This window comes from Oncorhynchus mykiss, chromosome 2, assembly GCF_057628025.1.
Source record: "Oncorhynchus mykiss isolate SJ-2025 chromosome 2, ASM5762802v1, whole genome shotgun sequence".
Taxonomy (NCBI): Eukaryota; Metazoa; Chordata; class Actinopteri; order Salmoniformes; family Salmonidae; genus Oncorhynchus; species Oncorhynchus mykiss.
Window position 1 is genome coordinate 94,365,142 of NC_143023.1, and position 72,089 is coordinate 94,437,230.

General features: G+C 43.9%; 3 protein-coding genes across 3 annotated transcripts in view; 1 reads left to right on the forward strand and 2 right to left on the reverse strand.

Annotated features, from left to right (window-relative positions):
* LOC110500132 (shaker-related potassium channel tsha2) overlaps positions 1-2,964 on the reverse strand; it is a 4,611-nt gene extending 1,647 nt beyond the window's left edge. The window contains exon 1 of the mRNA XM_021577316.3: positions 1-2,964. This exon is cut by the window's left edge and continues 446 nt beyond it. Within this exon, the coding sequence (XP_021432991.3) occupies positions 1-1,049 (1,049 nt within the window). The 5' untranslated portion in view covers positions 1,050-2,964.
* Positions 2,965-26,390: 23,426 nt separating this feature from the next.
* On the forward strand, positions 26,391-38,818 carry LOC110500139 (cytosolic carboxypeptidase 2-like). Its single transcript, XM_090215612.1, has 22 exons — positions 26,391-26,421; positions 26,553-26,708; positions 27,003-27,185; positions 27,421-27,528; positions 27,769-27,916; positions 28,123-28,255; positions 28,446-28,625; positions 29,334-29,572; positions 30,465-30,692; positions 30,877-31,036; positions 31,356-31,482; positions 32,073-32,173; positions 32,286-32,453; positions 32,557-32,640; positions 32,778-32,828; positions 35,584-35,686; positions 35,928-36,016; positions 36,114-36,177; positions 36,659-36,808; positions 37,020-37,074; positions 38,117-38,275; positions 38,520-38,818. The coding sequence occupies exons 1-22, from the start codon at positions 26,391-26,393 to the stop codon at positions 38,656-38,658; spliced, it is 2,856 nt and encodes a 951-aa protein (XP_090071738.1). The 3' UTR covers positions 38,659-38,818.
* An 8,433-nt stretch (positions 38,819-47,251) lies between these two features.
* LOC110500153 (parathyroid hormone-related protein) lies at positions 47,252-49,618 on the reverse strand. The gene is made up of 2 exons (XM_021577348.3): positions 49,467-49,618; positions 47,252-47,787 (listed from the first exon to the last, which is right to left on the reverse strand). Exons 1-2 carry the CDS (start codon positions 49,616-49,618, stop codon positions 47,334-47,336), a joined length of 606 nt encoding a protein of 201 aa, XP_021433023.3. The 3' UTR covers positions 47,252-47,333.
* Between the last annotated feature and the right edge of the window lie 22,471 nt (positions 49,619-72,089).

Below are 72,089 nucleotides of genomic sequence, written 5' to 3' on the forward strand. Positions count from 1 at the left end.
TCGTCTGCCTCTGCAAAGTAAACTGCGCTGGAGAACAGAATAACCCCTATGAGAAGAAAGAATATCAAAAGCCCGAGTTCGCTGATGCTGGCGTGGAGTGTCTGACCCAGGATTTGGAGACCCTTGGAGTGCCTGGAAAGTTTAAAAATCCTGAACACTCGAACCAAACGGATGACTCTGAGTATGGCTAACGACATGGCCTGCTCGCTTCCTGCTTCCTGTTGCTCTGCTAGTTCAAGGCCAAGGGTGATGAAATAAGGTGCTATCGCTAAGATATCGATGGAGTTCATTGCGTTTTTGAAAAATGCCGGTTTGCTCGGGCAAGATAAAAACCTCACGAGAAACTCAAAGGAAAACCACACGATGCAAAGTGTCTCCACCATAAAAAACGGATCTGTGAATAGATTGGGTTTTTTATGGAGAGTAGTCCCATTCGTGGTATGGTGATTACTTAATGGTAGGTTTGCGCTGGTATCTTCCCTGAACTGTGGTAAAGTCTCTAGACAGAAGATCACAATGGATATTACAATCACACTGACTGATACGACAGCGATCATCCGGGCAGGCCCTGAGCTCTCCGGGTACTCAAACAACAGCCACAACTGGCGCTGAAACTCGTTGTCAGGCATCGCACGTTCCACCTCTATGATCATACCTTCATCTTCTTTAAACATATCAATTGCTTCCTCTTCGATTTCATAAAATGTCATTTCTTCCATGAAAATGTCCATGGTAACGTTGACAGGTCTCCTAAGCTTTCCTCCAGACTGGTAATAATAGAGGATGGCATCAAAGCTGGGTCTATTCCTGTCAAAAAAGTACTCATTTCTCAACGGATCGAAAAAGCGCATCCTTTTACGTGGGTCTCCCAAGAGCGTGGTGGGAAAGCGCGAGAGGGTCCTCAGTTGAGTTTCGAAGCGCAGTCCCGAGATGTTGATGACGACCCTCTCGCTGCACTCCTGATCGCCCCGCTCCTCGTCGCAATCATCTTGGTAGAGGGGAGAAACTACCACAGTCTCGTCCTGGATCTCACAGGACACAACAGTCATCTTTTACCCTTCTCAAGGGTAAGGGCTTCACTCACCTCCACGGCCCCAACTATCACTTTCTCGGTAGTTTTTTTACTGCCCAGGAAAAGTTTGCTTCTTGATGGTTTCCTCCATTTAAATGCATACACTTTTTTTAGTTGCAGAAGGTACTGAAATGTAATCCAGGCAGTCTACTTGCTACCGTTGGCTGTCTACACTGATGCTGATCATATTCACACCATTTTAAACTACCAGATGCCCTCCCCAGGTTGACTGACGTGATGACACTTGCTGCACTGTCCCCTGCTCACTCACTGTTCACTCACTGTGACATGTTGTTAAATCTAACTCAACTAGTAAACACCTATTACACTTCTTAAAGTTTCCTGAACTCAGGACTTGCAGTGTTGACCAGTTCTCTAGTATCATATTTCAGAGAAACAAATCACAGCCATCATTTTTTTTAAAGGACTGTCCAAGTGTCCTTTAGTTAACCTTATAAACTGTAGCCCCTGCCTACACAAATCATAACTCTGTAGATTTTACAAGTTTTTTTTTTCCTGTTGCACTTTGAATGTTTGTTACCAATCTGAAATAACCACAAGGGTTCTAAAGCAGATTACTAGGATCTCTAAACTAAAGCAGATTACTAGGAGCTCTAAACTAAAGCAGATTACTAGGATCTCTAAACTAAAGCAGATTACTAGGAGCTCTAAACTAAAGCAGATTACTAGGAGCTCTAAACTAAAGCAGATTACTAGGAGCTCTAAACTAAAGCAGATTACTAGGAGCTCTAAACTAAAGCAGATTACTAGGAGCTCTAAACTAAAGCAGATTACTAGGAGCTCTAAACTAAAGCAGATTACTAGGAGCTCTAAACTAAAGCAGATTACTAGGATCTCTAAACTAAAGCAGATTACTAGGAGCTCTAAACTAAAGCAGATTACTAGGATCTCTAAACTAAAGCAGAAAGCAGAGTGTAAAGCACCAGCTTCACATATCCAACCAGGGGCCCTCCTGGACCGGGCCAGTGGAAACTGCTAGCTTGACTGACACCTGAGCACCCACAGTGGATAACGTCTTCAGGAAACCTCAGCCAAAATACCCCCCCCCCCCCTATTCTCAGCACTTAAAGGGTTCAATTTTACAACTTGGAACAGGGGGCCTCTCGCAGAAATGTGACCTAGCATTTGGGGTCCCAGAGAGACTGGGGTGTAAAAAAAACAGCTACCTGTACACTCACCCCAATTATAATGTAACCTCCCCTCAGGTCCTGTTGCCTCCGTAACAGTAGGCCTGCAACTGCTCGGTAGTGGTTTGTAAGAGAGGTGAGAGAGAGAGTGAGAAAGGTTGAATGACACTTTCCGTACTGCTTTCGGTGCCCATGTCGTCCAAATAAGAACCACTGGTTCTGAATTGACTAGACGAGGCCTGTAAGAGGAGAAGAACTAGTCAAGAGTTTAGCTCCCCAAATTTAGATTTTATTATCCCTCGAGATTGGATGTAGGCCTAAGTCGAAAGCAGTTGTGCATTAAAGTCCACCATGTTGCAGTTTAATATGTGCTGTAAGTAACATGTGGTAAGTAGCATTACATACCTGTACAATTAAGACTGGCTTACAACCCTCTAAGGGAGAGTTTTCTTTTCTCTTTTGTTTGTGTCATGTTCCTAAAAAATGATTGTAGGGTAGGCCCACTCTGTAAATGAATCTCTCTCTTACACAACCTTGCCCACCAACTTGGAGCTCCGGTTTCATATGCTTCACACATGATCTACTTTGAAGACTGTGAGAAATAATCCGAAACAAGATCAACAATCTTTCCTAGGAACACAGTTGATTAATGTCTGTGTCAAAACTGGAGCACCAAACCCCAAGATAGGCTATGCATCTACAGTCCAGAAGGGAACCAGTTTTTGATGCAGTAGCCTATGTACCCAACCCATGCTATCACAGCTTTCTGATTGATGGCCAATGAAGTTCACTTTTGTGGTGATCAAATGTTTTGTGAATGGGTGACCATGAACATAGTGGACACAGCTTAACTGCCCCCTCTATCTATACAGACCCAGGGTTGGATGTCAGAGTTAAATGTCAGTGTAAGGACGTTGTGCCGCCTGTGATAATCTGTTACCCAACGACCGTCTAGGTCAAGCCAAGTCGTCAGGGGCTTCTGTCTCCACGGAAACAAACAGTAAACAAACAGTCAGAGTAATGGCTTTACTGCAGGCTGATAAATGGGTTCGAATTTAAAAAAGGTTCTAAGAATGCCACTTTCATCATTACTGTTAGGAATCCTGTTGTAGAATTTCTCCATCATTTTTCACTTGTCATCTTTTCCCCATTGGTGATGAAGATGAAAAATAGCCCTAAGTGATGACCAGTCACCTCATTTGCCTCTGAAAGACTCACTTCTTTCACAGAGTAAATATGGCATATGTGAATCAGTAAATAAACTCAGTAATTGTAATGTAGTGGACATGTTTTACTATAGGTGTGCTTAAAAAAAAATATTATTCTGTTTGCTGTGGGGCACACACTCACACACACACACATGCACATACACATGGGTGCAGGAGACCCTCATGTCAACAGGATATCCTCAAGTCATTCACACCAAGAATGTAAGGCAACATAGAGGTCGATGCCAGGTTCCACAGGGCTCACATGTACACAGTGCACAAGTCTGAATATATTCAGAGCTGTTAGGGCCTCTGCCTTCCTTGTACACATATAGACATACCAAGTCGTCATGGGTTCGATTCCAGTGCACGCTCTTCTGGCACAATAACTCAATCCCCCGTTGACTTGATTTAGGGTCACATTACAAAATGGACATTCAAGGGATATTTTACCCCGATCTTGATAAGAAATTATCATACCAGACAATGTTCAATAACATAAATAGGAAACTAATAAAATAATAACAGTAGGCTACACCAACATTAGTTTCCATTCATAGTGTCGGGTAAATTGCCACAGTAGATTTTCTGTGGTTAACAAGTTATTTATATTGTACAGAATGCTTGTCAAATAGATACATTTTCCTTAGTCTGTTAAAAAAGGACTAAGTTGTTCCGATAACAAAATACTTTGGTTGCAAGCAGGACTAAGGCAGAGAAGAAGTGTAAAAAAGGCCGTCCTGCTCCTCTCCTCTCTACCTAACTTCCCCTCGCGGTCTCTTCAGTTTCCCTTAAGTTCCGTTAGTTTGGCTGCTCAGCCTAACTCAGTTATCATAGCCCTGCCATTCCCAACCAATCAGAGCGCTTGGAAATGCGCATCTGGACCCTGCACCCGCCCAGTCAGGTTAGAATGTTATCGTCAACCGAAGGGCAGAACCAAACCAATCAGTTATAACTATATAGCGGGTGAGGGCATCCACAGCCAACCGCTCAGATGGGTGAGGGCATAACATCCAACCGTTTTTCTGTAGTCCTTCTAGCCCGATTTAGTGACCAACAGTTTTTTACATGGTCCGTCATTTCCCCCGGATTTAGCGACCGATAGCTTTTACATGGTCCTGCGTATCACCGGATTCTGATCTGCTATAATTGAGATGTTGAAGTAGCCATAAAAGGAGTTGTTTCCACACCTCAGGATGCAGACGAGTTATCCTGCATCCCTAAGATGTATGAGACGCCTGTCACCACCCACTTCCGCCCTCAACGCCACACAAAGCCATCATGCACCTGAGGAAGATGAGCTGTGAGGCCCTACAAACCTCTCTCATCTAAGTGACTACCAGCCCTGCTTCAGGCCTCCTCAGTGGTCAGGGAGTGACTACACCCTCACCAGTTGGGAGCTGATGAGGGAATGCGAGTACCTACGTCACGAGCAGCATGAGATCAGGAGGGCATACTCTAGGCTCTCCCGGCCTCAGTCACCACCGTGGGAGCACTGGTATGGTACGACACTACTCTCCTGACCACCACCACCACCACTCCGGCTAGAGCCATTGTCACCACCGCGGGAGCACTGGCACCGCCACTACTCTCCTGACCACCACCACCACCACCGCTAGAGCCATTGTCACTTGTCGCTAGAGCTCAATCACTGCCGGTACTCCCCAAGTCGGCCCGGCTACTCCCATGAGAGACACTACACCAGGACCTCCCGGGCCTGAGTGTTCACCACCTCCACAGGACCATTGGGACCCCCACTATGTCCCGAGGTGGCCCAGCTATTCAACATATCTTCGTCGCTCCAGGACCCCCGGGCTGGAGCCTACATCATATCTGCCAGAGAGTCAGGAGCACCACCTCGCCCCAAGGTGGTCCAGCCGCTCTCCCAACAGACGTCCCTCTTGGCCGCTCGGGTACATGAGGTTCGACTGTCTGCTACCCTGGAACCTTCAGCCTCAAAGACTCCACCTGCTCTCCCTCAGGACTCCCTCGCTGCTCCTGGCCCACAGCCTGCAGCTACTGCAGAGGTCAAGTACAGCTCAGACGTTGAGGCCTCTCCAGTCACAGCCTGGTGGGACCTGCTGGTAACCATGCGTTCAGTGTAAAGTAACCAGGCGTTCAGTGTAAAGTAACCAGGCGTTCAGTGTAAAGTAACCAGGCGTTCAGTGTAAAGTAACCAGGCCTTCAGTGTAAAGTTACCAGGCGTTCAGTGTAAAGTAACCAGGCGTTCAGTGTAAAGTAACCAGGCGTTCAGTGTAAAGTTACCAGGCGTTCAGTGTAAAGTTACCAGGCGTTAAGTGTAAAGTAACCAGGCGTTCAGTGTAAAGTTACCAGGCGTTCAGTGTAAAGTTACCAGGCGTTCAGTGTAAAGTAACCAGGCGTTCAGTGTAAAGTTACCAGGCGTTCAGTGTAAAGTAACCAGGCGTTCAGTGTAAAGTAACCAGGCGTTCAGTGTAAAGTTACCAGGCGTTCAGTGTAAAGTAACCAGGCGTTCAGTGTAAAGTAACCAGGCCTTCAGTGTAAAGTTACCAGGCGTTCAGTGTAAAGTGACCAGGCCTTCAGTGTAAAGTTACCAGGCGTTCAGTGTAAAGTAACCAGGCGTTCAGTGTAAAGTAACCAGGCCTTCAGTGTAAAGTTACCAGGCGTTCAGTGTAAAGTAACCAGGCGTTCAGTGTAAAGTTACCAGGCGTTCAGTGTAAAGTAACCAGGCGTTCAGTGTAAAGTTACCAGGCGTTCAGTGTAGTTACCAGGCCTTCAGTGTAAAGTAACCAGGCGTTCAGTGTAAAGTAACCAGGCGTTCAGTGTAAAGTAACCAGGCATTCAGTGTAAAGTAACCAGGCGTTCAGTGTAAAGTTACCAGGCGTTCAGTGTAAAGTTACCAGGCGTTCAGTGTAACGTTACCAGGCGTTCAGTGTAAAGTAATCAGGTGTTCAATGTCCTGCCCCTCAAGGAGGTCCAGTGTATCCTGCCATGGTATGTCCAGAGTGTCCTTCCTTCCCGGTAGGGTCAGGTTTAGAGTTACCTTCCTTCCCGGTAGGGTCAGGTTCAGAGTGTCCTTCCTCCCCGGTAGGGTCAGGTTCAGAGTGTCCTTCCTTCCCGGTAGGGTCAGGTTTAGAGTTTCCTTCCTTCCCGGTAGGGTCAGGCTTAGAGTATCCTTCCTTCCCGGTAGGGTCAGGTTTAGAGTTTCCTTCCTTCCCGGTAGGGTCAGGCTTAGAGTATCCTTCCTTCCCGGTAGGGTCAGGTTTAGAGTTTCCTTCCTTCCCGGTAGGGTCAGTTGTAGAGTTCCCTTCCTTCCCGGTAGGGTCAGGTTTTAGATCTTCCTTCCTTCCCGGTAGGGTCAGGTTTAGAGTTTCCTTCCTTCCCGGTTGGGTCAGGTTTTAGAGTTTCCTTCCTTCCCGGTAGGGTCAGTTGCAGAGTTCCCTTCCTTCCCGGTAGGGTCAGTGGTAGAGTTTCCTTCCTTCCCGGTAGGGTCAGTTGTAGAGTTTCCTTCCTTCCCGGTAGGGTCAGGTTTAGAATTCCCTTCCTTCCCGGTAGGGTCAGGTTTAGAGTCTCCTTCCTTCCCGGTAGGCTCAGGTTTAGAGCTTCCTTCCTTCCCGGTAGGGTCAGGTTTAGAGTCTCCTTCCTTCCCGGTAGGGTCAGGTTTAGAGTTTCCTTCCTTCCAGGTAGGGTCAGGTTTAGAGTTTCCTTCCTTCCCGGTAGGGTCAGGTTTAGAGTCTCCTTCCTTCCAGGTAGGGTCAGGTTTAGAATTCCCTTGCTTCCCGGTAGAGTTACAGTTTTCAACCTTCCCAGTAGGGTCAGAGTTCCCTTCCTTCCTTGTAGTGTCAGAGATCCATTTCCTCCCGACAGGGTCAGAGTGTCTTTCATCCCGGTAGGGTCAGGTTTAAAGTTCCCTATTTTCCCAGTATGCCAAGTCTGTCCTGACCCTCAAGTAGGTCTAGTGTATCCTGCCCTGCATGGACCGCATCCCCCTCTTTGTTGTGTACACAGCGTCCTAGCCTGCCAAGCTTAGAGCCCCCTGCCCTGCTAGGCCATAAGTTAGATGCCCCATCTGCAGCTCTGCATTCTACTGCCCTGCCCCCTGCCTAAGTTGTTAGGCCTATCCCACCAGGTTTAGAACCCCCAGTCTTACAAGGCCCCAAGTTCATTGTACTAGGCTCGCAGTCTCCAGACATAGTCAGCCCACAGCTCCTTAGCCCGCCAGGCTTAGATCCTCCTGCCCTGCTAAGCCACAAGTTACCTGTGCTAGGTTCTCAGTCCTCAGCCCTCACCTGCCCTCAGTCCCTAGCGCTAGGTCATTGATCTCCAGCTGCACTAGGTCATTGGGCTCCAGCTGCACTAGGTCAATGGTCTCCAGCTGCAATAGGTCATTGGTCTCCAGCTGCACTAGGTCATTGGTCTCCAGCTGCACTAGGTCATTGATCTCCAGCTGCACTAGGTCATTGGTCTCCAACTGCACGAGGTCTGTTGTCTCCAGCTGCACAAGGTCTGTTGTGTCCAGCTGCACGAGGTCTGTTGTCTCCAGCTGCATGAGGTCTGTTGTCTCCAGCATTAGTCGTCCCTCAGTCCCTAGCCCAGGTGGGTCAACAGGCTCCCGCTAGGCTCAAAGGTACCAGTTTCTCTAGTAGGCCCAGAGCTCTACTATTCTCCAAGTCCAGCATCAGTTTGGGTCAACAAGCTCCCGCTAGGCTCAAAGGTACCAGTTTCTCTAGTAGGCCCAGAGCTCTATTATTCTCCAAGTCCAGCATCAGTTTCCCTGTCAGGTTCTGAGTCGTTCTGCCTGGCAGGTCCAGCATCAGTTTCCCTGAGATGTCCAGGGTCATTCTCCCTGTCAAGTTCAGAGTCATTTTCTCCCTGTCGGGTCCAGAGTCATTTTCTCCCTGTCGGGTCCAGAGTCGGTTTCCCTGTCGGGTCCAGAGTAATTTTCTCCCTGTCGGGTCCAGAGTTGGTTTCCCTGTCAGGTCCAGATACGTTCTCCGTGTCAAGCCTAAAGTTATCAGCATTAGGCCCCCAGCCTTCAGCCGTTCTAGTTTTGCAGTCTCCAGCTCTAGTCGGTCCTCAGTCCAGTGCTCCGCCAGGCTATAGGTTTTCTGCCCCACTAGGTTTGCAGCATCTGCCCTCAATTGGTCGGCAGCCTCCAGCCTCAGTCGCCAACAGTCAGCTCCCTCAGTGCTACATGCCAAACCACCTGCCCTAGTTCTAGTCCCTGGGTCTCCTGTCCTGCTAGACCCAGAGTTATCTGCTCTTCTAGATGTGCAGTTAGACAGTTCACAGCCCTCAACCTGCTCAACCTCACTATACTAGACTATATGTTCCCTGCTTGGCTAGGTTTGCAGCCTCCCACTATACCTGACCTGCAGTACTCAGATTTAGTACGGGGTTCCAAGTCCCCTGCCCTGCTAGGCCCTCTGCTCCCTGACCTGGGGGAACCATCGTTCCCTGACCTGGGGGATCCACCGTTCCTTGACCTGGGGGAACCACCGTTCCCTGACCTGGGGGAACCACTGTTCCCTGACCTGGGGAAACCCTGACCTGGGGAAACCACCGTTCCCTGACCTGGGGGAACCACCGTTCCCTGACCTGGGGGAACCACCGTTCCCTGACCTGGGGGAACCACCGTTCCCTGACCCTGCTGTCTCTAGTTCTGGGGGGTGGCTTGCTTCCAGCCTTGGACGACTCTTAGCCCTTCCCACATGGGAGACCACCTGACCTTGTCTCTGGGGCACAGCCGGCCCCTGCCTTCAGATCCCTGATGATCCTCACCCAGGGGTCCCCACATGCTCCACCATGACAGTCATTGCTTTCAGCAGTGGGGAAAGTGTCACCAGCCGCAGCCAGTGAGCTGCCAACGACAGTTGTGGACGCTATGCCACATTCCTCCGCCGCAGGAGGCGAGCCACCTGCTTCAGCCGTGGCCAGCCTCCAGCATTGCACTCAGCGTCTAAGGATGGGGCCCAGCTGCCCTGCACCATCCCAGTTAGAGGGCATCCCCCCCACCCACGTGGTGTTCCATGGGGTGGCCCAAGACTATCTCTGCGTATCTGTGTACCGCCTTCACGGGGTGGCCCCTAAGGCTTGCCTGTCCTGCCAGGTAAGATTGGCACGCTAGCAGTAAGCTTCCCCTCGAGGCCTGTGGCTTTTCAGAGACTGTTGTCCTTTCAATACTGTGGCCCCCATTAGAGACTGTGCCATTTAGGTTAGAGCCTTTTCGTGGATGTTAATATTTCCATAAGAAATATTGGGGTGGCCTTAATAAAAGGCTGTCCTGCTCCTCTCCTCTCTACCTAACTTCCCCTCACAGTCTCTTCAGTTTCCCTTAAGTCCCGTTAGTTTGGCTGCTCAGCCTACCTCACCCATCATAGCCCTGCCATACCCAACCAATCAGAGCGCTTGGAAATGAGCATCTGGACACTGCACCCGCCCATTCAGGTCAGAGCGTTATCGTCGTCTGAAGGGAGAAGACGCCATGTTTCTGAGGACTGTTTTTTATTGTCGACAGGAACACGAATGTCTGAATGTTGTGCCTGTATCTAAATGACCACAACAATAAGATTCCAAATCATTCGGATTACAAAAAATCATATAAACATCCTCAAATGGAAACAGCTGTGTCTGTGTGTGGTGTTGACTATCAGGAGGACAGTGATGGGCCTCAACATCATGTTCTAACCGGACAGCACTATAGCGGGTAAACCAATCAGTGAGGACATACCAGCCAATTGTTTTAACTTTTTCATTCTAGCTACATTTACATTTTACATTGTCCATAATTTCTCCGGATTTAGCAACCGAAGCGAGAAGGCTCACTCTTGCCAAAATCTGTCCAGAATAAGCCAAATGTGTTTCTATGGGTTTAATATGAAGAGCTAAACTTCTTGCCTGCCTTCCTGCCTTTGGGACAACGACTCCCATTGTTATGGTTGCTCCCATGGTTGCATTTAAGATCAGCTGTGCTGGTGAATTTAGCGCATATTGATGATTTAACTAGACACCAGCTGCCGATAATCTAGTGCCATCGATGGATGCAATAGGCCCCTTGTTAATTTGATTATATTCAAATAGGCTGCATTTTGGCTGAGTTGATGAGCTGATTTGGGCCTTCAGTTGATTAACAGATGTAGGCCTACGGTAGAATGATACATTTAACTCCAGTGTGGATGCTCGCCCACATGTTATAGTTAGGCTATGTATAATTTGCACAGATGGATAGAGTACTGAAAATCTATACTTCAATAAAAGTTCTGTAAATAAGATGCTTATTTTTACTTGAATAAATAACACTCTTAAGAAACGACTCAAATAAAAGTTCTTTTAAAATGTATCCGGTGAGAAAAGCACTATTTATGGGTATTTTTGTTGTAGACCTTATGTTTGACAGCAAACAAAAAAGAACAACAACTTAATGCAACTGATTTGACATTAATTTATTATTTAAGTCTGCCAGCACCATCTTGCAGATGTCCTCCAGCACAGGTAGTCAGTCTCCAATGACAAAAGACATCGAAACAAAGTCCGTAGGCTTTACAGTTTCAATTAAGGTCTTGTTCAAAGTTGCCTTAATATCTTATCAATGTGCTCAATTTCATAAAAATGTAAATGTTACTCGAGCCATTGGAATCATTTTACATTTTCAATAGCATTAATGAAAATAAATTTCAAGTAAATGTGATGGTGAATGCGTACTAAAAATATTTACACCAAGTGATGTTTCATTTTACACTCAAAAATGAATCTGTTTTTAAATTTATTTTACCAGGCAAGAACAAATTCTTATTTTCAATGACAGCCTAGGAACAGTGGGTTAACTGCCTGGGGCAGAACAACAGACCTCGTCAGCTCAGAGATTTGAACTTGCAACCTTTCGGTTACTAGCCCAACGCTCTAACCACTAGGCTACCCTGCCGCCCCATTTGGTGGATGCCAGGAGAACTCTACCTGCCCGAATGGAATGCCGACTGCGAGCCAGGCCTAGTCGTCCAACATCCGTGCCCCCGACCTCACTAATGCTCTTGTGGCTGAATGGAAGCAAGTCCCCGCAGCAATGTTCCAACATCTAGTTGAAAGCCTTCCCAGAAGAGTGGAGGCTGTTATTACAGCAATGTACCAACATCTAGTGGAAAGCCTTCCCAGAAGAGGGGAGGCTGTTATTACAGCAATGTACCAACATCTAGTGGAAAGCCTTCCCAGAAGAGTGGAGGCTGTTATAAAAGCAATGGGGGGGGGGGGGGGACCAACCTCATATTAATGCCCATGATTTTAGAATGAGATGTTCGACGAGCAGGTGTCCATATACTTTTGGTCATGAAGTGTATCACACTAAATGGATGATGGACATCCACAAATTAACACATGCCAAATGAAATGGGAAAATAGAGCTATTTGGCAGAGCACACCAGTGGTGGGTTCGGTGTTAAAATGAGAATGTATGAGTAGAAAATAACCCCATACCTACTGTAAAATATGGTGGATGAGAATGTATGAGCAGAAAATAACCCCATACCTACTGTAAAATATGGTGGATGAGAATGTATGAGCAGAAAATAACCCCCTACCTACTGTAAAATATGGTGGATGAGAATGTATGAGCAGTAAATAACCCCATACCTACTGTAAAATATGGTGGATGAGAATGTATGAGCAGTAAATAACCCCATACCTACTGTAAAATATGGTGGATGAGAAGGTATGAGCAGAAAATAACCCCCTACCTACTGTAAAATATGGTGGATGAGAATGTATGAGTAGAAAATAACCCCATACCTACTGTAAAATATGGTTGATGAGAATGTATGAGTAGAAAATAACCCCATACCTACTGTAAAATATGGTGGATGAGAATGTATGAGCAGAAAATAACCCCCTACCTACTGTAAAATATGGTGGATGAGAATGTATGAGTAGAAAATAACCCCATACCTACTGTAAAATATGGTTGATGAGAATGTATGAGTAGAAAATAACCCCATACCTACTGTAAAATATGGTGGATGAGAATGTATGAGTAGAAAATAACCCCATACCTACTGTAAAATATGGTTGATGAGAATGTATGAGTAGAAAATAACCCCATACCTACTGTAAAATATGGTTGATGAGAATGTATGAGTAGAAAATAACCCCATACCTACTGTAAAATATGGTGGATGAGAATGTATGAGCAGAAAATAACCCCCTACCTACTGTAAAATATGGTTGATGAGAATGTATGAGCAGTAAATAACCCCATACCTACTGTAAAATATGGTGGATGAGAATGTATGAACAGAAAATAACCCCATACCTACTGTAAAATATGGTTGATGAGAATGTATGAGCAGTAAATAACCCCATACCTACTGTAAAATATGGTGGATGAGAATGTATGAGTAGAAAATAACCCCATACCTACTGTAAAATATGGTTGATGAGAATGTATGAGCAGTAAATAACCCCATACCTACTGTAAAATATGGTGGATGAGAATGTATGAGCAGTAAATAACCCCATTCCTACTGTAAAATATGGTGGATGAGAATGTATGAACAGAAAATAACCCCATACCTACTGTAAAATATGGTGGATGAGAATGTATGAGCAGTAAATAACCCCATACCTACTGTAAAATATGGTGGATGAGAATGTATGAGCAGAAAATAACCCCATACCTACTGTAAAATATGGTGGATCTTTGACGTTATGGGGCTATTTTGTTTGCACTGGTCCTGGGAACCCTTGTTAAGGTCTACGGCATCATGAATTTTACCCAGAATCAGGACATTTTAGCCCAAAACCTGGTTGCCTCTTCCAGGAGACTGAAACGTATCCTCAACTGGATCTTCCAGCAAGACAATAACACGACGCAGACATGAAAATCCACATTTCTGTTTTTTAATTGGCCACAAAATCAACATTTTGAAATGGCCATCTCATTCTCCGGACTTGAAACCCACTGAAAACAAACTAATTGCATTAGTATAAAATTATCTAATTTCCAAATGTTCTTAAGCGTACAATATAGCTCAGTATTTGAATGATTTATTTTATTCAGTCGTTGTTGCTCATCTTTATCAAGGGTGTCAATCATTTTGGACCCCTCTGTATATCAGATTTTTAGCAGGTCAGTCTCACTAGTCAACAGCTCATTCTTGTTCCTACTATGTTGTTGGATATGAAGTAGGGGGTCTTTGACTTGGATGCTTCATATTTAAACAGGTTTCCTTTTTACACAGCAGTCTTAAGGTTGGTCTCGAGACCATAAGGGTTTAGTCATTTAGACTATTCTCACACAATACCACAGCCAGCAGGTGAGATACAAATGATATCTAAGGATGTGGGGAATATCCAGCTATTGTGAGATTATTGTGCATTTGAGAAAGGAGAATCACCTCTGTTTCATTAGCAAGCATATTTTGTAAGGTCAGGAACAAGATCCTATGGGGGACCTAAGGGTTTAGCTACATTGTTAATTTAGAGTTAACGTCACACAACAACGTTAGAATAAAATCTCACGATATGGCAGTAATTAAAATGAGTTACAGTAGGCTATATCTTGTCAAACATTTCGTCCTTCATCTCCCTGGTGTATTATAAATATGTCTGACATGCCAAGACTGAGTGCAATCCCTTCTCATTAGGAGTATGAAAGTGTTGGCCTAATCAACGATAAGATGTTCATATGCCATCCCCATTAGCCCCCGTGTATGTATGTGAGCACGTAATCAGAGGGGGCCGGAGACACCGCCAGGCATCCAGACCTGAGTTCAGTCATTTCAAATACTTTAGTTGTGCTTGACTGAGTTTGGCGGATGTAATGGAACCAATGGGAAAAGTCCCAAAAGTGCAAACCCAGCCCACCTGGCACTCAAACACCCTAAAGCAAAAGGGTGTCTCTCCTAGCCAGTGGCTTACTCTGTGGGGAAGGAGGCACCCTCTGTGTCCGCCAAGGATTTGATTGCCACGCATCCATTTTAAAAGGCCGTCATCTGAAGTTGATGTCGATGTTTTTGCAGATACGTAGCTAACCAACTAGGCATGGGGCAAGAGGGTTTGAAACCCGACACTCCAGTTCCGGAAGGCTGTGGGTTCCTCGGAATATCCTCTTCTGCATTCTACATTCTATCTCCTCGGCTCCCCTTCATGCTCTGTCCGAGAATGATTTCACTGCTTGATCACATCAAGCCCTTTTTTTAGTAGACAGCATTGGCGGACGGCAGCTTCCAATCCAAACATACCTGGGTTCAAATAGTATTTGAAATAATTGAACATACTTTCTCTGTGCTTGATTGAGCTTACCTGGCTTTAATCGACCAACATAATACTCCCAAACTGCAAACCCTGCACCAACCTACACTCCAGGCAGGCAAAAGCAAACGCTTAAAGTGTTTGAATGATTTCAAATGGTATTTGAACCCAGGTGTGAATCCAAGCCCTGCCTGGCATCTATAGAGGGATCAATTCCAAGACTGAGACGCTGTCCTCTTCACGGTTGTTAATCAGGGAACGACATCAATGTTCTTCTGGAACATTCATTTTTATTTTAGTAATAACTCATGTTATGTATAGGATATAGCAGGGGCGCAATGTTCATTGGGGACGGGGGGGCGTTATGATCCCCCCCCCACACACATTCTGAAATTGCAGTTTTGGTCCCCCCAGTTTTATTTTTTGCACTGTGATACCAAAAATGGCATTGATGTGCTTTAGGACCATGCGGATGTCTCAGAGTGGCCGGACAGGCTGTGTGAAGGCAAAGCTTGGCTGGACCAGCACAGGAGAGTTGAACTGAAGCAGCTGCTGTCAGTGTGTATGTGTTGTGCTCATTCTCCAAGTTGTAAAAGCCAGCAGAGCAGAAACTGGCTACTCTTTAGTTGACTGATGTAGCTGGTAAGGTAACTGTTGTTTAACTTAACAAAAAAAAAAACTAAACTGGTGTTTATTCCCAGTGCTGAGCTAGTAGTGTAACTGAGATGTAACTTTAGCTAATGTTTCATCCCCTCTTGACTGAGGTGAATGAATTAGCTAGCTAGTAGCTACCACAACCAGTTCAGCCTGTAGCTAGCTATCAGATAACGATGTGAAGTGGCCATTATTACTATCAAACAGCTGTTGTTTATATCCTTTTTGTCCCGTTTCAGCAGAAGTAAATGAACTTAGCTAGCTTTCGCCAGTTGATGTACCGTTTGAGAGAGAGCTGGCAAAAAGTAGGTATTCTTTTCATTCACATTAGCCCTGAATCAAACGATTAAACCAGAGGCCAAATTAAGCGATAATTCAGATGGTTTTTTTTTGTGCATTGTGAGTATTTATTAGAGTCAGTATAGCAATGTAATGTTATTGATTTGTCCGTTATCCTACCTAATTCCCTACTTTTCACACTGACACAGTGTTAAACAGCTCTACAGGCTTCACTGTCATGGTGCACCATCAGTACACAAATCAAATTTTATTGGTGACACACATATTTAGCAGATGCTATTGCGGGTGTAGCGAAATGCTTGTGTTCCTAGCTCCAACAGTGCAGTAATATCTAACAACTCACAATAATACACATACATCTAAAAGTAAAATAATGGAATTAAGAAATATATAAATATTAGAACAAGCAATGTTGTAGTGGCATTGACTAAAATACAGTGGAATAGAATACAGTATAAACAGTTGAAGACGGAAGTTTACATACACCTTACACATACACCAAATACATTTAAACTCCTTTTTTCACAATTCCTGACATTTAATCCTAGTAAAAATTCCTTGGTTTAGGTCAGTTAGGGTCACCACTTTATTTTAAGAATGTGAATTGTCAGAATAATAGTAGAGAGATGTCACGCCCTGACCTTAGTTATCTTTGTTTTGGTTTGGTCAGGGTGTGACAAGGGTGGTTGGTTTAGTTCTGTATTGTCGAGGTGTTTTTGTCCTGTCTAGGGTTTTTGTATATCTATGGGGTTTTAGTATGTCTAGGTATATGTAGGTCTATGGTGGCCTTAGTTGGTTCCCAATCAGAGACAGCTGTTTATTGTTGACTGATTGGGGATCCTATTTAGGTTGCCATTTTCCATTTTGGTTGTTGTGGGTTATTGACTACTATGTGTAGTTGCACGTCTTTGTTATTTTGTTAGTTTGATTGGTGATCTTTGGGAATTAAAGAAGATGTATTCATATCACGCTTTGGTCTCCTCACTATGACGAACGTGACACGAGAAAGATTTATTTCAGCTTTTATTTCTTTCATCACATTCCCAGTGGGTCAGAAGTTTACATACACTCGATTAGTATTTGGTAGCATTGCCTTTAAATTGTTTAACTTGGGTCAAACGTTTTGGGTAGCCTTCCACAAGCTTCCCACAATAAGTTGGGTGAATTTTGGCCCATTCCTCCTGACAGAGCTGGTGTAATTGAGTCAGGATTGAAGGCCTCCTTGCTCGCACACGCTTTTTCAGTTCTGCCCACACATTTTCTATAGGTTGAGGTCAGGGCTTAGTGATGGCCTCTTCAATATCTTTACTTAGTTGTCCTTAAGCTATTAACACCCCAGCAGTCCAACAAGATGCCCTCAATCTCACACAAATTATCAAGGAAACCACCAGGTACAGCCCTAAATCCGTAAACATGGGCACCCTCGTAGATATTATCCTGACCAACTTGCCCTCCAAATACACCTCTGCTGTTTTCAATCAGGATCTCAGCGATCACGGCCTCATTGCCTGCATCCGTGATGGGTCCGCGGTCAAACGACTACCCCTCATCACTGTCAAACGCTCCCTAAAACACTTCTGCGAGCAGGCCTTTCTAATCGACCTGGCCCAGGTATCCTGGAAGGATATTGACCTCATCCCGTCAGTCGAGGATGCCTGGTCATTCTTTAAAAGTAATTTCCTTACCATCTTAAATAAGCATGCCCCTTTCAAAAAATCTAGAACTAAGAACAGATATAGGCCTTGGTTCACTCCAGACCTGACTGCCCTTGACCAGCACAAAAACATCCTGTGGCGGACTGCAATAGCATCGAATAGTCCCCGCGATATGCAACTGTTCAGGGAAGTCAGGAACCAATACACACAGTCAGTCAGGAAAGCAAAGGCTAGCTTTTTCAAATAGAAATTTGCATCCTGTAGCTCTAACTTCCAAAAGTTTTGGGACACTGTAAAGTCCATGGAGAACAAGAGCACCTCCTCCCAGCTGCCCAATGCACTGAGGCTAGGCGACACGATCACGATAAATCCATGATAATCAAAAATTTCATTAAGCATTTCTCTACGGCTGGCCATGCTTTCCTCCTGGCTACCCCAACCTTGGCCAACAGCTCCGCACCACTCTCAGCTACTTGCCCGAGCCTCCCCAGATTCTCCTTCACCCAAATCCAGATCGCAGATGTTCTGAAAGAGCTGCAAAACCTGGACCCGTACAAATCAGCTGGGCTAGAACATCTGGACCCTCTCTTTCTAAAAATTATCCGCCGCCATTGTTGCAACCCCTATTACCAGTCTGTTCAACCTCTCTTTCATTTCATCCGAGATCCCTAAAGATTGGAAAGCTGCCGCGGTCATCCCCCTTTTCAAAGGGGGTGACACTCTAGACCCAAACTGTTACAGACCTATATCCATCCTGCCCTGCCTTTCTAAAGTCTTAGAAAGCCAAGTTAATAAACAGATCACTGACCATTTCAAATCCCACCGTACCTTCTCCGCTGTGCAATCCGGTTTCCGAGCTGGTCACGGGTGCACCTCAGCCACACTGAAGGTACTAAACGATATCATAACCGCCATCGATAAAAGACAGTACTGTGCAGCCGTCTTCATCGACCTGGCCTAGGCTTTTGACTCTGTCAATCACCGTATTCTTATTGGGAGACTCAATAGCCTTGGTTTCTCAAATGACTGCCTCGCCTGGTTCACCAACTACTTCGCAGACAGAGTTCAGTGTGTAAAATCGGAGGGCCTGTGAGCCGAAACTCTGGCAGACTCTATGGGGGTACCACAGGGTTCAATTCTCAGGCCGACTCTTTTCTCTGTATATATCAAAGATGTCGTTCTTGCTGCGGGTGATTCCCTGATCCACCTCTACGCAGGCGACACCATTCTGTATACTTCTGGCCCTTCTTTGGACACTGTGTTAACTAACCTCCAAACGAGCTTCAATGCCATGCAACACTCCTTCTGTGGCCTCCAACTTCTCTTAAATGCTAGCAAAACCAAATGCATGCTTTTCAACCGTTCGCTGCCCGCATCTGCCCACCCGACTAGCATCACTACTCTGGACGGTTCTGACCTAGAATACGTGGACAACAAATACTTAGGTGTCTGGCTAGACTGTAAACTCTCCTTCCAGACTCATATCAAACATCTCCAATCCAAAATCAAATCTAGAATCGGCTTTCTATTTTGCAACAAAGCCTCCTTCACTCACGCCGCCAAACTTATTGACTATCCTACCAATCCTCGACTTCGGCGATGTCATCTACAAAATAGCTTCCAACACTCTACTCAGCAAACTGGATGCAGTTTATCACAGTGCCATCCGTTTTGTTATCAAAGCGCCTTATACCACCCACCATTGCGACCTGTATGCTCTAGTCGGCTGGCCCTCGCTACATATTCGTTGCCAGACCCACTGGCTCCAGGTCATCTACAAGTCTATGCTAGGTAAAGCTCTGCCTTATCTCAGCTCACTGGTCACAATAACAACACCCACCCGCAGCACGTGCTCCAGCAGGTATTTCTCACTGGTCATCCCCAAAGCCAACACCTCCTTTGGCCGCCTTTGCTTCCAGTTCTCTGCTGCCAGTGACTGGAACGAATTGCAAAAATCGCTGAAGCTGGAGACTTACATTTCCCTCACTAACTTTAAACATCAGCTATCTGAGCAGCTAACCGATCGCTGCAGCTGTACATAGTCCATCTGTAAATAGCCCACCCAATCTACCTACCTCATCCCCATATTGTTTTTATTTACTTTGCTGCTCTTTTGCACACCAGTATCACTACTTACACACCATCATCTGCTCATCATCATCTGCATATATATCACTCCAGTGTTAATCTGCTAAATTGTAATTACTTTGCTACTATGGCCTATTTATTGCCATACCTCCTCATGCCATTTGCACACACTGTATATAGACTTTCTTTTTTCTTCTATTGTGTTGACTGTACGCTTGTTTATTCCATGTAACTCTGTGTTGTTGTTTCTGTCGCACTGCTTTGCTTTATCTTGGCCAGGTCGCAGTTGTTAATGAGAACTTGTTCTCAACTAGCCTACCTGGTTAAATAAAGGTGAAATAAAAATGTTTAAAAATTAAAAAATCCTGACGGGTTGCATCACTGCCTGGTATGGCAACTGCTCGGCCTTCGACCGAAAGGCACGACAGAGGGTAGTGCGTACGGCCTAGTACATCACCGGGGCCAAGCTACCTGCCATCCAGGACGTAAATACCAGGCAGTGGCAGAAGAAGGCAATAAAAATGTTTAAAAATTCCAGCCACCCTAGTCATAGACGGTTCTATCTGCTACCGCACGGCAAGCGGTGCCGGAGCACCAAGCCTAGGTCCAAGAGGCTTCTAAACAGCTTCTACCCCCAAGCCATAAGACTCCTGATCAGCTAATCAAATGGCCACCCAGAAAATTTGCAAGCGGTGCAGTTGCCGTACCAGGCGGTGATACAGTCCGACAGGATGTTCTTAATTGTGTATCTGTGAAAGTTTGTGAGTGTCTATGGGCCAAGCCAAATTTCTTCAGCCTCCTGAGGTAGAAGAGGTGCTGTTGCACCTTCTTCACCCCACTGTCTGTGTGGGTGGACCATTTCAGATCGTAAGCGATGTGTACGCCAAGGAACTTGAAGCTTTCTACCTTCTCCCCTGTCAATGTGGATAGGGGCATGCTGCCTCTGCTTTTTCCTGAAGTCCACCATCAGCTCCTTCGTTTTGTTGACATTGAGGGAGAGGTTATTTTCCTGGCACCAATCTCCCAGGACCCTCACCTCTTCCCTGTAGGCTGTCTCGTCATTGTTGGTAGTCCGGCCTACTATAGTTGTGTCATCTGCAAACTTTATGATTTAGTTGGAGGTATGTGTGGCCACGCAGTAATGGGTGAACAGGGATTACAGGAGGGGGCTGAGCACACACCCTTGCGGGGCCCCTGTGTTGTGGATCAGTAAATTGGCGGTGTTGTTTCCTACCTTCACCACTTTGGGGTTGCCCATCAGGAAGTCCAGCACCCAGTTGCACATTACAGGGTTCAGACCTAGTTACCTGAGCTTGATGATGAGCTTGGAGGGTACTATGTTGTTGAAGGCTGAGCTATAGTCCATGAACAGCATTCTTACATTCCTCTTGTCCAGATGGAATAGGGCAGTGTGCAGTGTGATGGCGATTGCATCGTCTGTGGATCTATTGGGGCGGTAAACAAATTTACTTCTGTTTTCAAACCTTTCCCGTGTGAGTAAAAACAAATAAAAAAGTGGAGGGACATTTTTGTGGGGAGAGAGGCTGAAATTTGATATAGAGGATGTCTTAATAAAACACAGTTTTCAGTGTTGTTAGATTTGTTAGGCTATTGGCTAAAGGTACAGCACAATATTGATTATTGAATTACCTTTGATCTAGTTTTATCGATCACTTTCCTAGCTTGATGACGGGGGGCAGTTTTGCGTACCCACCCACTTATTAAACCAAAATTGCACCCCTTGTATATAGTTCAGTTTTTAAGAAACTGAAAACGTATAATGTCGTAAAGGACATTTTGGTTGTGTCACTTTAATTAACTTTTATGGATCATGATCTGCGAGCTAGCCCATCTCATCTGGATGGTTCAGTAATGTACTATAAATACTTGACCTAAAGTAACTATGGTTGGCGGGATGTACTTTATTCCACTATGTGGATGATGAACAAGAAAACATAATTAGAAATCATTATAATAGGAGCATCATGATTGTATTTTCCATAGTAGCAATGATTCTTCTACCTTGACTCCAGATTAACTGTATCGTTAGTAAGCCACAGAAGAATTTACAGAGCATTCGGAAAGTATTCAGCCACCTCAACTTTTTCCACATTTTGTTATGTTACAGCCTTATTCTGAAATGGATTAAATAATTGTTATTCCTCATCAATCTACACACAACACCTCATAATGACAAAACGAAAACAGGTTTTTAGAGATATTTGCAAATGAATTAAATAAAAAACAGAAATACCTTATTTACTTAAGTATTCAGACCCTTTGCTATGAGACTTGAAATTGAGCTCAGGTGCATCCTGTTTCCATTGATCATCCTTAAGATATTTCTACAACTTGATTGGAGTCTACTTGTGGTAAATTCAATTGATTGGACATGATTTGGAAAGGCACACACCTGTTTATATAACCCAATCGAACATGTAAGGGCCTCCCGAGTGGTGCAGCGGTCTAAGGCACTGCAGTGCTAGAGGTGTAACTACACACCCGGGTTCTATCCCGGGCTGTATCACAACCGGCCATGATTGAGAGTCCCATAGGGCGGCGCACAATTGGCCCAGTTAGGGGAGGGTTTGGCCGGGGTAGGCTGTCATTGTAAATAAGAATGTGTTCTTAAATGACTTGCCTAATTAAATAAAGGTTAAATATAAGGTTTAGTTGACAGTGCATGTCAGAGCAAAGACCACGCCATGAGGTCGGAGGAATTGTCCGTAGAGCTCCGAGACTTTTTGTGTTGAGGAACAGATCTGGGGAATAGTACCAAAACATGTCTGCAGCATTGAAGGTCCCCAAGAACACAGTGGCCTCCATCATTCTTAAATGGAAGAAGTTTGGAAGCACCCAGAGTGAGCTGGCCGCCAGGCCAAACTGAGCAATCGGGCAAGAAGGGCCTTGGTCAGGGAGGTGACCAAGAAGCCGATGGTCACTGTGACAGAGTTCCTCTGTGGAGATGGGAGAACCTTCCTTCCATCTCTGCAGCACTCTACCAATCAGGCCTTTTTGGTAAAGTGGCCAGACGGAAGCCACTCCTCAGTAAAAGGCACATAACAGCCGGCTTGGAGTTTGCCAAAAGGCACCTAAAGGACTCTCAGACCATGAGAAACAAGATTCTCTGGTCTGATGAAACCAAGATTGATCTATCTGGCCTGAATGCCAAGCGTCACGTCTGGGGGAAACCTGGCACCATCCCTACGGTGAAGCATGGCGGTGACAGCATCATGCTGTGGAGATGTTTTTCAGCCGCAGGGACTTGGAGACTAGTCAGGATCGAGAGAAAGATGAATGGAGCAAAGGAAATAGAGATACTTAATGAAAACCTGCTCCAGAGCACTCAGGACCTGAGACTGGGGCAAAGGTTCACCTTCCAACAGGACATCGACGCTAAGGTCAGCCAATACAACGCAGTAATGGCTTCGGGACAAGTCTCTGAATGTCCTTGAGTAGCCCAGCCAGTGCATTGACTGAAACCCAATCGAACATCTCTAGAGAGACCTGAAAATAGCTGTGCAGCGAGTGCGGCGCTCCCCATCCAACTTGACAGAGCTTGAGAGGATCTGTAGAGAAAAATGAGAGAAACTCCACAGATACATGTGTGCTAAGCTTGTAAGCGTCTTACCCAAGAAGACTCGAGGCTGTAATCGCTGCCAGGTGTTTCAACAAAGTACTGAGGAAAGGGTCTGAATTCTTATGTAAATGTGATATTTCAGTTTTTATTTGTAATACTTTTGCAATTAAAAAAATGTATTGACTTGTTTGCTTTGTCATTATGGGGTATTGTTTGTAGATTTTATTTCATACATTTTGGAATAAGGCTGTTTTTTTGGGGGGGGGGGGGGTCTAGGGGTCCGAATACTTTCCGAATGCACTGTATACTGAATAGACAATATTGTTCTTGTATAGCACCGACATTTACTTTGTACTCGACTGTACTCTACATTCCCTTATTCTAAACAATTTTAAATAGAAGATACAATCCCAAACCTACCACCACGGGTGTCACAAGCTGGCCTGTGTAATGAATGTGGTCAAGGGTTAACATCCAGGTCACGATTGACCTTTTATAATATTGCCCCAGTCTGAGTAGCACCTGTGCCTGTTGCTTCCACCATGTTGCTTCAATTATTTATATATGTCTAGTTTCTCCACGTGCAAACAGTGGGTTAATTGCACACTTTTTTGTAAGTGTACTGTTGTCTGGCAACACTATTTCTTGCCGTGCATGCTGTCTGCATAGTAACACCACCTATACATGCATGTACTGTCATGTATATTACATGACATCAGTTACCATACTTTTATCTTAGAATATCGGGCACAGAAAGTCCTATGGAATCTCACCGAAAGATCTCATGGTGTGTGTGTGTGTGTGTGTGTGTGTGTGTGTGTGTGTGTGTGTGTGTGTGTGTGTGTGTGTATGTGTATGTGTATGTGTATGTGTGTGTGTGTGTGTGTGTGTGTGTGTGTGTGTGTGTGTGCGTGTGTATGTGTGTGTGTGTGAGAGAGAGAGCGAGAGATACATTTTCCAAAGCAGTAGGTGTAACTGAAACCAGCTCAGGAGGCAAACCACTGCTAGGGAACTTTAGAAACACCTATAAATAAACAGACACACATTCTAGTGGCTTTTATGGAGCTATGAGCTCATGGCACCAGGCTTCTTCTGATCCTCTAGGATGTATCTATAGTCTGGATCCTAACAGAATTGTTCCGTTTCTCTTCGTCGTGAAGCAATTTAGTTTGGGTCCATACTATAATGTTCATGGTTGTGAACTCTAAACAAAACCAAATGACAAGTAGCCTAATTCATAGGCTATAACTTTGTGATAAGCGTTTGACCAGGTGCCGTACAAGTAAATACCTGGAAATATATGTTTCCAACCCTGGGTTTAGTGTTCCTAGAAGAGGTAGATCATGTTACAAATAAAATGAATAACATCAACCAATCAATCATTTAGAGTGGTGCAAGTTACATACAACGCAGGGGTGCGTGCGTGTGTCAAAGTCTCTTTATCTGCTGTTGGCTCAGGACCCCTGATAACAACCACCTCTTCCCTGACACCTGGCAGGCCATTACATACCATTACCAAATGAACACTGTGAGAGCAGCAGTGTCTGATGAACAGGAAGGCCTCACACCGCAAGAGATAATGAACGTAAGAGATAAATGAAGATAATGATGATGGTATGAGAATTCTAACGTTACCCTTCTTTGTCTGTAGTAATTGACCTTATCTCTTTACCCTCAATGACACTTGACACTATCCTCTTGGATCTCTGACAGTTTCAAGTAGGCCTATCTCACTGGCTGGCCATGAGGCTCATTTTTATAGTGTGGTTGAGAATTGACCACAACTACAGCAAATAACTCAATGAAAGTATGTTTTGGGAAAGGGAATCATCGCTTCAGGTCTGCCCAACAGTAGAAATATATATTGTGAAGGCATGCTATTCTGCAACAATGGTCGTCTTGGATGGACAACCTCCCCAGGACTAATTCAACCATAAAAAAATAAAAAAAACAAGCACACATAAAACTTGAAAAAGACATAGATGTACATGAATTGAGGATAACTCACAAAGTCTGGGACTTATTTCCATTGTGGTCCTCCTATCAAATTACTACTGCCAGATAATCAGTCATTTGTTGTCACCACAAGGCATGTTTTACATGAGATAACACCCAACACCTTTAAAAAAAAAAGCAGAAATAATGAATTGTGAACAACCATAAATAATATTGGAATTTCACAGAATGCTTTTCTTCACATATCAGTTAAGAAAAAGTTAGTGCACTCATGCAGGAGGACTTTCGGTCCGGTGCTCGATTTATTTTTAATAAGGCTATCAATACATTTGTATACATTAACAACAATTAGACACTTGTTGTTTATATGTAACATACTGATTGGTATACTTGTGATACATGTGATACAGTGTAGCCGTTCGTCCTAAGAAAATATTGTATCTTTCAACTAACAAGTAGAAGAATGTGGGGGATCTCGCGCCACGTTAGTTGTCACGGTGACCGTGTACGGTGCATTTTCCGCTCTGCTGTCTTCACCGGAAACAACACGCTGCGGATGATGCTTTTCTACTATGCGGTAGGTAGCGAATGCACTCACTCAATAATTGCATAGGAAGTATATTGATAACGAGGAAGTATATTGATAACGAGCTATTGTAGTTTTACCTAAACCAAACAGTAACAAAGACGTTAACTAGCTAACGTTAACGTGCCCACTGACTGGTGTGTGTTGTGTTTTGTTCTTTCACAGGTGACAATGTGTGTGAGTTGATCAAATCAAATGTGTCACATACACATATTTAGAAGATGTTTTTGCGGGTGTAGCGAAATGCTTGTGTTCCTGATGTTGATCAAATCCTGACCTTGAATAAATAAAACGTCAGCATTATATTATAAATATATAATTATAAATTATAATTGTTGGCTAAACCAATTAAACCTAGTTATCACGATAGTAATGCATTTTAATGTTACCTGTTGTTTTTTTTTATGTTTTGGATTTAATACACGTTTTTGTTGTAGAAGTTTATTTTTGCTTAGTTCATCAGTCAATGAAACCAAACCACGATGGGTGATGTCACAGGAAAACGTCTGTCAGATTCTAATTCATTTAGCTGGCCTCTGACTTTCTGGAGTGTGTGTCTCATCTTTTTGAATGTACAACGCTGCTAAATGAGATAAGGCCAGCAAGTTTTAAGTGATGGGGTGAATTTCTGTGCAGTCAGATTGAATTACAGTCTGGTTGACTGGCTGCAGTATTCCAAAGAGAGGTATTTTGGAAATCTGCCCTCAAACCACTATGGAAATTGATATTGCAACTGTAAACAACAAAAAATGGTGTTCTGCTGGGTTTACCTGACTCATGTTTATTATGCTTTTTAGAAGCAGACTTCACAATCATAACCTATGTGTGACTATTTCAGAAAACTATATTCATGATACCAACAGTTCCATGGGCAACAATACGAAGACACAGACGTAGAAACCGTTCTATAAGGACATGCATCTACGATGTATCCTCTCTACAACAGGCAATATGAGGGTTGGTATGATCTTGACACCGAGATCATGGCATGAGATTCATGCATGTTTATGAAAGCTTGCAGTCTCGCGGTGAGTGAGATTACCCTGATGTACGTTCAAAATTAGATAAATTATCCTGCCATTCCACAGGATTTACAGGGGATGACAATGAGATGAGGGACAACATTCATAGAAGAACATGTCACAGTTCTTTCAGCTACTCATCTTTTGATGATGAAGAGGAGTTGGAGGATGAAGAACATGTGAAGGCACCTGCGGAGGAGGAGTGTTCCCACAAGAGTGAAGGTGAGATAGAATCCAAGAACAGGATGGTACATAGCACCAACCATAGCTTGGTTGTTTTGTTTTCACTGTCAAAGGTAGAGCTGTAAGAAATGTTTAAGTCTATTGTATCATTAAAGTTTCAAAGAACAACGAAATCACTGAATTAACTACATGGTTTGGAAATTAGTTAAACTAACTAACTTTCACCAAACCAATGGAACTTGTAGTTAAACTAGTCGTGAAGCTACAGGTATTGTAACTGCTTCCCAAACTGCTCACCATATTGGCTAAAAACCCAAACTTCTTCCCACACAGATGTGTCACGTGTTTCTCCACTACCCAGAACCACCCAGGTGGTATTTGAGATCCAGTCGGGAAGGGCTGTGCCTCGCCTCAGGGAGCCCCGACACCTGTACGGTGTGTCTGGACATGTGTCCCAAACACTGCCCCGCTGGCCCCACGAGTGGGAGGTCATCCCGGGGGAAATTCAGCATATTGGTGAGACTACTACAGATTAAAGAGAAATGGGAGGTCTCAAGAGATGTCTAATCATTTAGAGGAAAGCTAGACTTTAGGCCAGAGTCAATATCACATTACAAGAGCACTTCATGTACTGAAAAGAGATTCAGGAAAAGCTCTCTCAATCTTAGATCCAAAGAGCACATTTTTTATTTATATATATTTTTTTCCAAGCAAAGCAGCCCTCCCTATTTTGTCTCTTGTCCGTTGTCAGAGTGGGCTCCTCCCTTCCCAGAGCCGCTGTGTGCTCAGAAGAACACCAGCGAGTGGCTGAGACCAGAGTCTGAAGTGGAAGGCACCGTTGTGTATGACACACAGAGAAGTAAACTCAAATAAAATCAAATGTCCACTCTGTCAATCACTGAGCTCTTCCACACACCTGCCTGGGTACAAATAGAAGGCTGTTTGTTTTGTTTGGAGCTTCAGATGGGGGGGGGGGGGGGGTACTCCACTGATTCCATTTCTCCAGTCAAGACAAATCAAGTGCACATGGATAGAAACAAATGCTCATCCCCAGGACACGTCATGTGTCTCTTTGTTTTAAATGTCCATGTCTGTGCAGATAAAGATAACTACTTCCTGGGTTCTCGTGTGGGGGGCCGTCGCTCCTCCCTGACCGCTGCTGCTGTGTCTCTCTCTGGCCCTGATGACATCACTCTGCTGTTCGAAGGACGCTTCGAGAGTGGCAACCTGCTGAAAGCAACCAGGGTGTGAGTACAGAGCATCCATAAGTATTGCAAACCCTCACACTGTCATTCAAGGTTATGAGTGAATGAATGTTCACTCACCTACAACTTATTTTCTGTGTTGTGTGATTCGATTTCAATCCTCGTATGTTGTCACACATCCTAGTTCTGAGTGAATGAATGTCCCCAGTCATTTTCATTCTGTATAATCTTATTTAATTTCATTCCAGTGGTGAATTTGATTATGAGCTCTCCCTGCGGACGGACCTGTACACAGAGAAGCACACTCAGTGGTTCTACTTCCGGGTGAGGAACACGAGGGCGGGGGTTCGTTACCGCTTCACCATCACCAACCTGCTGAAGGTAGGTAGTTATTACCATTTTTACTGGGACTCTTTTCCCTCACGTCTATTCTCTTCTCTTTTTATGTCGTGAAGTATTTTACAACATGTTCTCAACTAGCCTACCTGGTTAAATAAAGGTGAAATAAAATATGACACACAGTAGCTTAACACTTAATAAGTAATAATAATGAATAGATGTTGATTTGAAGGTGACCAGTCTGTATGAAGAGGGGCAGCTGCCTCTGTTCTACTCTGAGGAGGAGGCCCGGATCCAGGGGGTGGGCTGGCACCGCGTGGGCCAACAGGTCTCCTACCAACGTAACGGACGGCACCACGCCGACCAGCCCTGCTACTCCCTCTCCTGGACCTTTTGCTTCCCTTATGACCAGGTAAAGGGACAGAACCACAGTGCTGAACTCTTATCCTCTTGTCTTGTGTAAATCAATGAAACGGTGCTTGGAGCCAACAATCAATCACATCATTAAATGGAAAAGGGCCAGCTCTGACTTTAATCCTTTGACCACATTCTGATTGTACCCACAGTTTGAGAAATATGTCTACACATGGTATTAAAATATGTCATATCCATCCACTGTGTCCGCATTGTGAATAGATTTCCTGGTCCGTCCCTGTATGCAAATTATTCGACAAGTATTATTTAAAAAATAATATGTATGTATTTATTTACATTTTACATATTGATGCCATAAGTCAATAGTGCCACCTGTCAATGATTTTAGAAGGAGGGATAATCACTATTTAAATGGTGTGTCCAGATCTGTTTACACTTGTAAGATATCCAGACATAATGCCTGTCTGAATACCTCCTGAGGTGGTCAGGAAGATCTGATCACAATGCATCTTTTAATTGTCTACACTTGTCTAAAAATGTGGGCCCAATCAGAATGTGGACAAGATCAGATCAAAGGATGCATGTTAGAACCAGGTATAAATGGTGATTTTGTTGTCATTTCTTTTGGCTTATTTAAGCAACATGTTACAATATATCAATATATATTATACTTCTCTTCAAATACACAATATAATACATTGTATTTACAATAGAGTGAAGTTGTTATTATTGTTACCTTGATCAGGACACCTGTTACCTGGCCCACTGCTTCCCTTACACCTACTCCAACCTGTGGGCCCACCTGTCCGAGATCGAGCGGGACCCCCACCGCTCGCGGTTCTGTAAGGTGCGGACTCTGTGCCGGTCGCTGGCGGGTAACCTGGTTCCGGTGCTGACGGTGACCAACCCATCCCATCGTGAGGACAGGATTCACAAGCCTGCTGTGGTGCTGACTGCCCGGATACACCCCGGGGAGACCAACAGGTAGAGAGACCAATGGGTACAGACCAACGGGTAGAGACCAATGGGTACAGACCAACGGGTACAGACCAACGGGTACAGATCAACGGGTAGAGACCAACGGGTAGAGACCAACGGGTAGAGACCAACAGGTACAAACCAACGGGTAGAGACCAACGGGTAGAGACCAACAGGTACAGACCAACAGGCAGTTACCAACGGGTACAGACCAACAGGCAGTTACCAACGGGTACAGACCAACAGGTACAGATCAACGGGTAGTGCTTTGGACGTTTCTGAAATGGCACTCTATTCTGTATATCAGGGCTATTCAACTCTGACCCTACGAGGTCCGGAGCCCGCTGGTTTTCTGTTCTACCTGATAATTAATTGCAACCACCTGGTGTCCCAGGTCTAAATCAGTCCCTGATTAGAGGGGAACAATGAAAATGCAGTGGAACTAGCTTCCAGGACCAGAGTTGAGGTTGAGGGTTCTGTATAGTGCACTGCTTCCAGGCCCAGAGTTGAGGTTGAGGTCTCTGTATAGTGCACTGCTTCCAGGCCCAGAGTTGAGGTTGAGGTCTCTGTATAGTGCACTGCTTCCAGGCCCAGAGTTGAGGTTGAGGTCTCTGTTTAGTGCACTGCTTCCAGGCCCAGAGTTGAGGTTGAGGTCTCTGTATAGTGCACTGCTTCCAGGCCCAGAGTTGAGGTTGAGGTCTCTGTATAGTGCACTGCTTCCAGGCCCAGAGTTGAGGTTGAGGTATCTGTATAGTGCACTGCTTTTGACCAAATTCAGAGTCCTGATTTCTTTATTGCCACGCAATCTAAGTGAAGTCTTATTTTCATTCCGTAAAGCATGGTAGGATAACTCTGATAGAGTGCCATACTATACATCAAATATACAACCGACCAACAGCTCCTGGGTGATGAGGGGTATTCTGAACTTCCTGCTGGGGGACTCTCCGGATGCGGCGCTACTCCGAGATGCCTTCGTCTTCAAGCTGGTGCCCATGCTGAACCCGGACGGGGTTATAGTAGGAAACTACCGCTGCTCGCTGACCGGACGTGACCTCAACCGCAACTACAAGTCCATCCTCAGAGACTCCTTCCCTACCGTGTGGGCCACACACACCATGGTCCAGAGGTACCAATCAATCAGTTAACCAATCAATCAGTTAAACAATCAACCAATCTATCCATAAATCAGTTAAACAATCAAATCAGTTAACCAATCAGTCAGTTAACCAATCAGTCAGTTAACCAATCAAATCAGTTAACCAATCAGTCAGACAATTTGATCAAACAATAATACCACATATCTTCTCCAGACTGTGTGACGAGCGTAAGGTGCTGCTGTACTGTGATCTCCATGGACACAGCCGTAAACACAACGTCTTCACCTACGGCTGTGAGAACCCCCGGCCCGCTGACAGACACCCTCACGAACGAGTCTTCCCTCTGATGCTCAGCAAGAATTGCCCTGACATGGTTCATTACTCTTCCTCACTCATTGTTTTAGTCAAGACGAGGTTCCGTATCCACAAAGTGTGTCAGAGTATGTGCTGATCTAGGATCAGGTCCCCCACTGTCCATGTAATGTTATTCATTCTGATCTAAAAGGCTAATCTGATCCTAGAGCTGCGCTCCTACTCTGAGACACTTTATGAACCACAGCCCCAATGAAATGAAATGGCTGAGATAAGATCACACAGTTTAAACAGAATTTAGCTTGATCTGAACTGCCTAGTTCTTTCTCATGTTGGCTGTTGGTGTTTTCCAAGATTCAGCTAATCTTGTGTGTCCTCAGTTCTCATTCGGGAGCTGTAAGTTCAAGGTACAGCGCAGTAAGGAGGGAACAGGCAGAGTGTCTCTGTGGAGGCTGGGGGTCCTCAACTCCTTCACCCTGGAGACATCGTTCTGTGGCTCTAACATCGGTAAGGATATCCACGGCAGCGTAGCCTAGTGGTTAGAGCGTTGGGCCAGTAACCGAAAGGTTGCAAGAACGAATCCCCGAGCCGACAAGGTACAAATCTGTCATTCTGCCCCTGAACAAGGCAGTTAACCCCACTGTTCCCAGGTCGTCATTGAAAATAAGAATTTGTTCTTAACTGACTTGCCTGGTTAAAAAAAGGATTGCTGCATCTCTAGCAGAAGAGACAGTGGAGACAGATTGTTCTACCAAACGTTAGTTACATTTTTATTTATTTATTTATTTCACCTTTATTTAACCAGGTAGGCTAGTTGAGAACAAGTTCTCATTTGCAACTGCGACCTGGACCAAGATAAAGCGTGGCAATTCAACACGTACAACAACACAGAGTTACACATGGAATAAACAAAACATACAGTCAATAATACAGTAGAACAAAAGAAAACAAAAAGTCTATATACAGTGAGTGAATGGAAAATAAACATTTCATAGACGTATTATTACTAAAGTACTTGATTCAGAGTGAACTCTGCACGTCTCAGAGTTTACAAGTCAGATTCAGACCAAAGATGTTCACTTTTGGTTGGGTTCCAGGTAAGAGGAAGGGGACCCATTTCAGCACTCAGGACCTAGAGATGTTGGGGGCTCAGTTCTGTGACACACTACTAGACTACTGTGACCCGGACCGGACAAAGGTGGGACCAGAATCGGACACAACTGTCTGTAGTCCTGCCGATATCTGCTTGTCCACAGTGTAAGCACAGTGGCTATACTGAAACAGATCTCACTGGTGTGTTGTTTCTGCAGTACAGCGCGTGTTTGAGAGAGCTACAGGAGATCATGAGACAGGAGGCAGGTTTGCCAATAGACATCAAGCCTACAGATACCTCACTGACCGACCACGAGGCCAGCACGAGTGGATCCAACAGCTCCCAGACGGATGGGCCTCCTACTCACCTCCAGGCCTTCGACAAGGTAGTAACAGTAGTATTACTGTCTCGCTAACAAAAAGTTTTTGTCTCTGGGTAGGTGTTTTTCGAGGTGACTAATAACTGTTTGTATTCTCTTTATAACACAGATGACGTCCCGTAAGAAGCTGAAGTCCAAGAAGGAGAGGAACAGATCTCCCCTGGTCAGAGCCAGGGAGAGAGAGGAAAATGGGGTGAGTATCATCATTGGAATGTTTGTGTCATTCTCTCTCTCAATATGGACTACACTGTCAGATTTGTCCTTACGGATCAGTTTCCTTTGTTAGTTCATCTTAGTATGCTTGATTTTTGCTATCCTTTTACGTTACAGGATAATGGTGTCAAAAAGACGTTGAAGAAAAGCAAATATGTATTGAAGCCTGTAAGTCCCATGCTTTTAACATCATAGGCAATGAAAATGAAGAGGAACTCCCAAGTATAGTGCGTTTGGAAAGTATTCACACCCCTTCCCTTTTTCCACATTTTGTTAGTTACAGCCTTATTCTAAAATTACCTCATCCATCTACACACAATAGCCCATAATGACATCACAATACCTCATAATGACATCACAATACCCCATAATGACATCACAATACCCCATAATGACAAAGTGAAAACAGGTTTTTAGACATTTTTGCACATTTATTACAAATAAAAAACAGATACCTTATTTACATAAGTATTCAGACCCTTTGCTATGAGACTTGAAATTGAGCTCAGGTGCATCCTGTTTCCATTGATCGTCCTTGAGATGTTTCTATAACTGAATTGGAGTCCACCTGTGGTAAATTCAATTGATTGGACATGATTTGGAAAAGCACACACCTGTCTATATAAGGTCCTTCAGTTGACAGTGCAAGTCAGAGCAAAAACCATGCCATGAGGTCGAAGAAATTGTCCATAGAGCGCTGAGACAGGATTGTGTCGAGGCACAGATCTGGGGAAAGGTACCAAAAAATGTCTGCAGCATCAGGCCTTTATGTTAGAGTACAGCCCGCTTGGTTTGAACTCTTTGGCCTGAATGCCAAGCATCATGTCTGGAGGAAACCTTGCACAATCCCTACGGTGAAACATGGTGGTGGCAGCATCATGCTGTGGGGATGTTTTTCAGAGGCAGTGACTGGGAGACTAGTCAGGATCGAGGGAAAGATAAACGGAGCAAAGTACAGAGATTGATGAAAACCTGCTCCAGAGAACTGAAGACCTCAGACTGGGACGAAGGTTCACCTTCCAGCAGGACAACGACCCCAAGCACACAGCCAAAACAATGCAGGGGTGACTTCGGGACAAGTCTCTGAATGTCCTTGAGTGGCCCAGCCAAAGGCCGGACTTGAACCCGATCCAACATCTCTAGAGAGACCTGAAAATAGCTGTGCAGCAACGCTCCCCATCCAACCTGACAGAGCAGAGAGGATCTGCAGAGAGTAATGGGAGAAACTTCCCAAATACAGATGTGCCAAGCTTGTAGCGTTATACCCAAGACCTGAGGCTGTAATCGCTGCCAAAGGTGCTTCAACAAAGTACTGAGTAAAGGGTCTTAATACTTATGTAAATGTGATGTTTCAGTTTTGTATATTATTTTTTGCTTTGTTATTATGGGGTGTTGTGTGTTGATTGATCAGGGAAAAAATCAATTGAATCCATTTTAGAATAAGGCTGTAACGTAACAAAATGTGGAAAAAGTCAAGTGGTTTGAATACTTCTGAATGCACTGTACATATTGATAAATGTGCACACCTGAACATGTGTATAGCATGGATGGAATATGTTAGGACAAAGGCCATAATCAGCTAACCACTTGGGGCCATTAGCACTTGTTAGTGTGACTGACATGGAGCTAGCAAGTCCTTCTCCTTTGCCAGCCTACCCTGACCATTACCCTGACCCTGACCATTACCCTGACCATTACTCTGACCCTGACCATTACCCTAACCCTGATCATGACCCTGACCATTACCCTGACCATTACCCTGACCCTGACCATTACCCTGACCATAACCCTGACCCTAACCCTGACCATTACCCTGATCATTACCCTAACCCTGATCATGACCCTGACCATTACCCTGACCCTGACCATTACCCTGACCCTGAACCTGACCATGACCCTGACCCTGACCATTACCCTGACCCTAACCCTGACCATGACCCTTACCCTGACCATTATCCTGACCCTGACCATTACCCTGACCATTACCCTGACCATGACCCTGACCATGACCCTGACCATAACCCTGACCCTAACCCTGACCCTGACCATTACCCTGACCATTACCCTGACCATAACCCTGACCATAACCCTGACCATTACCCTGAACCTGACTATGACCCTGACCATTACCCTAACCCTGACCATGACCCTTACCCTGACCCTGACCATTACCCTGACCCTAACCCTAATCCTGACCATGCCCCTGACCCTTACCCTGACCATGACCCTGACCATGACCCTGACCATTACCCTGACCATTACCATGACCATTACCATGACCCTGACCCTGACCATTACCCTGCCCTGACCCGGACCCTGACCCTGACCCTGACCCTGCTCACCAATCTGATGAAAAGGAAAGCATGTCAGGTGAAACAGGAACTGGTGGATAGATGTACAAGGGAGGGCTACGCTCTTAGAAAAAAAGGTGCCATTTCGAACACTTTGAAGAACCCTTTTTAGTTCCAGGTAGAACCCTTTTGGTTCCATGTAGAACCTTTTTTAGTTCCAGGTAGAACCCTTTTGGTTCCATGTAGAACCTTTTTTAGTTCCAGGTAGAACCCTTTTGGTTCCATGTAGAACCCTTTTTAGTTCCAGGTATAACCCCTTTGGTTCCATGTAGAACCCTTTCCACAGAGGATTTTACATGGAACTCAAAAGGGTTCTACCCGGAACCCCTCAAAATATCCTCCCACTGCCTTTTTTCTAAGAGTGTAGAGAGTGTGGTGTCACTTACACAACCATTGTGTGGTGTCACTTACACAACCATTGTGTTGTGTCTCCTCTAAGGTTGTGTTAACGTTTTTTGTGCAGTCAAGTTCATCAGAAATGATCTGTTGTATTAGCTGCAACCATTGTGTCAAATGTGTTGTACATCAGTTGTAGAACCTGAGTGTGTATGGGGCCTCTGTTTGTGTTCCAGTTAAAGGCTCCTCCAGCAGTGCCCAGGAGGGAACCTCCAAAATGGAGGGAGAGACAACTGGTCCCCCCTGAGCCCAGTCCTCCAGATAAGAAGGCAGTCTATCGTTCCTTCTGAATGGAGAGAAAGACTGTTACACTGGTTATATTTTTCATCATTCTCTTACCCCCCTCAAGTGGTGTAGGAGAATACTGCGTTCCCACGTTCACACTCACGACATGATATTCATTTGAACCACTGAATGTCTGTTTTCTCCTGTTGTGCATGTAAATAAGCATTCCTCTTAAGCATGTGTTTATTTCTGCATCCCTCAGTTATTCCTTTATCATGATGATACATGTTCAGAGCATGTATCACCATCCTCCCTGCGTGTTTCCTCCAGGTATCTGTCCTATACCTTGTCTTTGACACAAAGAAGCCGGCCATGACATCGAAGGTAGAACTCTTATTGACAAGTCAAAGCCGACAACACTTTGTTTTACACTACAGTACGTTATTTGAAGGATCGGCTTGTCTTGGTTTCGATTTTACAGTCGGAGTACCTGCAGCACCTGATGGCTGATTATGTGAGGAGCAGGATGCAGTTGACCCTCAATGGTAGAGTAGGTCTTTTCAAGGTCCTCTCCTCTCCTCTTCTCTCCTCTCTCCTCTCCTCCCTTTTCCTCTCCTCTCCTCTCCTCTCCTCTCCTCTCCTCTCCTCTCCTCTCCTCTCCTCTCCTCTCCTCTCCTCTCCTCTCCTCTCCTCTCCTCTCTTCTCTTCTCTTCTCTTCTCTTCTCCTCTCCTCTCTTTTCCTCTCTCCTCTCCTCTCTTCTCCTCTCCTCTCTTCTCCTCTCCTCTCCTCCCCTTTCCTCTCCACTCCTCTCTTCTCCTCTTCTCTCCTCCCTTTTCCTCTCCTCTCCTCTCCACTCCTCTCCTCCTTCTTCTCCTCTCTTCTCTTCTCTTCTCCTCTCCTCTCTTTTCCTCTCTTCTCTTTGCTTCTCTTCTTTGCCTTCAATACTTCTCTCTGTAACACCACATACCTGCCTCTCATTACTAATCTGTATCCATCCATCCCATCTTGTCCATGTTGCACTGTAGGCTACGACTGGGGTCCTTGCCAGTGCCCCCAGGCCACCCACCTGCCCCACTCACAGCTTCCCCGGGACAACAGAGACGGGGAGCGACTGCCCGGCCTGGCAAATCTGCCTGTAGGAGACAAGTCCATCAGAAGGCTCTCCCCAGTCCAGTGTAAGCAGAGAGTGGTAGATGGAACTGTTACAGCCATAGAATCAAAATGACTAGAAAGGGCATTGCAATTGAATTCAAAGCGTACCAGTCAAATTGCCATTGTCTGAGACGTTGTTGTCGTTTTTTTAGAAATTGCCATTTCTGCTCTCTTTGACATACTGTATGTGAAAGGCATTCTATTTATTCTAAATTCTTATGTCTCTCTCAACAGGGAGAGGACCCACATCCTACACCGCCCCATCCAGCCTGCAACTCCCATCCAACAGGTAAAGACACATAGTTACCCATTGATATACATAAATATAGATATGTAGATGTACAAATGTTGACGTACCTTCAGTAAAAATACAATAGTAGACATTATAGGTGTGTGTGTGTGTGTGTGTGTGTGTGTGTGTGTGTGTGTGTGTGTGTGTGTGTGTGTGTGTGTGTGTGTGTGTGTGTGTGTGTGTGTGTAGTCAGGCGAAGTGCAGCATAGCTCAGGGACACCAGTGTAAGTGCCAGCTGTGGTACGGTCTAGGACTGACGGAGGACAGGACCGGGAGGACAACAACAGGACTCAGGAAGACCAAGGATATCAGTGGCAGCCACTAGAAAATACATAGCCTTTTATTCTCCACAGACAGACCTCACACAGTAACCCTCGCTCTACCTGTCCAAGATCACTCATTAAACGTGCTGTCATTTGTGTGTTGTAATCATGTTTACAAGCTTTATCCGTTGATGTCTTATTTAATTTCACCCAGTTTAGTATCTCAATAGATTATCTCAAATAGACAGTCAAATATCCACCAACAGAAGCCTGTTTGATATGTTATTCCTCTCACATTAAGATGGTCTTAGAGTACTCTGGTACACTGTCCCAGAGTCAGTAGTACAAAGAGATAAACCGACAGTTGGACAGACACCAGACGGTCTCCATATTCCTAACAGAAAAACGGACTAACACAACAGCGGCTGTTATCCGTACACACATTGCCACACAAGATAAAACATAGATGGCGCTTGTCCAAAGTGAGTGAAGAGTTAGGAGGTACATTACAGGAGGCTGAGGAGGAAACAAACTGCCATTTATTAACACATTTCATTAACAGTATATGCACTAACATGTTTTGCCATGCAGGTTTGGGGTCAATTCCATTTCAATTGAGGAAATAAGCATGAAAATCTGATTCCAATTCTCCCTTTGTTTTTCACTTAATTTTACTTCCTGAATATTTCCTAAATTAAAATGTAATTGATCCCAACCCTGGTGACATGCCATACCCATTTTACCTTAGGATGGATGTATTGAATCTCTGTTCATAGATTCCCTCCACTGCCTCCGGTTCCTGTAAGGGAGTTTGTCTCTGAGCCTGAGGAACTACCCAGCATGTCAGCAGGGATGGAATGGCTGTTTCTGCGACCACTATGCCCCATATTCACCCACCTGGGGACCGACTCAGACTCAGGAGCCTGTTTCCAAAGGTGAGTGGCATTTCATTAGCCTGATCCCAGGTCTGTTTGGGTTCCAAAAGTAACTTCAGCATACAAAACAACTGAATCAAACAAAAAGTTTAAATCGATTAATCAAATTAATGTAATGAAATTTTAATCACATTCCTGTCTGAACACAATGGAATTTACAATATATAAATAGTGAGTGCCTGACAATAAAACAAGTTTAACATTAAAACAATAATAAGTTACCCCCTTTTTATCCAATATACAGCACGTGTCATTCTGATCCGGCGAGAATGAAACCCAACAAGAAGAAGCGGAAAGTAACTGAAGAAATGAAAAGAAACAGATCGGTACATCATCAACACAACAAGACCACATCAGGAACCTCATCAATGAATGTGAGCTAATGTACTGCATTGTAATGTAATACTATGTACTGAATCAATATTCATATTCAGACCGTATGGAGTTATTTTAAGTGTTACAAACATCACACAATAATTACAGTTGAAGTTGAAAGCGTACATACACTAAAGGTTGGAGTCATTAAAACTAGTTTTTCAACCACTCCACAAATTTCTTGTTAACAAACTATAGTTTTGGCAAGTCGGTTAGGACATCTACATTGTGCATGACACAAGTCATTTTTCCAACAATTGTTTACAGACAGATTATTTCACTTATAATTCACTGTATCACAATTCCAGTGGGTCAGAAGTTTACATACACTAAGTTGACTGTGCCTTTAAACAGCTTGAAAAATTCCAGAAAATTATTTCATGGCTTTAGAAGCTTCTGATAGGCTAATTGACATTATTTGAGTCAATTGGAGGTGTACCTATGGATGTATTTCAAGGCCTACCTTCAAACTCAGTGCCTCTATGCTTGACATCATGGGAAAATCAAAAGAAGTCAACCAAGACCTTGGAAAAAAAATTGTAGCCCTCTACAAGTCTGGTTCATCCATGGGAGCAATTTCCAAAACTCCTGAAGGTGCCATGTTCATCTGCACAAACAACAGTACAAGATGGTAACTACTAACAATTGGATACCACTAAATTGGGGAGAAAGTTCAAATAAGATAAAAAAAGATTCCCCTACCCCTAAATAGTAGCCAGGCTGTTGTCTATTCTCATGTGACAGATGGTACATAAATATACCATACATTATTTGAGTAGCTAGCTGAGTAGCTGGCTGAGTAGCTGGCTGAGTAGCTGGCTGAGTAGCTGGCTGAGTAGCTGGCTGAGTAGCTGGCTGAGTAGCTGGCTGAGTAGCTGGCCAGCACACACACAATATTTATTTAAAGAATTCCACTATCATTTATTTTCCAGGTAAGTTGACTGAAAACACATTCTCATTTACAGCCAGCTACTCAAATAATGTATGGTATATTTATGTATCATCTGTCACAAGAGAATAGACAACAGCTGCTAAAGCTGCTATTTAGGGGGAATAGTTACAGGGGAGAGGAGGATGAATGAGCAAATTGTAAGCTGGGGATGATTAGGTGACCATGATGGTTTGAGGAACAGCTTGGGAATTTAGCCAGGACACCACGTTTAACATCTCTACTCTTACGATATGTGCCATGGGATCTTTAGTGACCGTTTAACGTCCCCTCCTTGGGGTATTTTTTTAGACCTGAGGAAAGAGTGTCTCCTACAGGCCCTCCAACACCTCTTCCAGAAGCATCTGGTCTCCCATCGAGAGACCAACCAGGACCAACCCTGCTTAGCTTCAGAAGCAAGCCAGCAGTGGGATGCAGGGTGGTATGCTGCTATCCTGGGTACCAGTCAGTTTAGAGAACATTCCACTGCTTGGTTTATCCTGGGTACCAGTCTGTTTAGAGAACATTCCACTGCTGGTTTATCCTGGGTACCAGTCTGTTTAGAGAACATTCCACTGCTTGGTTTATCCTGGGTACCAGTCTGTTTAGAGAACATTCCACTGCTGGTTTATCCTGGGTACCAGTCTGTTTAGAGAACATTCCACTGCTTGGTCTATCCTGGGTACCAGTCTGTTTAGAGAACATTCCACTGCTTGTACTCAGTGTCATATGCCAACGAGTTTAGCGTGACAGTTGTGGTAAGGAGTGTAATGATAGCTAAACAGACTGGTAGCCAGACTAGAGATCAGCCCCATGCCAAAGCAAAGCCAGCTCCCCCTGGTGGCCAGTGTGTGTATGGTCTACATGGTCTCTGTGGTGACGCCGACGACCTGCGGCTGCACTCAGTTCCTGCTGCAGTTAAAGAGGCAGGCACCACTGCATTGGCTGTTCCTCTCAGACAGCAGCACGTGCAGCGCAGGGTTAACACAGGGGTGGAGGTACCGAAGCACCGGCAGGTGAAGTAGAAATCTCCCAGGACTGGCCGTGGCGATGGAGACGTACACACACAGCTCCAAGATGTACCTAATAAAGAAGAGTCATCAGAATAGTTATTCACTCTTTAGGGCCCTATGGGCCCTGGTCAAATCTAGTGGACTATATTGGGAATAAGATGCCATTTAAGAAAAGGATGCAAAAATAATTTCCTAATGGAGAAATGAAGTCATTATCATCATCATCATCATACCCGGGCAGCCAGCAGACAAGAGAAGGCTCCGGCTGCCAGGAAGACCATGAGGGAGGCTCGCCGCGTGCTGTCGGGCACTACAGATATGACAGGGCTCTTGTGGAGGAAGCAGACCAGGCGGGTGTAGTTGAAAGCGATCAACAGCATGGGGACAAAGAGGTAGAGAATGTACTGGCTCAGGGCCGCCTGTTGGATTTGAATGTTTGTGTGCTCTCATATTAACATTTGACACCATTTTGTTTTAGAAAATTAAATAACAGTACAATTATTATTTATTTTTCAAAACAGACCTGGTTACTTCCAGTGACATTCTTTGAATTAAACATAAGGCTTCTTGTCACACATTATGTTTATCTGAAATTGCACTCTGTTCCCAAAAACCTGGGGTGGCAGGTATCCTAGTGGTTACCGCGCTGGGCCAGTAACCAAAAGGTTGCTAGATCGAATCCCCGAGCTGACAAGGTAAAAATCTGTTGTTCTGCCCCTGAACAAGGCAGTTAACCCACTGTTCCTAGGCCGTCATTCTAAATAAGAATTTGTTTTTAACTGATTTGCCTAGTTAAGTAAAGGTTAAATAAAAAATGAAGTGGACCAGGTAAAAAGTTGGTTACCATATAACAAATAGGGTACAGTATCAAACCAAGCCATTGTTGGTAGTGGTTCTCTTGCATGTTGGACAGATAGATAGTAACATCAGCCAGGCCAGGCCCCAAAGCTATCCTTAGTGCCAAAGATCCTGAGAGGCAGACTGATAAAGATGTCTGATGCCCAGATCAGGATCACCAGGTCCATGGTAGTAGGGGTTGATGTTGATCATGGCCTGGCGTCATGGACACAGCTCACAGGCTTTAGGGGCTGACTGCCAGGGAGAACTGCTACACCTTGCAGGAGGTGTCCCCCAGCGGCCACGCGTAGCCGAAGAAGACGAGGTATTGTTAATTCATTGTCACAGAGGAATGGAAGTCCTCAGCTTTTATGTTTTTGAATCCATCAACCCTCCAGTATAGTAACTGGCCCACATCCCCATCTCAACCCTCCAGTATAGTAACTGGCCCACATCCCCATTACAACCCTCTAGTATAGTAACTGGCCCAAATCCCCATCTCAACCCTCCAGTATAGTAACTGGCTCACATCCCCATCATAGTAACTGGCCCACATCCCCATCTCAACCCCCCCAGTATAGTAACTGGCTCACATCCCCATCATAGTAACTGGCCCACATCCCCATCTCAACCCCCCAGTATAGTAACTGGCCCACATCCCCATCATAGTAACTGGCCCACATCCCCATCTCAACCCCCCAGTATAGTAACTGGCTCACATCCCCATCATAGTAACTGGCCCACATCCCCACCTCAACCCCCCCAGTATAGTAACTGGCCCACATCCCCATCTCAACACCCCAGTATAGTAACTGGCCCACATCCCCATTACAACCCCCCAGTATAGTAACTGGCCCACATCCCCATCATAGTAACTGGCCCACATCCCCACCCCCCCAGTATAGTAACTGGCCCACATCCCCATCTCAACACCCCAGTATAGTAACTGGCCCCCATCCCCATTACAACCCTCCAGTATAGTAACTGGCTCACATCCCCATCTCAACCCTCCAGTATAGTAACTGGCCCACATCCCCATCTCAACACCCCAGTATAGTAACTGGCTCACATCCCTATTACAACCCTCCAGTATAGTAACTGGCCCACATCCCAAACCTCCAGTATAGTAACTGTCCCACATCCCCATCTCAACCCTCCAGTATAGTAACTGGCCCACATCCCTATTACAACCCTCCAGTATAGTAACTGGCTCACATACCCATCTCAACCCTCCAGTATAGTAACTGGCCCACATCCCTATTACAACCCTCCAGTATAGTAACTGGCTCACATACCCATCTCAACCCTCCAGTATAGTAACTGGCCCACATCCCAACCCTCCAGTATAGTAACTGGCCCACATCCCAACCCTCCAGTATAGTAACTGGCCCACATCCCAACCCTCCAGTATAGTAACTGGCCCACATCCCAACCCTCCAGTATAGTAACTGGCCCACATCCCAACCCTCCAGTATAGTAACTGGCTCACATCCCAACCCTCCAGTATAGTAACTGGCTCACATCCCAACCCTCCAGTATAGTAACTGGCTCACATCCCAACCCTCCAGTATAGTAACTGGCTCACATCCCAACCCTCCAGTATAGTAACTGGCCCACATCCCAACCCTCCAGTATAGTAACTGGCTCACATCCCAACCCTCCAGTATAGTAACTGGCCCACATCCCAACCCTCCAGTATAGTAACTGGCCCACATCCCAACCCTCCAGTATAGTAACTGGCTCACATCCCAACCCTCCAGTATAGTAACTGGCCCACATCCCAACCCTCCAGTATAGTAACTGGCCCACATCCCAACCCTCCAGTATAGTAACTGGCCCACATCCCAACCCTCCAGTATAGTAACTGGCTCACATCCCAACCCTCCAGTATAGTAACTGGCTCACATCCCAACCCTCCAGTATAGTAACTGGCCCACATCCCAACCCTCCAGTATAGTAACTGGCTCACATCCCAACCCTCCAGTATAGTAACTGGCTCACATACCCATCTCAACAGTTTTTTACGTGTTTTTTTTCCTCGATTCAAACTGGCAACCCTCAGGTTGCTGGCCCACCACAATTTTCCAGTCAGACCTGGGATTCGAAACGGCAACCTACGTGACTACAGGGTGAAGGGGATGAGCAGCAAGGTGAGGAGGTCTGCCAGAGCCATGCTCTCTGACCTCTAACAGCCAGAAGCATACCACCCTGTATCCCATGCTGGATTTCCTCTGGAGCTATGCAGGGTTGGTCCTGGTCAGTCCCTGGTCAGTACCTGGTCAGTACCTGGTCAGTACCTGGATGGGAGACCACATGCTGCTGGAAGTAGTGTTGCAGGGCCAGTAGGAGGCACTCTTTCCTATTGTCTAAAAAAAAATATCCCATGGCAGTGCATTGCCCTGTGTAGGGTGCTGTCTTTTCGGATGGGATGTTAAACAGGTGTCCTGACTCTCTGTGGTCACTGAAGATCCCATGGCACTTATTGTAAGAGTAGGGGTGTTAACCCCGGTGTCCTGGCTAAATTCCCAATTTGTCCATCATGGCCACCTAATTATCCCCAGCTTCCAAATGGCTCATTCATCCCCCCCTCCCCTTTAACTGTTCCCGAGGTCGTTGCTGTAAATTAGAAGTTCTTCTCAGTCAAGTTACCTGGTAAAATAAGGGATAAATAACCTACCTGAGTGCATTGTGAAGGGGATGAGCAGCATGCCGGGGAAGTCTGCCAAGGCCATGCAGAGCAGCAGGATATCCAGCCGGTTCTTCCTCGGGGTGTTTTACTTGGCAAAGAGAGAACACCATCAGGTTGGCATTGAAACCGATGCCCAGGATCACCCCTCCAGCTACAGGAGAAGATCAGGGAGGACATGTTGGGGACAGCCTGTTGTGAGATACAGGGAAGGCTTAGTTAATGTTTGGGATAGTTCCATTTCACACTGCAAAATCAGGCCTCTTTTTTTGGAGAAGACGAAATACACTTTATATACTTGGAATATAATTAGCTTGATTTAGGTTTTATAACCACAAATAACTGAAAAAACTGACAAAATCACTGTTATTATAGTATTTAAAACTAAATCAAATCAAATCAAATGTTATTTGTCACATACACATGGTTAGCAGATGTTAATGCGAGTGTAGCGAAATGCTTGTGCTTCTAGTTCCGACAATGCAGTAATAACCAACAAGTAATCTAACTAACAATTCCAAAACTACTGTCTTATACACAGTGTAAGGGGATAAAGAATATGTACATAAGGATATATGAATGAGTGATGGTACAGAGCAGCATAGGCAGGATACAGTAGATGGTATCGAGTACAGTATATACATGAGGTGAGTATGTAAACAAAGTGGCATAGTTAAAGTGGCTAGTGATACATGTATTACATAAGGATGCAGTCGATGATATAGAGTACAGTATATACGTATGCATATGAGATGAATAATGTAGGGTAAGCAACATTATATAAGGTAGCATTGTTTAAAGTGGCTAGTGATATATTTACATCATTTCCCATCAATTCCCATTATTAAAGTGGCTGGAGTTGAGTCAGTGTCAGTGTCAGTGTGTTGGCAGCAGCCTCTCAATGTTAGTGGTGGACATGTTCTGTTTCTGAAATAATAGTTTGGATGACTCTGTTCTGCTCTTGTGGGGTACTCGCCATACTCTTAGTTTATTGAGTGAAGTTCATGTGTACCAAGATAAATTGCAGTTCTCCGACATGGGTGAATTCGGCAGCCACTCCGTGAATTTAATTTAGAAGGTCCCCATAATGATGAAAATTGTTTAAGAAAACGGTATTTCGTGTGAGAATAAATATGTGATTTGATTTGATCCTTGACTCTCTGTATTAAACTTTGATTGTGGCCTATGGAGCAAAGAAGAGCGAACACCACTCACAGGTCAAATTGATTCTGGTCGACTGAGTTTAAAGATACAGACTCACACAGACTCACACTCCAGTGTTTTGAATTCCACAGAGGTTTATGACTGTATGAATGTATATTTTCATATTTTTTGTTGTTGACATTGGCAGTTTCTATGGCAATTACTGTAGGCTATTATTGTGGCTGAATGGAAGTGATAAAGTGAGAGGTCTTATCACAGACCTTCTCCGACCTTTCATAGAACAAGGATCCTTCCTGTTCTGTTGTCTGTTCCCTCCCTCCCTCCTCTTTCTCCCTCCCTCCCTCCCTCCCTCCCTCCCTCCCTCCCTCCCTCCCTCCCTCCCTCCTATCTCTCCCCTCTCCCTCCCTCCCTCCCTCCCTCCCTCCCTCCCTCCCTCCTCTCTCTCTCTCTCTCTCTCTCTCTCTCTCTCTCTCTCTCTCTCTCTCAGTGAGTGAGTTATTAATGCCTCTGTCCATTCTTACATTGATTTTTTTCATAGCTGTGGAGCTATAGTCTTCTGACGGAGTCTTTATCAGGACATTCTGCTATGTTTATGACTGTCCAGCTAATTGCCTGTGCCCGAGGCTCTTAGGACAGGATGTAGCTAGTCTACTAACTCTGCTGCCTGGTACTCTCTCTTCTCTCCTCCATTACCAGCAGATCCATGCCTGTGTCCCAAATGGCCCCCTATGTCCTATCCAGTGCACTACCTTTGACCAGGGCCCAGCACTATACAAGGAATAGGGTGCCATTTGGGACGCAAGCCCATAATATACAGTCCATTCAGTCAGAGAGAGGCTGTTAAAATACACCACGTGGTTCTCTAGTGTGACATGAACAACCTTGTAAGGTACCTTGTGAACAGTCAAAAAATACATAGATGAATTTCTCTTTCATAACTCCACGTTCAATGAGAGAGAATACTAAGATAGAGTATTTGATTGTAGTACATCACATAAAGAGAGAACACAATGTTTTCATGAAGATTTTAATCTTTGGTTTGATTATTATTATTATTATTTAAATGATTGTGCTCTCAGTGCAAATGCTAAACATGACATGAATCTTAACAAGTCTGTAATCATTCCAACAGTTTCAACTCTGGCTTGTTTTTCTAAAAAAAAAAAAAATTAAAACTAGAGAGAATTTGATGGATGATCCAATAACTTACTAGTCAATGAGATGATTGGTTAATATTAGAAACCAAGAAGCAAATCAAAAATAAAGGGTTTATCAACAAAGGAACATTTTCTTTCTTAATTAAAACCAACCACAAATGAGAACACTTATAACAATGTAACTTAACAAAACATATGGATATCATTATTATATCTAAAGTGCATTTTATGTTATTATAAAATATCAAAAAATCAGCAGCACGGTAATACATTCACAAAATAAATATACAGTTCAAATGAAATAAATTATGTTAAAAACATTTGTTATGGATCTAATAATACTAACTACAGATAAGAAATTATATATTCACAATATCGACTATCTAAAAAGCTACCGGGCAGTAAAAGAAAGAAAGAATGATCCTCCCTCATTTTGTGAATTTAAATATGTACAAACAATAAATATGTTATGCGTAACGTTGACTGTGTTGCCTATGTTGTACTTTACACATGGACATCTGATTGAGGATTTAAAGGGTATTAGGGAGATACAGTAAATTGCTCCTGAAGGGCCCATATCTTACATTGTTATCTAACTAGGGATGAGTTAAAGATTCATTTAACATGGCTGATGATTTTCATATTATTTACCTAATAAATATGTATACAGAAGTTATGTGTTATAATAAAAGTAGCAACATATTACTGTATATCAAGGCACAAGGAAAAAGCAGCAGATTAAAACAATACAAGCAAAGACCAATGGCCATGGTATGGAGAGACCAGTTGTTTCGAGTCTGAGACATTAGGCTGAGTCTCAGTCAGTGATGCTGGAATCTTTGTCAGTCAGAGTCCGTAGTGCAGCGCCACCCAAAGGCTACATCATGAAGTATGTTTGTCACACAGTGTCTTGTGTCCTCTGTAACTCCTCTCTTTGTGTCGTAAGACTTGTGACTACAGAGCGAGCCCTCCTCCTCCTCTTCTCGCTCTCCTTCCGTCTCCCTCTCTCCCCCTTCACCTTCTTTTTCCTCTTGGTGACCACCTTCAGAGGTTGGTGTTTGTAGGCCACAGATTTGTTGGTCTCCTGGGGGAGGTTGCTCCCCTCCTCTCCCAGCCGGAAGCTCAGGGGGAGGTTCTTGGTCCCTCCAGAGGGTTTGGGGGGGGATAGGGCGCTTCCGCTGAAGGTGCTGTGACACTCATTAGCACTGGTCCTGCTCTGGGGAGCCGGGGCTCGCTCGCTGTCGGACGTGTGGACTTGGTCTAGTAGTTCCTGGATCCAGTGCCGTCTCTTGAACTCATGCAGGGAACGGCCCTTATCGTGCATCAGCTGGGCGTGGCTCACTGACCTCCTCCTGAATGGAGAGGGGAGAAGGAGATTGTTTCAACTGGACTCACTCTCCTTTTAAGAGTAGATGGCAATGGAAAATAATCACAGGTTGGGGACAGTTCCATTTCAATTAAGTCAATTAAATGTAATTGGTCTCTTTGCAATACCCGTTCATGAGCTCCATAGTGAGCTCACAGTAACTTACTAATTGAGTCTCAGTAGGAGACTTGACTCTTTGCAGAGATAGTATTTACAACCCTACCTATCAACATATCCCTTTCTCTTACAGCTGTCTTGTGTACAGTGGTACCTACCTACTGTACAGTATAGTGACTCTAAACTACCTACTTGTGAGGTGTTGATTGTTGAATGGCAGCCAAGGTCATGTTCCAGTAGACCTCAATAGGTGGCAGCATAAACAAGACATGTACAGTGGAAGCCGGGAGCTGTTCTATGTGAACACTATAATGTATGAAAAGACCATGCTATGAGGCATATATTTAAAACTTCTTTGGGATCGGTGTCCCGTCCACGGGATGGTTGAGCTAATGTAGGCTAATGTGATTAGCATGAGGTTGTAAGTAACAAGAAAAATTCCCAGGACATAAACATATCTGATATTTGCAGAAAAATGAAATTCTTGTTAATCTAACTGCACTGTCCAATTTACAGTAGCTATTACAGTGAAAGAATACCATGCTAATGTTTGAGGAGAGTGCACAATTTTGAACATGAAAAGTTATTAATAAACAAATTAGGTACATTTGGGTAGTCTTGATTCAACATTTTGAACAGAAATGCAATGGTTCATTAGATCAGTCTAAAGCTTTGCACATACACTGCTGCCATTTAGTGGCCAAAATCAAAATTGCACCTGGGCTGGAATAATACATTATGGCCTTTCTCTTGCATTTCAAAGATGATGGTACAAAAGAAATACAAAAGAACTGTTGGTTTTTTCATGGTATTATCTTTTACTAGATCTATTGTGTTATATTGTCCTACATTCATTTCACATTTCCACAAACTTCAAAGTGTTTCCTTTCAAATAGTACCAAGAATATGCATATCCTTGCTTCAGGTCCTGAGCTACAAGCAGTTAGATTTGGGTATGTCATTTTAGGCAAAAATTGAAGAAATGGGGCGGATCCTGTTAACCACAAAACATGTCACCCTCACCAACAATGTCAATCCAAACTTTAACGCAGGGAGTTAGGATTTATGTAGGCGTGAATTCATGAAAACTTTTGTTTTTACATGAGACAACTCAAATACTTCACATGCAGGTCTAATATACAGACAATTGACCAATGATTTAATATATTCCATAAACATATTATATTCCATCAAATATATTCCATAAAATATATAATGTATTGAATAAAAATATATTTGCTTGTTCCATTTATTTTCAAGTTGTACCACTTAAATCTAGTATGTCATTTGTTGTTCTGTACAGTGGATCTATTCTTGTCCGCATATCTAGACCTCTTTTCTCAAATCAACGAACAATGGATGGAGTGAAGCAGTCCTGTGTTTGATCAAACTTAGATGCAATTCCAGTGATTTGTTTAAAAGATGTCATTGATTGATCTACCTTTTCTTGTACCTTTTAATATTCGAAAAGGAGGTAATATGATGATGAATAGAGAGTGAAACGGAGAGAATCTACAGTTTGTAAACTAGTGAAAAACAGAGACTTACATTCTGTTAGTGAGAGCATCGATGCGTCTCCCGTAGAGAGGGACAGAAGAGTACAGCAGGAACACAGCTAGACTCCACTGCTGGAGCATGCCTCTGGAACACAGCATTCTGGAAGTCTGGAACTCTAGAACACGCAACAGACAATGTTCCATCCTTCATTGTATCGCTATTCACCAGGAACTAAAGTATGTACAGTATCAACTATGTACATAGCATGGTTTATTAAGGTGTTGTAAAATACGTAATACCAATTATTTATTTGAAATGGCCCCCTGCAAACATGAATTGAAAACAACAATAAAAATATTTAAATGGAACACTTAAAGCCCGTTGCATTTGTTGAGTATGATGTGTTGAGAAATTATATTTTATGCAGTACTGTAAGTGGTACAGAAAACCCCCTCAGAAGTTTGCAGCTTACCTTACTGCTACTTATCAGGGGGGTTTTACTTGGCAGCTTGAATCTGGTTGCTGACCAACTCAACAACTTTCTGAGCCACCTTTGATTCCCGTGCCTGACACCAATTCTGTCTACTAAACAAGACCACCTGGTAATACTGAAATACCTAGACTAATACTGAAATACCTAGACTAATACTGAAATACCTAGACTAATACTGAAATACCTAGGCTAATACTGAAATACCTAGACTAATACTGAAATACCTAGACTAATACTGAAATACCTAGACTAATACTGAAATACCTAGACTAATACTGAAATACCTAGACTAATACTGAAATACCTAGACTAATACTGAAATACCTAGACTAATACTGAAATACCTAGACTAATACTGAAATACCTAGACTAATACTGAAATACCTAGACTAATACTGAAATACCTAGGCTAATACTGAAATACCTAGACTAATACTGAAATACCTAGACTAATACTGAAATACCTAGACTAAGACTAATACTGAAATACCTAGACTAATACTGAAATACCTAGACTAATACTGAAATACCTAGACTAATACCGAAATACCTAGACTAATACTGAAATACCTAGACTAATACTGAAATACCTAGGCTAATACTGAAATACCTAGTAAAGAATTTATCGAAGCAGAGAGAGGCTTTTCTGGTACTTCCAAATAAACATCAAATACACCCAATGAAAAATACTCACATGGAGTAGATTTCCAAAACAAGTTATCCACAAAAAGGTTTTCTCCAGTTTGCAAATTCCCCAAAAATAGATATCTTTGCAAACTTTCCAAAGATCCCAAATAGAGATTTCTTTCCAAACGTTCTAAAATCCAAAATAGAGATATCTTCACAAAAAATAAGAAACTCGTATTTATTGGTTCAGAGTAAGACCTTCAGCGAGAGGGTAACATGGGGAAACCCCCTTGAGACTGGTCTAGCCAGCTACCTTCCCAATATCTCCCGTATATTTAGGTAATTATTTATCTCACAAATCCCAATGAAAAAGGAACGATAAAATGAAGAAAAAAAGTGAGGCACATCAGACTGCAGCACATCAGCTTCTGTTATGCCGATAGCTCCTGTAACAGTCTTGTGAAGTGCTCTCCTGTAGCATCATGTCTGTATGGCTGGAGCAAGAGCAGGGGGAGGTGAGAGAGTGTGAAGCACGCTGCTGCCTTGTCTGACCACTCCAAGCGACCATATGTTTGTGTGTTAGCATGTGTGAATAAGTGAGAGTACAGCCCCTCCCTAGTTAGTGGGTGAAGCTGCAAACACTGCCCCCCCCCAACCCCCCACCCACCCCTCCCCCTGCCCATCTCAGTCCAGTCCTGATGACACACACACAGACACACACACAGACCAGCATTAACAAGAAGGTGGCGCCCAAGCAACACTGTAACAAAGAATACAGAAGAGAATGTAATTGTGTTATATGACATCATTATGACTACAAAGCCCTGTCATCTCTGTCCCTTGACATCTAAACAGCATGTAAAGGTACAGCATGTAAGCAGTATGAAATAATATGGATTCTGATGACACCTTTTGCATTAGTTTATAGTGACATAATCGTCTCAAGGACAAGTGTCCAGCCCACCAACAAAAGCCCCCATCCATGCAGGAGCTCCCCTTGGCCTCCGAGGTAAACAGGTCTCAGAGCCTCACCACCGTCCCCTGGGAACGTGACCGAAACCTCAGAGAAACCCAACCACACACAACCCACACTACAGGCCTTACAGTAACCTTGACCACCTCAGTCAACCAGGCTGCCACGTAATGGTCACAGTGGCCAGAGAAGAATCTAGTCTTTATTCAATAGAGTAAAGTTAGACCACAGGGCTGGAGTCAATTCCATTTCAATTCACTGAATTTCAGTTTTCTTTCTGAAACGACTGAATTGAAATGGAATTGACCCCAACCCTGGTCAATAATACAGCCAGTAGATAGATGGCCATGAGGGATTCTCAGAGAGTTTGAAGATTTGGATACATGTAAAATAAAATGTAGGACGGGATACAGTTTTCTCTTGTCAGAAATGTTTTCAACTACAACATAAATATGTTTTTATGGAGCCGATAGGGGATAACAAGTCTCTTTCAAAGACAGCATTAATCAGAAGCTTAATAAGGCTCGTGACCACTGCATTGAAATATGGCAACAGTGTAATAATCAATACATTTTTTATTACTGCATAAACATGAGCGTATGATTATATTATCTAAATGTATTGATCTAAATATACAGACCTTAGTTAAACATAGATAGTATATTTTACCAGATAAAAATAGAATGATCATGTGATGATTTAGATGAACAGTATACATTTAAGGTCAGCAAGTCCCAAATACACGACATGCCCAAAAGTATGTGGACACCTGCTCGTCGAACATCTCATTCCAAAATCATGGGCATTAATATGGAGTTGGTCCCTTCTGCTGTTATAACATCCTCCACTCTTCTGAGAAGGCTTTCCACTAGACTTTGGACTTGCTTCCATTCAGCTACAAAAGCTTTAGTGAGGCCGGATACTGATGTTGGGTTATTAGGCCCGGCTCACAGTCGGCATTCCAATTCATCCCAAATGTGTTCAATGGGGTTGAGGTCAGGGCTCTGTGCAGGCCAGTCAAGTTCTTCCACACATCTCAACAAACCATTTCTCAATGCACCTCGCTTTGTGCACGGGGGGCATTGTCATGCTGATACAGGAAAGGGCATTCCCCAAACTGTTGCCACAAATTTGGAAGGACGGAATCATCTAGAATGTCATTGTATGCTGTAGCGTTAAGATTTCCCTTCACTGGAACTAAAGAGCCTAGCCCGGACCATGGAAAACAGCCCCAGACCATTATTTGTCCTCCACCAAACTTTACAGTTGGCACTATGCATTCGGGCAGGTAGCGTTTTCCTGCCATCCGCCAAACCAAAATTTGTCCTTTGGACTGTTTCCACTGCCGGTGAGCTTTACACCACTCCAGCCAACGCCTGGCGTTGCGCATGGTGATCTTAGGCTTGTATGCGGCTGCTCAGCCATGGAAACCTATTTCATGAAGCTCCCAACGAACAGTTCTTGTGCTGACGTTGCTTCCAGAGGCAGTTTGGAACTCGGTAGTGAGGGTTGCAATGGAGGATAGACCATTTTTACACGCTAAGGACTTCAGCACTGGGTTCCCGAGTGGCGCAGCGGTCTAAGGCACTGCATCTCAGTGCTAGAGGTGTCACTACAGACACCCTGTTTGAATCCTGGCTGTATCACAACCGGCCGAGATTGGGAGTCCCATATGTCGGCGCACAATTGGCCCAGCGTCGTCTGGGTTTGGCCGTCATTGTAAATAAGAATTTGTTCTTAACTGACTTGCATAGTTAAATATATATATATATATATATATATATATATATATATATATATATATATAGAGATTTTTTAAAGCACTTGGTGGTCCCATTTTGTGAGCTTGTGTGGCCTAACACTTCATGGCTGAGCCGTTGTTGCTCCTAGACATTTCCACTTCACAGTAACAGCACTTACAGTTGACCAGCTCTAGCAGGGGAAAAATTGGACGAACTGACTTGTTGGAAAGGTGGCGTCCTATGACGGTGCCACGTTGAAAGCCACTGAGCTTTTCAGTAAGGCCATTCTACTGTCAATGTTTGTCTATGCTGCAACGGGTGTTGCTGAAGTAGCCAAATCCACTAATTTGAAGGGGTGTCCACATACTTTTGTATATACAGTGCATTCGTAAGGCATTCAGACCCCTTCACTTTTTTTCACATTTTGTTACGTTACAGACAGGTTTTTAGAAATGTATTACAAATAAAAACCTGACATATCACATTTACATTCAGAACCTTTACTCAGTACTTTGTTGAAGCACCTTTAACAGCGATTACAGCTTGAGTCTTCTTTGGTATGACGCTACAAGCTTGGCACACCGGTATTTGGGGAGTTTCTCCCATTCTTCTCTGCAGATCCTCTTAAGCTCTGTTAGGTTGAATGGGGAACGTCGCTGCATAGCTATTTTCAGGTCTCTCCAGAGATATTCGCTAGGGTTAAAGTCCAGGCTCTGGCTGTGCCACTCAAGGACATTCAGAGACTTGTCCCGAAGCCACTTCTGCATTGTCTTGGCTGTGTGCTTAGGGTCATTGTCCTGTTGGATGGTGAACCTTCGCCGCAGTCTGAGGTCTTCAGTGCTGTGGAGCAGGTTTTCATCAAGGACCTGTCTGTACATTCATCTTTCCCTTGATCCTGACAGGTCTCGCAGTCCCTGACGCTGAAAAACATCCCCACAGCATGATGCTGTATCATGACACAAGGCCCAGATGCAGAAACAGGAGGCAGATGGTTGGAGTTTAAGATGTTTAATAATCCAAAAGGAGTAGGAAAGAGAATGGTCGTGGACAGGTCAAAGGTCAAAACCAGTTCAGAGTCCAGGAGGTACAGAGTGGTAGACAGGCTCGAGGTCAAGGCAAGCAGAATGGCCAGGCAGGCAGTTACAGAGTCCAGAAAGAAACCCGGGAGGACTAGAAAAAGGAGAATAGCAAAGGCAGAGTCAGGCAGTGGTCAAAACCGGGAAGACTAGCAAAAGAGAATAGAAAAGGAGTAAGGGGAGAAACACCCTGGTTGACTTGACTAAACATACAAGACGAACTGGCACACAGAGACAGGAAACACAGGGATAAATACACTGGGGAAAACAAGATGAACTGGCCCAGAGAGACAGGAAACACAGGGATAAATACACTGGGGAAAACAAGATGAACTGGCACAGAGAGACAGGAAACACAGGGATAAATACACTGGGGAAAACAAGATGAACTGGCCCAGAGAGACAGGAAACACAGGGATAAATACACTGGCCCAGAGAGACAGGAAACACAGGGATAAATACACTGGCCCAGAGAGACAGGAAACACAGGGATAAATACACTGGCCCAGAGAGACAGGAAACACAGGGATAAATACACTGGCCCAGAGAGACAGGAAACACAGGGATAAATACACTGGCCCAGAGAGACAGGAAACACAGGGATAAATACACTGGCCCAGAGAGACAGGAAACACAGGGATAAATACACTGGGGAAAACAAGATGAACTGGCAAAGAGAGACAGGAAACACAGGGATAAATACACTGGGGAAAACAAGCGACACCTGGAGGGGGTGGAGACAATAACGAGGACAGGTGAAACTGATCAGGGTGTGACATGCTCCCTCTACCATGCTTCACCGTAGGGATGGTATTGGCCAGGTGATAAGTAGTGCCTGGTTTCCTCCAGACGTGACATTTGGCATTCAGGCCAAATAGTTCAATCTTGGTTTCATCAGACCAGAGAATCTTGCTTCTGATTGTCTGAGAGTCATTTGGGTGCCTTTTGGCAAACGCCAAGTGGGCTGCCATCTGGCCACTTCACCATAAAGGCCTGATTGGTGGAGTGATGCAGAGATGGTTGTCCTTCTGGAAGGTTCTCCCATCTTCACACCTCCCTGACCAAGGCCCTTCTCACCCGATTGCTCAGTTTGGCCGGGCGGCCAGCTCTAGGAAGAGTCTTGGTGGTTCCAAACTTCTTCTATTTAAGAATGATGGAGGCCACTGCATTCTTGGGGACCTTCAATGCTGCAGAAACGTTTTGGTACCGTTCCCCAGATCTGTGCCTCGACACAGTCCTGACTCGGAGCTCTGCGGACAATTCCTACGACCTCATGGCTTGGTCTTTGCTCTGACATGCACTGACAACTGTGGGACATTAAATAAACAGGCCTTTCAAAATCATGTCTGAATACTAATATACAGTGGGGAGAACAAGTATTTGATACACTGCCGATTTTGCAGGTTTTCCTACATACAAAGCATGTCGAGGTCTGTAATTTGTATCATAGGTACACTTCAACTGTGAGAGACGGAATCTAAAACAAAAATCCAGATAATCACATTGTATGATTTTTAAGTAATTCATTTGCATTTTATTGCATGACATAAGTATTTGATACATCAGAAAAGCAGAACTTAATATTTGGTACAGAAACCGTTGTTTTCAATTACAGAGATCATACGTTTCCTGTAGTTCTTGACCAGGTTTGTACACACTGCAGCAGGGATTTTGGCCCACTCCTCTATACAGTCCTTCTCCAGATCCTTCAGGTTTCGGGGCTGTCGATGGTCAATACAGACTTTCAGCTCCCTCCAAAGATTTTCTATTGGGTTCAGGTCTGGAGACTGGCTAGGCTACTCCAGGACCTTGAGATGCTTCTTACGGAGCCACTCCTTAGTTGCCCTGGTTGTGTGTTTCGGGTCGTTGTCATACTGGAAGACCCAGCCATGACCCATCTTCAATGCTCTTACTGAGGGAAGGAGGTTGTTGGCCAAGATCTCACGATACATGGCCACATCCATCCTCCCCTCAATACGGTGCAGTCGTCCAGTCCCCTTTGCAGAAAAGCATCCCCAAAGAATGATGTTTCCACCTCCATGCTTCACAGTTGGGATGGTGTTCTTGGGGTTGTACTCATTCTTCTTCTTCCTCCAAACACAGCGAGTGGAGTTTAGACCAAAAAGCTCTATTTTTGTCTTATCAGACCACATGACCTTCTCCCATTCCTCCTCTGGATCATCCAGATGGTCATTGGCAAACTTCAGACGGGCCTGGACATGCGCTGGCTTGAGCAGGGGGACCTTGCGCGCGCTGCAGTATTTTAATCCATGACGGCGTAGTGTGTTACTAATGGTTTTCTTTGAGACTGTGGTCCTGCTGTGTAGTTCTGGGCTGATCCCTCACCTTCCTCATGATCATTGATGCCCCACGAGGTGAGATCTTGCATGGAGCCCCAGACCGAGGGTGATTGACCGTCATCTTGAACTTCTTCCATTTTCTAATAATTGCGCCAACAGTTGTTGCCTTCTCACCAAGCTGCTTGCCTATTATCCTGTAGCCAATCCCAGCCTTGTGCAGGTCTAAAATTTTAGCCCTGATGTCCTTACACAGCTCTCTGGTCTTGGCCATTGTGGAGAGGTTGGAGTCTGTTTGATTGAGTGAGTGGACAGGTGTCTTTTATACAGGTAACAAGTTCAAACAGGTGTAGTTAATACAGGTAAATGAGTGAAGAACAGGAGGGCTTCTTAAAGAAAAACTAACAGGTCTGTGAGAGACGGAATTCTTACTGGTTGGTACAGTGCCTTGCGAAAGTATTCGGCCCCCTTGAACTTTGCGACCTTTTGCCACATTTCAGGCTTCAAACATAAAGATATAAAACTGTATTTTTTTGTGAAGAATCAACAACAAGTGGGACACAATCATGAAGTGGAACGACATTTATTGGATATTTCAAACTTTTTTAACATATCAAAAACTGAAAAATTGGGCGTGCAAAATTATTCAGCCCCTTTACTTTCAGTGCAGCAAACTCTCTCCAGAAGTTCAGTGAGGATCTCTGAATGATCCAATGTTGACCTAAATGACTAATGATGATAAATACAATCCACCTGTGTGTAATCAAGTCTCCGTATAAATGCACCTGCACTGTGATAGTCTCAGAGGTCCGTTAAAAGCGCAGAGAGCATCATGAAGAACAAGGAACACACCAGGCAGGTCCGAGATACTGTTGTGAAGAAGTTTAAAGCCAGATTTGGATACAAAAAGATTTCCCAAGCTTTAAACATCCCAAGGAGCACTGTGCAAGCGATAATATTGAAATGGAAGGCGTATCAGACCACTGCAAATCTACCAAGACCTGGCCGTCCCTCTAAACTTTCAGCTCATACAAGGAGAAGACTGATCAGAGATGCAGCCAAGAGGCCCATGATCACTCTGGATGAACTGCAGAGATCTACAGCTGAGGTGGGAGACTCTGTCCATAGGACAACAATCAGTTGTATATTGCACAAATCTGGCCTTTATGGAAGAGTGGCAAGAAGAAAGCCATTTCTTAAAGATATCCATAAAAAGTGTCGTTTAAAGTTTGCCACAAGCCACCTGGGGCCCACCAAACATGTGGAAGAAGGTGCTCTGGTCAGATGAAACCAAAATTGAACTTTTTGGCAACAATGCAAAACGTTATGTTTGGCGTAAAAGCAACACAGCTGAACACACCATCCCCACTGTCAAACATGGTGGTGGCAGCATCATGGTTTGGGCCTGCTTTTCTTCAGCAGGGACAGGGAAGATGGTTAAAATTGATGGGAAGATGGATGGAGCCAAATACAGGACCATTCTGGAAGAAAACCTGATGGAGTCTGCAAAAGACCTGAGACTGGGACGGAGATTTGTCTTCCAACAAGACAATGATCCAAAACATAAAGCAAAATCTACAATGGAATGGTTCAAAAATAAACATATCCAGGTGTTAGAATGGCCAAGTCAAAGTCCAGACCTGAATCCAATCGAGAATCTGTGGAAAGAACTGAAAACTGCTGTTCACAAATGCTCTCCATCCAACCTCACTGAGCTCGAGCTGTTTTGCAAGGAGGAATGGGAAAAAATGTCAGTCTCTCGATGTGCAAAACTGATAGAGACATACCCCAAGTGACTTACAGCTGTAATCGCAGCAAAAGGTGGCGCTACAAAGTATTAACTTAAGGGGGCTGAATAATTTTGCACGCCCAATTTTTCAGTTTTTGATTTGTTAAAAAAGTTTGAAATATCCAATAAATGTTGTTCCACTTCATGATTGTGTCCCACTTGTTGTTGATTCTTCACAAAAAAATACAGTTTTATATCTTTATGTTTGAAGCCTGAAATGTGGCAAAAGGTCACAAAGTTCAAGGGGGCCGAATACTTTCGCAAGGCACTGTATGTGATCAAATACTTATGTCATGCAATAAAATGCAAATTAATCACTTAAAAATCATACAAAGTGATTTTCTGGATTTTTGTTTTAGATTCCATCTCTCACAGTTGAAGTGTACCTATGATAAAAAATTACAGACCTCTACATGCTTTGTAAGTAGGAAAACCTGTAAAACCGGCAGTGTATCAAATACTCTTCTCCCCACTGTAAATAAGGTATTTTTTTATAAATTTGCACACATTTCGAAAAACCTGTTTTCGATTTGTTATTATGGGATATTGTGTGTAGATTGATAAGGAAAACATTTAATTGAATCAATTTTAGAATACGGCTGTAATGTAACAAAATGTGGAAAAAGTGAAAAGGTCTGAAAACTTTCCGAATGCTCTGTATGTTGTATATTACTAGTTGGCCATATAAAACACAGCATGAAATATGTCAACGTGCAACCCGAGAGTACGCAAAATCTGGATTTAATAACGTGCATCTCTCTTCATGAATAAAACTCAGAAACCAGATTTTTCTAAGTGCTGTAGCTTAGCAGACCTTAGTAAAGGAACACAGGAGGGTAATGTACCTGGTGGGTGGTGGAGTTCTTAATGCAGTTTACTAGCAACCAATTCAGCAAGGGGTCCTACTGTAAAGTGCCTTGAGTTTGGGAGTAGGTCCCCCCCCCCCCCCCCCCTCTCATCGTCCCCAAAATCTGCTTGCTATAGTTTCCAGCTGGTCTGCGTCCCCAATGCTAACTAATAACACGTTCACATTCGGTAGGAAAAAAATACCAAATTTGATTCCATTCTGTAAATTCCGACTTTTACCTGCAAAAATAAAAAAATCCCCCCATTTCCTGGCAGGCTCAGACCAGCATGCAGAATCCGAGCCAGGAAAGCTGCTTTTGATTCATGCTAAATTGCTCTCTCAACACAGAACAACATTAGCTAGTTGTCCGTTTTTCATCCTACCTACAGTTGTTGAACGTCACACACTTAGGCCTACAGACTGTGCTCTTCCAAAACAGCTCACACCCCATGTTGAAGCCAAAGTAACACCCTCGTTTTATTCATCACAAATCCAGACTCCCTCATGTTTTGATTTTAGGACCTGTTCTAATCTGGAATATATTTCTACGCTTGTATACATCCCCTGCACAGTCCTATATTTGGAACACCCATCATGTCATTATCCTTCAGTAAATCCAGGCTTTGCTCATTTCAACCGTTCTATATTCCACATTTTGTTGTGAGGCTGACATGGGCAGCTTTCTTCTTGTTCTTCTTCTTCTACTTCTTCTTCTTCTACTTCTTCTACTTCTTCTACTTTTTCTTCTTCTTCTTCTACTTCTTCTTCTTCTACTTCTACTTTTTCTTCTTCTTCTTCTACTTCTTCTTCTACTTCTACTTTTTCTTCTTCTACTTTTTCTTCTTCTTCTACTTCTTCTTCTTCTACTTCTTCTTCTTCTACTTCTTCTTCTTCTACTTCTTCTACTTTTTCTTCTTCTTCTACTTCTTCTTCTTCTTCTTCTACTTTTTCTTCTTCTACTTTTTCTTCTTCTTCTACTTCTTCTTCTTCTACTTCTTCTTCTTCTACTTCTTCTTCTTCTACTTCTTCTTCTTCTACTTTTTCTACTTTTTCTTCTTCTTCTTCTTCTACTTCTACTTCTTCTACTTCTTCTTCTTCTACTTCTTCTTCTTCTACTTCTTCTACTTCTTCTTCTTCTACTTCTTCTTCTTCTACTTCTTCTTCTTCTTCTTCTACTTCTTCTTCTTATAATGATAATAATTATAATTATTCTAATCATAAAGCTGTACAGTTGGCTTGCATGTAAAACATGACTGTCAGTCTGTCTATGAAAAAGCAAAAGATTCCCATGCACCGTATTTAAACTATGTTTAATCTAACCACTGTGTACATAGCCTATACTGTGAAAAACAACATAAAGGGGTTATGATGTGTTTGATTAAGGTTTCTTTATGGTTTAGCCAGTGCTTGGATAGCTTGGCCATTTCTAAGCATATTAATTCTTGGTTTGTTAGTTTAGAAAACCTTAAAGGTGATAAATGGGTTTTACTTTCCCTCTCTGTGGTCTCTCAGAAGTAAATTACAGGCAACTGCACTTAGTTCATTTGAGGTATGCTGCTCTACTGTACAACGTCTCACTATAGGCAGTAAGAATATCGTTTTGCTGCTGTTGTTCTACAAATCATTCACACCCATCAATCTTAGTCTTCAACCAGCAAAATCTTTTCTTTTTTTTTAAATATAAAATAATTGCCTGTACTGTATTCCCCCTGGTCTCTCCTAACAGCCTGTTCTCTATCCTAAACCCTTTCAACGATGTTGTCACCATTTCTCCACATGTTTATGCAGATATATTGGCATTGTGGTACTTAATCTATGTTATAAACTGGGTAGTTTGAGCCCTGAACGCTGATTGGCTGACAGCCGTGGTATATCAGACAATGTATCACGAGTATGACAAAAGATTTACTGTGGTACTTAATCTATAGTATATGTTCTAAAGTATGGATTAAATCTTAAGTGGATAGCAAAATGTGAATACAAATCCTACTTTGACATGTTTCAACTTTCCCTGGCAGCGTTTTAGGAGAAACAGCAAAGTCATTGAACACCCAGATGTATTTATTTTTAATCGAGAATATGATTGTTTAGTAACTTTTCATTTTCTCAGCAGAGAAAGGAAATACTCCGCAGTGTTAACTATTACAGTGTATATTAAAAAATAAAAAATAAAAAACCATTTAACTTTATTGAACTGGGCAACTCAGTTAAGAACAAACTCTTATTTACAATGACAGCCTACACCGGCCAATCACGGCCAGATGTGATACTTCCTGGATTCGAAGCAGGGACTGTAGTGACGCCTCTTGCTGTTCCTTAGACTGCTGTGCCACTCAGGAGTAAATGATGCAGTGTGCTAAACCTTTCTCATTATCTCTTTGATAGACCACTTTTTGACATGGTTTTCTTTGTTTAAACTAGATGGGGAGTTGTTGGAATGAGAAAACCACCTTAAAAAAACAATATATTAAACAATGCATTTTACTCACTGTAATAGGAAAAACTATTCTGTCCTTACGTTTGCTGTTTATATCAGAATTTTAAGGAAGACCATTCGAAGATATTCCAAGATACTGTAGCACTTTGAAAATACTGCAGTCTTTCTCGATCACACACACACACACACACACACACACACACACACACACACACACACACACACACACACACACACACACATTACACACAATCTTAATGAATTGCTTTTAGTACGATGGATATAACTTCCACAGAATGTCATTGATTTCAGTGTGTATTTTACCAAAGACTCCAACAAGTTACAATACACAATGGGTTGGCTTGGCAGACCAGGATTTAAAAAACAGGTCACTCTTCAAGTCTCACTCTGAAACTCTGAAAACCGTACATCCTGAACATTACCTAATGCCTGTTCAGGGTTACCATAACATGGACTGCATCCCAAATGGCACCCTATTCCCTATATAGTGCACTACTTTGGACCAGGGCCCTCTGTAAAGTAGTGCACTGTGAATGGAATAGGTTGACATTTTGAGACACATCCATGCACTCCCCTGTAACTCATTCTACTGATCTGCGGGAGCTGAGAATGAGTTTTGCGGTTTCTCCATTTCTGTCTTTGCCCTTTGAAGTATAAATGAGCAGTTGTATGTAAGTCAAACCTCGAAGGCCAATCCCTCATGTCTAACTTGTAGATGAATTTATTTTAAATTGTCATAAATGTCAGGCTATTGGAGACAGTGATCCGAGGAGGTTTTAGTGGGACAAAAGCACGTTGTTCAGAGTCAGAACCAGTCCAGAACCCAGGAAACCCAGGCAGGTACATTATGTCATTATTTTCTATGCTGGAAATATCTGACAAGGGACATTTTGCCTGTAAAACGTTTGGTTATGAGTGAGTAGGCTATAGTTAAGATAATAGTATTCCTGCCTGGAATACTCCTTCTCCTTTCTCCTCTGATTCCTACAAGTAGCCTAAAATGTTTCGTTATTAACTCTATTTAGCTGGTATTAAGTATTATCAATGTTATACGATTAGAATATTTACATTTTCACCTGTACGGTCAAAAAAACACCCATCCACCCATGCATTTTTGCAAGGCCAACCACTTTGTTGGACTAAAAAATCACCAACATGGCTTGGATTGGAAAATTATGCCAGCCATTCAATGAGTCCACGCTTGTCATTAGACAAGCTCATTTTTAAAAAGTAGCCTGTTTTGAATAATAGTTAATAATGTACTCTCCACCCAGTCAGTGGCTGTTCACACTGTACTGTGCAGTGAACTGGGACATGGCAGAGTGAGGAAGGAAGCCGTACAGTCAGTCAGTCGGTTAGTCAGACCGTAGCTCATCTCAGCAGGCTATCAGGCTGTTACCACTGAAGGATTCACAGCACAGGAGCTGAAACCCTTCCTGAGCTAAACCCTCCCTGCTGCTTTATGGGGAACAGTAGAAGGGCTGGTGTTTCCTCTGGTCATTCGCTTTCCTTTTCTTCTCTCTCAATCCACTCTCTCTCTCTCAGCTGAACTGAAATCCATTGGAATTGTTTTTTTAAATTGTTAAGTTTTATAGCAATTTGCTCACCCTAAAAATCGCCAATCCACCATCCATCCATTCTTCCAATCCACCATCCATCCATTCTTCCAATCCACCATCCATCCATTCTTCCAACTAGGGATGGTAGCTGACTCTATAGCCCCTCCTATCTGTCATATATTTAATTTGAGCATAGAAGAAAGTCTTTGTCCTCAGGCCTGGAGGGAAGCCAAAGTCATTCCGCTACCCAAGAGTGGTAAAGCGGCCTTTACTGGTTCTAACAGCAGACCTATCATGCCATTTCTCGGTAAACAAATTAACAACAGACTTTCAGCATGCTTACAGGGAAGGGCACTCAGCATGTACTGCACTGACACAAATGACATGATTGGTTGAAAGAAATTGATAACAAGAAGATTGTGGGAGCTGTACTGTTAGATTTCAGTTCAGCCTTTGATATTATTGACCATAAACCCATGCCTTATGGCTTTTCAACCTCTGCCATATCATGGATTCAGAGCTATCTATCTAAGAGAACAGAGGGTTTTCTTTAATGGAAGCTTCTCTAATGTTAAACATGTCAAGTGTGGTGTACTGCAAGGCATCTCTCTAGGTCCTCTACTATTTTCTATTTTTACCAATGACCTGCCACTGGCATTCAACAAAGCTTGTGTGTCCATGTATGCAGATGATTCAACCATATACGGATCAGCAACCACAGCTAATGAAGTTAACGATGAGTTGCAGTCTGTTTTGGAATGGTTGGCAAGTAATAAACTGGTCCTGAACATCTCTAAAACTAAGAGCATTGTATTTGGTACAAATCATAACCCAAGTTCTAGACCTCAGCTGAATTAATGGTGTGAATGTTGAACAAGTTGAGAAGACTAAATTGAAAGAACGGCGTTGGACGAGGGATGGCTGCCGTTTTACGCACTACTTATGGGCTATTGAGTGTGTTTTTGCATTATTTGGAACTTATTTTGTACATAATGTTGAGGCTACAGTTTCTTATGACCGAAAAGTGCTTCTGGATTTCAGAACAGCGATTACTCACTTCGAACTGGACAAAACTTTTTTATTTAATGAGTCTGACAAATTATATAATGCTGCTCCCAGAGAAGGCCCAAATCCCTGTCATTCGCATTAAGAAAATAAGGAAATACAGGGGGCGGAGATCAGGGTGCCTTGTGAGAATTTGTCGGCGAGTGGGTAACAAACCTCTACCATCTGTTCTATTGGCCAACATGCCATCACTGGAGAATAAACTGGATGAGCTCCGTTCAAGACTATCCTACCGACGGGACATTAAAAACTGTAATATCTTATGTTTCACTGCGTCCTGTCTGAACGACGACACAGATAATATATAGTTGGCTGGGTTTTCCGTGCATCGGCAGGACAGAACAGCTATGTCTGGTAAGAGGAGGGGTGGGTTTGTGTGTCTATTTGTCAGTAACAGCTGGTACGCAATGTCTAATATTAAGGTAGTCTCGAGGTATTGTTCGTCTGAGGAAGAGTACCTCATGATAAGCTGTAGGCCACACTATCTACCAAGAGAGTTTTCATCTATATTTTTAGTAGCGGTCTATTTACCACCACATACCGACACTGGCACTAAGACCGCACTCAGCCAGCTTTATAAGGCCATAAAGAAACAAGAAAATGCTCATCCAGAAGTGACGCTCCTAGTGACCAGGGACTTTAATGCAGGTTAACTTCAATCCGTTTTACATCATTTCTACCAACATGTCACATGTGCAATCAGAGAGAAAAAAACTCTAGACCACCTTAACTCCACACACTCAGACGCGTACAAAGCTCTCCCTCGCCATCCATTTGGAAAATCTGATAACAATGCTATCCTACAGATTAAAAGCAAAAACTAAAGCAGGAAGTACCAGTGACTCGCTCAAAATGGAAGTGGTCAGATGACGAGGAGTCTACGCTACAGGAATGTTTTGCTAGCACAGACTGGAATATGTTCCTGGATTCATCCAATGGCATTGAGGAGTATACCACCTCAATCAATGGCTTCATCAATAGGTGCATCAACAACGTCGTCCCAACAGTGACCATACGTACATATCAAAAACCAGAAGCCATGGATTACAGGCAACATCCGCAACGAGCTAAATAGCTGCCACTGTCAAGGAGCGGGACACTAATCCGGACACTTATAAGCCTTTTCCCCCTCATCAATCTACACACAATACCCAATAATGACAAAGCAAAAACAGGTTTTTAGAAATGTTTGCAAATTTCTTTTACTTTTTTTTTGTGACATTTACAGTATTTATACCCTTTACTCAGTACTTTGTTGAAGCACCTTTGGCAGCAATTACAGTCTTGAGTCTTCTTGGGTATGACGCTACAAGCTTGGCGCACCTGTATTTGGGGAGTTTCTCCCATTATTCGCTGCAGAACCTCTCAAGCTCTGTCAGGTTGGAATCGTAGCGTCGCTGCACAGCTATTTTCAGGTCTCTCCAGAGATGTTCGATCAGTTTCACGGCTGCGCTCTGGCTTGTCCCGAAGCAACTCCTGCGTTGTCTTGGCTGTGTGATTAGGTTTGCTGTCCTGTTGGAAGGTGAAGCTTTGCCCTAGACTGAGGTCTTGAGCTCTCTGGACAAGGTTTTCATCAAGGATCTCTCTGTACTTTGCTCCGTTCATCTTTCCCTTGATATTGACTAGTCTCCCAGTCCCTGCCCCTGAAAAACCTCCCCACAGCAGGATGCTGCCACCACCATGGTGCCAAGATTCCTCCAGACGTGACGCTTGACATTCAGGCCAAAGAGTTAAATCTTGGTTTCATCAGACCAGAGATGAGTCCTTTAGGTGCCTTTTGGCAAACTCCAAGCGGGCTGTCATGTGCTTTTACTGAGGAGTTGCTTCCGTCTGGCCACTCTGCCATAAAGGCCTGATTGGTGGAGTGCTGCAGAGATGGTTGTCCTTCTGGAAGGTTCCCCCATCTCCACATAGGAACTCTAGAGCTATGTCAGAATGGCCATTGGGTTCTTGGTCATCTCTCTGACCAAGGCCCTTCTCACCCGATTGCTCAGTTTGGCCGGGCGGCCTGCTTTAGGAAGAGTCTTGGGGGTTTCAACCCTCTTCCATTTAAGAATGATGGAGGCCACTGTGTTCTTGGGGACCTTCAATGCTGCAAAATTGTTTTGGTACCCTTCCCCCAGATCTGTGCCTCGACACAATCCTGTCTCGGAGCTCTATGGACAATTCCTTCAACCTCATGGCTTAGTTTTTTCTCTGACATGCACTGTCAACTGTGGGACATCATATAAACAGGCCTTTCCAAATCATGTCCAATCATTGAATTTACCCCAGGTGGACTCCAATCAAGTTGTAGAAACATCTCAAGGATGATCAATGGGAACCAAGATGCACCTGAGCTCAATTTCGAGTCTCATAGCAAAGGGTATGAATACTTATGTAAATAAGGTATTTATGTTTTTTTATTTTTTATACATTCGCAACAATTTCTAAAGACCTGTCTTTGCCATTATGGGGTATCGTGTGTAGATTGATGAGGAAAATTGTTTATTTAATCAATTTTAGAATAAGGCTGTAACGTAACAAGATGTGGAAAAAGTCCAGGGGTCTGAATACTTTCCGAATGCGCTGTAACGGATAGATGCACACACTACACGTTAATGTTTTTATAATGTACTGTATGTAAATGGTAGTCTTTTGTCTGTAATGTGTTTTTAATTATGTGTCGGACCCCAGTAAGACTAACTGTCGCCATTGGCATCGGCTAATGGGGATGCTAATAAATCAAATCCAATCCACCATCCATTCATTCTTCTAGTACACCATTCCAGCCAGGCTTTCATGAATTATACTGTATAATGTTGTACAGTATCACTGTACTATACTTCAACCTACGTTGTTCTGGGCCATCCATCACCAATTCCACCAATTATTCTATCCGCAGGCTCCACAGGCCGCAAACCTAAACACTCTTACCTCCGAGTCAAGCCACAAAAGGAGTTCACCCCTCCTTGACCAATACACGGCTGTTGAAGTTTTCGAGAAAAAAAAAAATTGCGAACGCGCGCCAAGAAACACAGCCAACTTTACCACTGAAATAGATTTCAATACATTTTAATTTCCGCAGCGTCTTTCCACCATTTACCTGAACGGTAATGAACAAAAAGCCTCAAAAAGAAAATAAGAATTATCTTCGGTTTTTCTTTCTTCAATGAAATACCATCAACCACGCAAGGAAAATAAAGGGGTCTAGTTGATTTTAGTGTGGTTTTATCCATTTTCTTAAGTGAGGTTATTCACCCACAGCACCTTCAAGGCTGCTTCAATCAACGGTTTTCAAGCACCATTGATTACAGTTGTCAAAAGTGGAAAAATAAATGATAAGTAAGATTATATTCTTACGAAATTTGCAGTTTGCAGAATTATGTTTTGATTCCCATTTTACCAGTCTGCAAAATGTAGATCTTAAAGCAGTCAACTGTACCAGGGAGCTGGTGAAATGGGTTTCACACAAAGAGATTGAGGTCACCTATTGTGACCGATTGGTTGTGACCTACTATTTCATACGAAGTATGTGTGTGTGTGTGTGTGTGTGTGTGTGTGTGTGTGTGTGTGTGTGTGTGTGTGTGTGTGTGTGTGTGTGTGTGTGTGTGTGTGTGTGCATGTGCATGTATGTGTGTGTGTGTGCGAGAGAGAAGGAGAGAGTGTGTGTGTGTGTGTGTGTGTGTGTGTGTGTGTGTGTGTGTGTGTGTGTGTGTGTGTGTGTGTGTGTGTGTGTGTGTGTGTGTGTGTGAGAGAGAGAGAGAGAGAGGGAGAGAGAGAGAGGTTGTGTATGTGTATAAATGGTCTGTGTGTGGCCAGTGGGCTGGGCTCAGCAGCCATCTCTAGGCTGATCTTGGCCCCTGGCTGTTGCTTGGCGTTCAGCTTGTCTGTAAAGAAACAGCTGGAGGCAAAGCCAACACTAGTCCCACTCTGAGAGCACCCTGCCAGCAGTGACAGATTCCAGAACTTTCCATGGTCCTGTGTCGCCATGCCAACAAGGCTTTGGCAAGCCACTGGCCTGTCCTGATCTGCACACCTGGCCCACCTAGAGTCCAGAATCACCTCTCCTGTCATTGCCTGATGAACAGGTCATTTACAACCCAAGTGTTTGTGTGTTTTTAAGAGTTATGGGCCCAGGGAAAGAAAACAGTGTGGTTGCAGGACCTCCTGTGTGTTAGTCCCTAATCAAACAGGGTGGGAGAACCTGATAGAATAGCTGTATGAAACTTTAGGGTCAGAGTCAAAAAAAAGTAAACCTGCAATTCACAAATTCAGAAAATTGAATTCACATAATATGCTAGTTCCTGCACTGCAAAACCAGCACGCTTTAATTAAAATTGAAGCTTGTTTTTTTAAAAAAAAATTATCTCATCCAGTAATCATTGTCTTGAGTAATCATACTATTTAATATGGGCTTCATGTGCCACTGTAACAAACCAAAATATTCTCCAGTGAAGGTTTCCTACATTGTGTGTTAGGCTGAATGCCAGCCTTTACCGTCCCTGCCAACGTAAACCCTTAGGAGAAGGTTATTGCATGGCCCATGTGCTGTGACATTATGTGTATTTAATGTGTAATGCTTTTTTGTATATTTTTTAAATTTATAGTTGTTCTTTTTTTGTTACCTTTATTGAACTAGGCAAGTCAGTTAAAAGAACAAATTGGTATTTACAATGACGGACTACCAACAAAAAAATACACATCACGACAGGAGAGACGCCACAACACTACATAAAGAGAGACCTAGACAACAACATAGCATGGCAGCATCACATGACAACACCGCATGGTAGCAACACAACATGACATCAACATGGTAGCAACACAACATGGAAGCAGCACAAAACATGGTATAAACATTATTGGACACAGACAACAGCACAAAGGGCAAGAAGGTAGAGAGAACAATACATCACGCAAAGCAGTCACAACTGTCAGTAAGAGTGTCCATGATTGAGTCTTTGAATGAAGAGATGGAGACATCTAGCCGCTGATAGAATGGCAAAATCTTATTACATTGAACCAGTCAGTCACTGTTAATGAAAGGATTTTGTACACTGATCTTTAATATGTGCTCAGATGATATCTATTCTAGAACAAATCAAATTTTATTTGTCTCATGCGCCGAATACAACAAGTGTAGACTTTACCGTGAAATGCTTACTTACAAACCCTTAACCAACAGAGCAGTTCAAGAAGAGTTAAGAAAATATTTACCAAGTAGTCTAAAATAAAAAGTAATAATAAAAGTAACACAATAAGAATAACAATAACGAGGATATATACAGGTACACCGGTACAGAGTCAGTGTGCGGGGGTACAGGCTAGTTGAGCTCATTTGTACATGTAGGTAGGGGTGAAGTGACTATGCATAGATAATAAACAGTGAGTAGCAGCAGTGTACAAAAGGGAGGCGGGGTCAATGTAAATTGTCCGGTGGCAATTTGATTTATTGCTCAGCAGTCTTATGGCTTGGGGGTAGAAGCTGTTAAGGAGCCTTTTGGACCTAGACTTGGCGCTCCGGTACCGCTTGCCGTGCGGTAGCAGAGAAAACAGTCTAACTTGGGTGACGGGAGTCACTGACAATTTTATGGGCTTTCCTCTGTCACCGCCTATTATATAGGTCCTGGATGGCAGGAAGATGGCCCCAGTGATGTACTGGGCCGTTCGCACCACACTTTGTATTTCCTTACGGTCAGATGCCGAGCAGTTGCCATACCAGCCGGTGATGCAACCGGTCGGGATGCTCTCGATGGTGCAGCTGAGGAACCTTTTGAGAATCTGGGGACCCATGCCAAATCTTTTCAGTCTCCTGAGGGGGAAAAGGTTTTGTCGTGCCCTCTTCATGACTGTCTTGGTATGTTTGGTCCATGATAGTTTGTTGGTGATGTGGACACCAAGGAACTTGAAACTCTCGACCCGCTCCACTACAGCCCCATCGATGTTAATGGTGGCCTGTTCGGGCCGCCTTTTCCTGTAGTCCACGATCAGCCCCTTTGTCTTGCTCACATTGAGGGAGAGGTTGTTATCCTGGCACCACACTGCCAATTCTTTGACCTCCTCCCTATAGGCCGTCTCATCGTTATCGGTGATCAGGCCTAGCACTGTTGTGTCGTCAGCAAACTTAATGATGTTGTTGGAGTCGTGTTTGGCCACGCAGTCGTGGGTGAACAGGGAATACAGGAGGGGACTAAGTACACACCTCTGAGAGGCCCCAGTGTTAAGGATCAGCGTGGCAGACATGTTGTTGCCTACTTTTAACACCTGGGGCGGCCCATCAGGAAGTCCAGGATCTAGTTGCAGAGGGAGGTGTTTAGTCCCAGAGCCGTTAGCTTAGTGATGAGCTACCTGGGCACTATGATGTTGAACGCTGAGCTGTAGTCAATGAACAGCATTCTCACATGCTGTATGTGTTCCTTTTGTCCAGGTGAGAAAGGGCAGTGTGGAATTAGATTGAGATTGCGTCATCTGTGGATCTGTTGGGGCGATTGGAGTGGGTCTAGGGTGTCCGGGAGGATGCTGTTTATATGAGCCATGACCAGCCTTTCAAAGCACTTCATGGCTACCGACGTGAGTGCCACGGGGCGGTAATCATTTAGGCAGGTTACCTTCGCTTCCTTGGGCACAGGGACTACGGTGGTCTGCTTGAAACATGTAGGTATTACAGACTTGGTCAGGGAGAGGTTGAAAATGTCAGTGAAGACACTTGACAGTTGGTCCGCGCATGCTTTGAGTACATGTCCTTGTAATCCGTCTGGCCCAACGGCTTTGTGAATGTTGACCTGTTTAAAAGTTTTTTTCACATCGGCTACCGAGAGCGTTATCACACGGTCATCCAGAACAGCTGGTGCTCTCGTGCCTGCTTCAATTAGTCTCCCGCTCCTTGAAAGCGGCAGCTCTAGCCTTTAGCTCGATGCGGATGTTGCCTGTAATCCATGGCTTCTGGTTGGGTTATGTACGTACAGTCACTGTGGGGACGACGTCATCGATTCACTTATTTACGAAGCCGATGACTGGGGGGGTGTACTCCTCAATGCCATTGGATGAATCCCAGAACATATTCCAGTCTGTAATAGTAAAACATTCCTGTATAGTGTAGCATCCGCGTCATCTGAACACTTCGTCTGGTCTGTAAAACTACACTGTGGGTTAAATCTTGTTGTGATGTGTTTTGTCCTATAGGTTTATTTCATTTTTAAAAGGAACGCCCTGCCTTAGGATCGACCTGCTTTAGGAACACCCTGCCTTAGGATCATCCTGCCTTAGGAATGTCCTGCCTTAGGATCGTCCTGCCTTAGGATCGCCCTGCCTTAGGAAAGCCCTGCCTTAGGATCGACCTGCTTTAGGAACACCCTGCCTTAGGATCATCCTGCCTTAGGAATGTCCTGCCTTAGGATCGTCCTGCCTTAGGAACGCCCTGCCTAAGGAACGTCCTGCCTTAGGAACGTCCTGCCTTAGGAACACCCTGCCTTAGGATCGTCCTGCCTTAGGAACACCCTGCCTTAGGATCGTCCTGCCTTAGAAACACCCTGCCTTTGGATCGTCCTGCCTTAGGAACACCCTGCCTTAGGATCGTCCTGCCTTAGGAACACCCTGCCTTAGGAACATCCTGCCTTAGGAACGTTTTGTCTTCTAACAAAACCGACATTACTGTTCGTATCCCTTACTTCCTTTCTTACTGTAACCTTTGACCCCTAGATAGCTTTTAGTGACTAGGGTTGCAAAAATCCGGTAAATGTCCCCCAATTTCCATTGTTTTTCAGAAG

What these genes read in the sequence shown, in the direction of transcription:
- LOC110500153 (XM_021577348.3), bottom strand. Translation starts at nt 49,618, where the DNA reads ATGGAACATTGTCTGTTGCGTGTTCTAGAGTTCCAGACTTCCAGAATG. An exon ending in GATGCTCTCACTAACAGAAT is followed by an intron (nt 47,788 to 49,466) that starts GTAAGTCTCTGT and finishes CTCTCCATTCAG; the next exon opens with GAGGAGGTCAGTGAGCCACG.
- LOC110500139 (XM_090215612.1), top strand. Translation starts at nt 26,391, where the DNA reads ATGTATCCTCTCTACAACAGGCAATATGAGG. An exon ending in GATGCAGTTGACCCTCAATG is followed by an intron (nt 36,178 to 36,658) that starts GTAGAGTAGGTC and finishes GTTGCACTGTAG; the next exon opens with GCTACGACTGGGGTCCTTGC. An exon ending in AAGGCTCTCCCCAGTCCAGT is followed by an intron (nt 36,809 to 37,019) that starts GTAAGCAGAGAG and finishes CTCTCTCAACAG; the next exon opens with GGAGAGGACCCACATCCTAC.